The sequence below is a fragment of the Ambystoma mexicanum genome, unplaced genomic scaffold (genome assembly GCF_040938575.1).
Source record: "Ambystoma mexicanum isolate Mex_15411 unplaced genomic scaffold, UKY_AmexF1_1 Mex_scaf38, whole genome shotgun sequence".
NCBI lineage: Eukaryota > Metazoa > Chordata > Amphibia > Caudata > Ambystomatidae > Ambystoma > Ambystoma mexicanum.
The window spans coordinates 2044199-2116287 of record NW_027182453.1 but is presented as its reverse complement, the minus strand read 5'-3'; the positions used below and the strand labels follow the sequence as shown (position 1 = coordinate 2116287).

General features: G+C 47.5%; 1 long non-coding RNA gene across 1 annotated transcript; it reads right to left on the bottom strand.

Moving 5' to 3' along the window:
- Nucleotides 1-21767: 21767 nt before the first annotated feature.
- Nucleotides 21768-40897, bottom strand: LOC138559117 (uncharacterized). Its single transcript, XR_011299169.1, has 4 exons — nucleotides 40731-40897; nucleotides 40466-40526; nucleotides 32815-32925; nucleotides 21768-21919 (listed from the first exon to the last, which is right to left on the bottom strand). It is a non-coding gene; the product is annotated as an uncharacterized lncRNA (long non-coding RNA).
- Between the last annotated feature and the right edge of the window lie 31192 nt (nucleotides 40898-72089).

The following is a 72089-nucleotide window of genomic DNA, read 5'->3' as shown; positions in this document are numbered from 1 at the left end:
AAGTGGAACAAAGGGCTCGACTTGGGTTGGAGTCACAGAAGAGAACACAAACACCATTTTAGAATCAAGTTCTGGGAAAAAAATACCAACCGGTGAATTGATATTAATTAAATAAACCAGCGGTATGTTCGAGGCTATGAAAATTAAATAATTAAAGTTGGTAGCCTCGAACAATGGGAAAATACCATAGAGATATATTTGCGGTCGAATATAAAAAGTAGTATCCACTGCCACCAGCCAAAACTCGATCAAGGGGGACGGAGACGTGCCCTCTTGAACAACAGACCCCGGGGAAATCGAATTGCCCCGACCAGTACGTCCACAATATGATGGTTTGTACTGGTTTCTGTTCATAATTTGGGACTAGTAAAGCCAATGGTGACTTTACATGCTCTGGGAGACAGTAGTCAGTCCCAGGGTATGGAGTCTATGTTAGGGGGTCGCTACGACACCCCTGGGTTACAGCACGGAGGGTGCTGTGTAACCCACATAAAAAAAACACATGAGACCCTATGGAGTAAAAGACCCCAAGCCCATAAAACACATGGAAAGATAAAGGAACACCTCAAATCATGTCTAAGAGTGGGAGTAAAAGAATCTCGCTCTTAGCAGGAGAGAACAAAATAAACCCCAAAAATCCAGCAAAGCTGCTTGGGGACTCACTAGGTTTGGGAAATTAGTCTTTACAGAGAATTCTCCCTAACAGAAGCCAACATTATCGTTTTACCAAAAAACTATAAGGACCCCGCAGACCGCAAGAGCTACAGACCCATTTTGTTAATGTTGACTGTCAAAATTCGGCTAACATCCTTGCTGTCAGATTAGTGAAACGTCTTCCACTCCGGATAAAAAACGACCAAGTGGGTTTTTATTAAGAGTAGACGTGCCAATGCTAACACTAAACTGGTCACCGACATTCTCACGATTGTTAACCCTACCATGAAACCCAGGCTTTTAATGGCATTAGAGGCAGAGAAGGCCTTTGATCGTTTATCGTGGGATTTCATGTTTAAAGCACTTAGCTGGCACGGTCTTAGCGACTGCTTCATCAAACTTATTATATGTCTGTACAACTCCCCTAAATCCTCCATAACAGTTAACACAATTTTCACGATATTCCCCCTAAACAAAGGCACCAGGCAAGGCTGCCCAGTTTTCCCCTCTCCTATACATTCTTGCACTAGAACCTTTCCAAGTACTAATCAGAAATTACACAGAATTCCCTGGAATTCAAATCCCAATACCAATATCAAGCTTGCAGCATATGCAGACGATAGATTATTCTTTTTTTCTTTCCAACCCTAATAGCTCAGCAAGGAAAATTGTAGCTCACATTGAAAACTATGAGAAAGTCTCAGGGTGCAAACTTAACAAAGAGAAAACCAAACTCCTCCCTCTAACTGTTCACTGTATGAAAAGCGACCGTGATGACCTAGGACTAAGCTGGAATTCAAGCTACATTAAATCTCTCGGACTAGTTTTTACTCCCACCATCGACACAACAATCACTAGGACCAAACACTCCATACTAGAATTGTTAAGAAAAAAAAAAAAAAAACTCTGTGTCTATCCCGGTCAGCGAGACTGGACACAATCAAAATGATGCTCGCACCAGTACTATTATACCCTCTTGCCACAACCCCCATTCCATGCAGCAATGCATTTCACAAGGAGACCAATTCCATCCTCAGCATTTCTCTGGAAAGGGAAATCGCCTAAACCTTCCATGAAAAAACAGCAGATGACTTAGTTCCATAAAGATAGAATCCTCTCTCCATGTCCAGTGCACTACAGGTACCCTAACTATATAACACACACACACACACAATCAATTAATTATTGCCAACGATTTGTTCTTCTGATCATTCCATGCATTTTAATCGTATGTTGTGGTTCCTCCTGCATACCTGTAGCCGTGTCCCTTACTTATGTTTTATGCACTCCTCATCATGTCATTTAATTTGAGACTTTCTGTTTCCCTCTGTGTGGGCTTTGGCAATAGATTTGTAATGTCTACTGAAATCTGTTAAAAATGCAATACAATTATTTGAACTCAGAAAATACACATCATGAAACGCTTTAGTGTGCATGACCTAAAAGAAAGTATTGCAAACCGGAAGGGAGTAATTTCTTTCACATATTTGCAATACATATAAACATTTTGAGGCACCTGGGAGGGATATTTTCCCCAGAAATCAGGAGAATGAATGTTCAATATTGTATTGCATTGGGGTATACAAGGCTTTAAGAGGGCCGGGACCAGCAGGTGCCAAGCCACGGCAGTCTCCAAAAAGTTGTGCTCAGCCAGGGTGCTGCCAGGCCCCCACCCCATGTCCCACAATGCTGCGTTGGGACCTTTTCTCGCGCTGCAGCATGCCATGTTGGGAAACTCTGTGAATGATAGCTGTGTCAGCCAGTGTTGTGTAAATTGGAACTTCCTCTCATGACACATGAGAGGAAGTTCCAGTTTGTGCAACGCTGTGGCTGGCACTGTTGTCAGTCACAGCAGTGGCAGGAGAATGCGCCAGTTACTGCAACTTCCTCTGGTGACCCCTCACAAGGAGTCACAAGAGGAAGTTGAAGCCCAAACCCTGGGGTGCCATTTTGGCCTGGCCTTGCCTGCTGCACTTGGAATTGATAAGAGAAGAGAGGATCCCACGCTGCACTGGACGATATACGCCACACCAGGTAAATTACAAAAAAATCCTTTCTTTGCACATTTATCAGTAAGACACTTGATGATAAATGTGCAAAGAAAAGGAAAACAGGTTTTCCACGGTTTGCATGTAAACAAATGATGCATGTTTTGGGGGTGGGGGTTCATCAGTTTTGTATTTGACTGCGGAACGTATGGCATGAGAGGAGACAGCTCTTTGCTTGCTCAGATGGTAAGTGAAGTTCTCTTCTTAATAAGGTAAACAGGTGCCATGGTGGAGTTTTTTGGGGGTGGGAGAGAACTACCAGCGTGAACAGTTATCTGTACCCTAGCTTTCAAAATAATTCCCATCCTCACTATCCAGGGACTAGCAAAACAGTACCAAGGTGAGTGACATTTTGATAACTACATATATCCTCCAATTGAATGACGGGTAGAGACGGATGGCTCGTAAAACAAATGTGCAACCCGTTTAAACAACGCCTGCAATGTTAAAAGAAAAGGGTGGGGAGGGGGCGGCTGGAGGTTTAAAGCACCTTGTACAAATGCTAATTTAATGCAGATTCGGACAGTAGCAGAAAGGTCGGGGGAATCAGACAGGGCAGTTTCTAGCCAACTTGGTGCCCATGGCGAAACATGAGATGTGCCTCCCCCCCAGCCTCCAAATGGCTCACGTCACTCCCAAACTACACCTCTGTCGTGTGACAAAATCCCTCATCAATATGAATAAATATTTGCTATATAAATCAAGCTTGTTTCATTACATTGTAATTCAAGTACTTTACAGAATAATTCTAATGTGAAAACACAGCTGTTGCTGTCCAAGTAAATGGTTTGTCTATCGCCTGCTCTTAGGTAAGGCCTTGCGTGAATGCAGTTTCAAACTGTCTGTACTGGCACACTGCGGTGTGACCGGCCTACCAGGGTCTGAGGGCCCACTGGCCCTGTGTTGCAGGTGTTCTGTTCGAACCACCTCACTTTTATTTTGCAAGGGGCAATACTAGGCTAACCATATGAATTATTTTCTGATAGAAGGTTATCATTCCAAGAGGGACTTCTGGTACACTCTTATTGCACTCTTTCAAAATACCTTTCTGCGAGTGGGACAGGGGACAAATGGCACCAATGAGGATTCTTGTATCCTTTTCATTAAATCACACAGCATTTCAGGACTATAACAGTGACCAGAGAACTCTACATTTGATAAACAAGTCTGTGCTAAAAGGATTGCATGTTTGAATCTCTGAATGCATAACCAACACATGGCTTGGTGCTCCCTTCACGGTTCACAATATTCACGCTAACATTAAAATGTTTGTATCCCTGAACCATACAAGCTCATTTGGACAGCTTAAGTTTTTGGATGCGAGTCTTAAATGGCTGCAACATCAGCCACTCAAATGGGGTACAAGGGCTCTTTTGCTTCTTGTTTCAGAAGAATTTTAGATGAGGAAGGGGTGGGTCTCAGTGTGTGCATGTCCAATCCCAATACAGAAACATCTTTAGGGAATTATATCTACAGACAGGACAGGATACTGCACAAGAGAGGCACAATAAACAATGCACAGAAAGGGTACACAGAAAGGATTGCAGCTCTTTCAAACTTTAGCCTGACCAGTAATAAGTTGATGAAGCGTTTTAAACAAAACTGGCTTCTAATGCATAGTAAAGGGGGTCTACAATTCCTCAGCCACTACCTCCTCACTATTACGCTGGCCTCAGGTTATTTTGGCAAAAAAGAGCAGGTTCGTGCTCTAACTGAGCTGGCATTAGCATCTCTTATTGTGGAGTGGTGTGGCAGTGTAGAAAGGGTGTTTGGCCTAGTGGATGTACAATTTAAGACTACTTCTTTGGTTGCTTTATGTGTTTAAGTATGGGCACAGTATGGCATGTTCGTCAGAGCCACACATACATACCATTCCAGTGTGCTATTGTATGGATATGGGGCACATCAGACAAAAACAGGAATTTGTGCTGTTACATACGGGAGCACCACATAGATGCCATTAACCAACAGGATGATGACTTGTGCAGCACACAAATCATTGCTGCACACCTATTACTGCATTGATTTGCCATGGACTACTGTCTGCATGGTAACACACAGTGAACACTGCTTTCCTAATCAAGGTGCCAAGTGACATTGAGGTGCCATCTGGTGTGTGCACTAGGCAGTGGCTGGCTTGTTTAGAAAATTAAAAAACCTTTAATGCCGAGCGGATGCATTTAGTCCATGTCCCAAAGCAGCCACTAGAATACTTAATCAAGAAAATGACAGTTAACCTTCCCAATGATGAGCCATATGTAACTAAAAAGTAATATACAAAAGAGAATGTTGGTGTGTCAAATAAAGAGACATGGAAATAAAGAAAATAGTTTTAAACTTGTCTGTGTGGCACGTTAATTCTCTTTGCAGAATGCATAGATTTGGTCAGCTAACTGATACTTGTGCTGGCCTGGTGAATACAAATGCCCCATGTTCAGTTCTTAACACTGAAATGTTAAGCACAGACCGTGTAAAAACAATGTCTTGTTAAGTGAGCTATCACTTATACATTTCCCCACTTAAAAGGCTGTTGGCACAAAGAATGATGCTCACATGGTGGGAGCCTCCAGAGCATCCCACACGCTGCATCTGGAATATGCATCGCAGTCATGTACAAGTCGGCAGAGAGCAGCCAGCCGTACTTCGCAGAGGAGCACTCACCGGCACAGTAGACTGCTTAATCGGTTGTCCGGTAAGCTCGGAAGCAGCTTTTTGAGTGGCCCCCTTACTGCGCCCTCCTCCTGAGCTATTTAGCTCTGTGCTCTGGGCGGTCGCCCGCTCGGCCCAGGACAAGTAACGGGGCTGATCATAGAAAGTGTGTGTGCCCTGCCTTGTTGCTGGAGGGTGGGCTGCGCTTAGGAGCACATCTTTACCTCTGTATAGAGAATGCCCCGGCATGATGCAGGGCCACCGAGCAGGCAGCTGCCCATCCCTGCAAGGACAAATAACCCAGAACGAAGCAGAGGTCTACGTGATTAAATAATATGATAATACAATTACTGCATGAATGAATGAATGGAGGTGTGCCTGGTGTGAATGCATATGCAGAGGTCCCTCACTGAATCGATTAATGAAGGCATGTTTAGCATGTGGAGTGGATTGGAGTGCGTTTGGAGTGTGACGTGGGGCGGACCAGAGTGCGGCATGGGGCGGACCAGAGTGCGGCGCGGGGCGGACCAGAGTGCGGCGCGGGGCGGACCAGAGTGCGGCGCGGGGCGGACCAGAGTGTGTGGAGTGGACCGGAGTGGAGTGCAGAGAATGCTTGAACGAGCATGTAACCCATCATATCACATTACCACGCTTACTCTCTTCCTTACACCACCACTCAATTAGAACACAGAGATACTATGACACCATTCGGTATAACTGTTCTCATACCAACACCTGATGCATACTCCCCATCACTCTAAGTAAACACCGCTGGTTACACACCCCCAGCCAGGCGTTCTCCTCAGACCTAACGCAGCCACTTTCGGTCCGGACAAATCCTGCCAGAACTAACACATACACCTGATCTCTCAACCACCACACCTACCGCTAAGAAGCAGCTATCACACGAATGCCACACCAGCTGCACACATATCCGGTGCACACACGCACCTTTGACTCTCTCTACTCTCTCTACTAATTTGAACTTCGGTTCCCAAGGGCGTTCAACCTACCAGCGCCTTCAGACCATACCAATGGTATATAAGGTGCTATATAAATGCAAAGTAACAACAGCAACGCTGCCATATGTGCTGAACTATGGATGAATGGAAGATTGAATAAACCCAGGGGGATGAAGGAAGATTTTTGCCTAAATTGCGTAATCTGAAAACATAATGACTAGGCAATGAAGCTCTGGAATCTGAGGGTAGAAATGTACATCTATGACATATGGGATGCACTGTGTCAAAAATATGAGAATGCTCCGTTTGACATGTCTATGGTGGTACAACAGTGGAGTTACGTATGGCATTAAGTGGACGTGAGGTGATATATCTGAGCACTAAGAAACATGCCATGGGGTTTAGATATTTCGAAGAATTAATTGTTTGTCATTGGTGATAGAACAATTGATTAAATCGCGGTCGTGGTGGACGGGTGCCTGGCTATCCGGTCTCCTAGTGCTGGGCACTGGTGATTCGACCAAGGCAGGTCCTGGAAGGTGATTGGCGAACTGATTGGCCCCACCAGCACAAGGGAAGAAGACTCTTGCAGGTGAAGATCTTCTCGAGTCATTGGAGAAAAGTGGTGAGGATATGCAACAGGGCTTCACCTGTGGTTCAGTCGTTGCAGATGTCTTCAGCTTCTCTCCTCTTCGGGTTTCTTAGTTCCAGTGGTGACGTCTTGTCCTCCAGTCCTCAGAGCCCTGCTTTTATGCAGAAAAAACCCCATTCATACAGCCTAGCTGTCACTCACACAGTGGGGTGGCTATCCTGGTGGGATAACCCCGCAGCCTATCAGGACAAAGTGCGACTTGGGTTGCCTAGGTAACCCTGTCCAGGGTGCCTATTCCCTCTCCCACACATCCTGTCTACCCCAGACTCAGTGGAGCCAAAAGGAGGGCTTCTGTGCAGAAGCCCGCCAAAAGGACGAACAAAGGATCCCGTCCCGGGTTAGGATTTCAGAGAAAGACACGAGAAAGAAATATCATCAAAGATCTGGCAATAAAAACCTACCGGAGTAAAGTTAATATTAAAATAAACCGGTGGTATGTTAGAGGCTGTCAGTAAAAGTGGTAGCCTTGAACAATGGGAAAATCCCATAGGAAAATATTTGCGGTCAAATTTTTACAGTAGAAACCACTGCCACCAGCCAGAAACTTTGGAGAGAGGGACTGGACGGTACCCCCTCGAAAATTAACATCAGGGAATAACTATTAACCCTTTCCAGTACTTCCATAGTAAGATGGGTTGTACTGGTTTTGTTCATAATTATTGACTAGTAAAGTCAATGGGGACTTTACATGCCCTGGGAGACAGTAGTCAGTCCCAGGGTATGGAGTCTATGTTTGGTGGTCACTATGACACCCCTGTGTTACCGCACTGAGGGTGCTGTGTAACACACATGTAAAAAGATGATACCTATGAGGGTGGGAAAAACCCCATAGACCATAAGCACACGAGATAAAAAAGCCTAAAACACACATCGGCAACATGTCTAAGAGTGGGAAAAAGAGTCTCACTCTTAGCAGGAGAAATAAATAAACCCTTCAAATCCAGCAAAGCTGCTGTGGGACTTTATAGGTAAGGGAAATTAGCCTTAGAAGATAATTCTCCCTAACACGCTTATTCGAAGGGGAGGAAGTGCCCGAGTAATTGTGAATTTATAGGTCAGAATAATGGCCACCAACTATCAGAGGCACTATTTCTAAAAACTAGAGCAGACAACTATTACCAAAGCCAAAAGAGGACGATAAAGAATCTAGTTGAAGAGAACCAATATTGCCAAAGTCAAAAAGAGGCAGTTGAACAACCAGCCGTACATGAACCCTGTTGTAAAAGGAAAAAGAGGCAATAGAAATAACTGACCTGAAGAAGCATTGCCAAAGCCAAACAAGAACGGGAGTGGGAGAATCCCAGCATCAGCACTTGGTTAAAATCAGAGGGGGAGAATAAGAGTGGCAGGAAGGCTGCCCTTCTCACAGAAGGTGTTCAGGAGGAGAGAAGCATAAACTGCATTGCATGTGGCAGTCAAGGGTGTGGAATAAACAACACCAATGTGTCTCATGTTTTCCCAGAAGAAGTAATCAACACTGAGCTTGTGGAAAGTCCAGGACTTTATAAGTTGTACAGAGCAGAATGGTACCAGAGAAGTACTTGTAGTAGTAGTAGTTTCCTATTGTCCTGGCAGGAGAGTACACCAGGTCAAAGGACTTTTCAGTGTAAGCTTGGCAGTTGAGGGGACCAGACAGAACTCATTGAAGTACTGTGGTAATATTAAAGGTATTGAAGAAGTGGCAAGACTATCAAAGCTCATGATTAATTGTTGTGGAATTACCTTGACAAATCAACATTGCTGATCAGAGTGCATTGTGAACTGTTGCAGAATCATCCTGACAGAAGTCATTTTGTTGACATTGATGCGCTGTGGAAGTATACCTTTTTGTTGTTGTTAAGAAGTAGTTGTGTGGAACTCTCTACCACCAGTAGAGCGGCAAAAGACTTACTGAACATTCTGAACTGTTGGTTAATCCTAAGTGGGAGACTTAATTGGCAGAAGAGGAGCTCTATTTGAACTTTGTTACAATACTGGATTTCCTTACTCTTTTGAACTGTTGCTTGACATCCTGATTGAATCTGGGGAAGGGGAACTCACCCAGATTGCAAGGAGCAACAGTTACCAGGTCTTGCAGACAACTGTTCATTTTGTCATGTTTAAGATGCTATGCATATCCCAGAATCCCTGTTTTCCTGTGTTTTACCCGAATACCCCCAGCCAGTCTCCTCTTAGAGCACCAGCTTTTCATCTCCCTTTTTATCATATGTCGTGTTTTTTTCTGGTGCCACGGTATTGACAGTAATAAGCATCCGCTATTGCATCAGCCGTGCATACGTTAGGTAGCTCGTTAAGTGTGGTTTCCAGAAAAGGGGCTAGTGATGAAGCCGTCGTGTATTCCTAAAGGTGATCGTCATATGGTCTGACCATGGACCGGGGGTTATATCTATGCTGTTGATCAACACATTAAGACTGGCCACCCAGTCCAGTGTTCTGCCTTTGATATGGGTTGCCTCAAAGTCATGATGTTGGAAGCCCAATCTGGAGAGTGTTGCCTCTGTGCTAGCTGCCAGATGGCCTGATCCATCATGAACCCCTAAATGAAGGTCCCCCAAGAGAACCATCTTGGATGAAGGCTTCAGGCGTGAGGCCGGAATATCCGCTAAGTACACAGGAAAATCCGCTGTAGAGGTGGACAGGCGATCCATAAGAACAATGTCAGTGTTTGTTTTGGGGTTTACCAATATTTTGGCATAACAAATTATCACAATCATTTTGCACTTCCAATCTCACTGTGTGCATTTTAAAACAAGCTTTGTGTTTCAGTTCAACCCCCCGCCCCTCCGTGCCCAAGGAGCGATCCATTCTGAGTATTTCATAGCCATTGGGAATGGGAAGGGTTAAAGCAGGGAAGAAAATGCTCAGTGAAACGATTACTGAGCCTGGAGATGCCAATTGTCTAGCTAATACTACTTCAAAAAGGTACAGACGTTCAAATTGTAGATTTAAATTATCAAAAAAATAGACCAGTTCTTGGGGTTTCTTTATTGTAACAATCTTCTTTTTCATTTTCAGTTAATTTCATGCAGAAGGCCTGGCCGATGCCTTTCGGACCGATAGTCCTTCTTCAGGGCGGGCTCCAAAGAAATACAACAAATGTAGTCTTATAGAGAGAGTTCCTTATAGCAGCAAATGTGTTGCATATATACCACAATTTACTTATACGCAATGATACTTATCTTCTACTCATATCTGTTCTTTGCATATTGCAGCGCGGTGTCCAGTTAGCTCCACTCATTAGTGTATCATAGCACTACATTTGACTCATAATCATCATGGCACGTAGCCTAGTTGGAAGAAAAATAACAGAATCCATTTTTCAAGCCTCTTGGGTGTATATGTTTGGTGCATTTACAATAGCCACTCTAGAACTTGTATTTACCGTGGGAATTGTCCGGAGGCCATACAGACGTTAATTCTCATGAATGTTTGGCTTTCAATTGAATCTATATGTATGTTCGATCGATCAATGTCGAACTGCATGGGTAAACTCTATGGGCCTCATTACGACCCTGGCGGAGGACCATGGTGCTATTAGCACCATGGTCCTTGCCGCAGAGGGTGCAATTCCGCCATGGCGGATTGCGGACTTACCGCCCCATTCCGAGGTTGGCGGGGCGGTAAGTCCCCAATCCCCATTTTACCCTTCCCCATTCCCATTCTTGCCCCATAGGGCATAATGGGAGTGGGGAAGGCGTTAATTACCCCACCGTAAATTACGGTGGCGTAATTAACACCAAGGTCCCTTAGCGCCATGGATTTTAACGCCTGCAAAAAGCAGGCGTTAAAATCACCATGGCGCTAAGGGACCTCGTAGTAAGGCGGAAGGGGTCGGCGCAGTTAACGCTAGCGCAAACCCCTTACCGCCAGGGTCGTAATGAGGCCCACTGTGTGCAATTATGGCCAATGTACATATACTTAGTCTCTATGGTCGCATACATGAAGTGCTTTATTGCTATATGTATATAGCAAAATGAGTTAACATCTATGGTGTCCAAATCTAGGCTACTAGCTAGAATTCACCATTCAGTCTATATCTTACTACTGATGATCTTGTATGTCTTTCCCCTGTAGTTTGGTCTATTTTTGAGGACCCATCAATAAAGAGTCTCTCCCCTTCTCCCAAAGTGTTTTGTTTAACGTGGGGAATGTTATAATAGAACTCAGTATAATCTGTGCAGTTGTGGACATGATCACCTTCCTCTACGGGTTCAGCTATGAATGTTGCTGCATTCACTACTTTACATCTCACAATTTTAATGGCTGGGTTCAGAATAATCACCTTATATACAGACGTTCTTTGTGTTGTCAATGTACTTTTGGGTTTCTCTAAAATGGCGAACAAAACATGCTCGACATACAAAGTCATTGCACACCCCATACTTATACTTGTAGCCTATTCAATCGCAAAAGTGGCAGTAGCCAATGATTGCTCACAAGGTCAAAGCGCTCGCATTACTGGGTCTAAAATCCCACTGTAGTATGCCAAAGGTTTGTATCCTAACGTCATCCTTTGTGTAAGAACTGCTGTCATCACTTCTCCATTTGTGTGTCAGAATAAATAAAATTCCTCACTATAATTGGGAATCCCTAACACAGGAGCTATGCAAATTGCCATTTTCAGTTCCTCAAATCCATCCTCCATCTCCTCTGTCCATACTATTCCATCCTTGCCCATCTGTGCTTTCTTGAGTGCTTGTAAAAGTGATTTAGTGTATGTGCTGTAGTCAAGCACCCAGGCCCTATAGGAATAAAAACCGCTGAATTTGCTTCACTGTCTTAGTCTTTGGAGTCTTCATTATCGCTTCTGCTCTTTCAGGTGTTACTTTTCTTCCCTTCTTGAGATATTAGCTGGCCTATATAGAACACTAAGAAAAAAGGAGGAACTTAGGCTACCCCACCTGTATCACACTGGCTGGTTATGGATCCAGCACACATTTTTCACAGATCTCTGTTGGTTAGTCTGTACATATGAGAACACCCAAAATTTCAGTGATACAATTTACATTGATTTGAACATTATGGTTTAAAATATAGCTCACACAGCTATTGACAAAAACCTTTTGTTTGCCTGAAAAAACTCCAAACACTACTACTAATATCGCAATCAACTTACATCCCAAACAACGCAGTATTCCCCAAAACCAGGACACTATTCCCCAGCCCCCTTCTTCAGTAGGGAGTTCGGAGCTTAGGACATGCATTTTTTTTATTGCTTCAAAAATCGTAGGGGAGTAGTCATCTACGAATACGCAGCACGCTGATCCCACAATCTTGCAAATTCCCCCACGATCAACCAGGATTACATCGAGAGCCATTCTATTTTGCAGCGTCATTAACCGAATTCCTTTTTCTTCCAACGTCATGTTAAATAGTATATCTATCGTCGTGTTTATGGTATCTTTTAGTATTCTGGACAGCTGCCTTATGTTATAGGAGTTCACTATCTGGGACAAGAATGGTATGAATGATTTTGCTACGTCCTTCGCTATCAAAACACCTTCGCTACTCCTTTGGGTTCTAGATCTGGATAGCATGGCCATGTCTGCTGTTTCTAAGAGGAACACTCCTGGGAACAGTAGACCTAGGTAACATGTACCTCCCCAGTTTCTGGGCAACCAAGGATATGCTTTTTCTCCACTTATAAAATAGACAGGATCTCACACATATACTGGTTCTATTTCCCATTTCAGTACCGCTGTATTCATGCATCCAGTAAATGTTCCTACTGAATAGGAGCCTTTCTTTTTTAGACAGAAAGGGACAGTTCTCGGGTTGTAATTCACCGTGTAAGAAGGGGGAATTGCATCTTTGTTCCCGTCTGTTCTTACACGAAACGTCATCACAGATGTTTTAACTGGCGGGGACAATCTATCTTGTCTATTTTGTCATGTTATTTTTCGCGAACTTCTAAACGTAGGTTCTGGGGTCATCACTTGCGCTTTATGGAATATGGAACAACCCACAGGCCTCAATTATTTCCTCAAACTCGTTCATGTTTGTTCTATCTAATTGACCCGTACGACTCTTATTCCACTTCCCATAAAACATTGAACTTAAAGATGCACTGCATGCAGAACTTAATGGTAATGGTTGTACATACCAGCCTATTCCTTTCCCCGCATGCTGCGGAAAATGGGCGCATAGCCAACAATTATTTTTCTTTAGAATTGCATGCGTCATGTTCATGATGAGTAATAGCGTATTGTTCCCATACCCTTCTCTGTGTCTCTCTTCCATTGGGGACAAGGTATAAGTAATCACCTGAACCGGGCTTTCAGTAGTGAACATATTAACTATTGGTAAAAACATTCCCAATGGGTGTATAGACTCCACATACCATAACACAAAGGCTGTCGTTATTGGTGCTACCACACTCATGAAGCACATGATTATTGTCAAAGCCAGCATACAATTTTTTTTTTATCATGCGTTTTCCCTAAGTTTACAGTCTTTATACCCAACTCATTCTCAGCAGTGGTGCAGGAGGAGGCTGAAACCGGCCCCGACATTTTTCTCACCGTCCTTCTTCTTCATGACAAAGTTCGTCGTCTTCCTCCCATCCACCCGTATTGCCGTCTGCGTTGCCAGAAGCACTTGATAGGGGCCGCGCCACCTGGGTGCTAATGATGATTTTCTCTCAAAGTTCTTAAGCAGCACCCAGTCTCCTGGCTCCAGCGCGTGCCCCGGACCAGTATATCTTACGGGTAGAGCCTCCTGCACCTGCTGATGAATCAAACGCAATTTCTGCATTAAAAGGCCACAATAAGTGCTAAGTACAGGATGTTCCACTTCACTCAGTCGTTTTGGCTGAGGTGCGCACCAAACATTCGCCGGCCTCCCCATCACAATCTCATACGGGGAGAGCCCAGTTCTAGCCTGTACAGATGTACGCATGCACAATAGCGCTATCGGTAATACATCCACCCAACTCAACTTGCTCCCTGCACATATCTTGCACATTTTTGACTTGAGGATTATTACACTATTGCTAGGCGCTTTGAAAACGTGAGTGCAGACAGCAATCGTACAATCAAAGGGCCATGTTGAATTCTGGCCCCATGCGATGTCAAGAAACCCCTCTCAGCCCAGAGTCGACCAAAGTTATGAACCACCCCAAAAGCATACTGACTATCAGTATAGATATTCACGTTCAAATTTTCAGAAATCTCACAGGCTCTCGTCAATGCTATTATTTCTGCGGCTTGTGCCGAGTTGTAGGGAATTCTTTTGCTTTCTACAATGCTCTCTAGGGTAGTGATAGCACAAGCGGCAATTGACGTGCCATCAGGTAGTTTAAAACAAGAGCCGACACAAAATAACTCTCCATCTGGCTCCTTTAGTGGTAAGTCACTTAAATCAACTCTCCCCTTTGTTTCTTCCTCAGTGACCATTAAGCAATCATGGGGTGGTGATTCGTTGTACCAATTTCTTTTATGGGCAGTGGCATTAATTCTGCAGGATTCAAGGCGCTACACCTCATAATTTAAATATGGGGCGCGAATAAGATAATCTCATATCTTGTCAGTCTAGCAGAGGTGAGATGTTGCGTCTGTGTCCTATTTAATAGGACATCTATGGCATGTGGCACCATCAGAAATAAAGTATGCCCCAATACAGTCCGTTCCGTTTGTTTCACCAACGCAGCAGCCGCCGCAACAGATCGCAAACATTGTGGTAGTGTGCGCGCTACAGGTTCCAGCGCAGAAGAAAAATAGCTGCACAGCCCATTTCTTCCACCTTGTTCCTGTGTCAAAACAGCTAATGCACATCCTTCATTCTCGCATACAAACAATCTAAAAACGTTTTCATAATTCGGCGTGCCCAAAACTGGAGCAGAACATAATGCAGTTTTCAATTGATCAAACACTCTCTGACATTCTTCATTCCACTGCAAAGGCATCACCGCATCCTTCTTAGTTAATAGCACCATTGGCTTCACAATTAACGCAAAATTACCGATCCACTGCCGGCAATAAGAAGCCATGCCTATTATGGCTCTGACTCCTTTCTGTGTCTTTGGAATAGGCATACAAGAAATACTTGCTATGCGTTCTGGCATTAGCCTTCTCCCTTCTTTCGAAAGTAGGTAGCCCAAATAAGCTACCTCCTTTCGATTATATTGAAACTTCTTCAAACTAGCTTTATGGCCGTGTGCCGCTAGGTGTGACAGTAGTAATACGGTGCTCTTTTTACAAATCTCTTCTGTATCAGCAGCGATCAACAGATCATCTATGTATTGCAATAGTACACACCCCACTGGTAATTCTAACATGTCTAGCTGCTCTTTTAACGCTGTACTGTAAATACTCAGACTTTCCGTGTATCCTTGTGGAATGCGCGTGAATGTAAATGATCGTCCCCCTAATGTGAATGCGAACAAATATCTACTGTCCTTGTCCACCGGCATGCTAAAGAAAGCGTTTTTTAGATCAATCACGCTAAAGTATTCTGCTGAGGCAGGTATCATTGTCAATATTGTAGTGACGCCTGGGACCAAAGGAAATTGTGGATCTACTACTTTGTTTAGCACGCGCAAATCAATTATGAAATGATATGGTACTTCATTGCCTCCTTTCTTAAACACTGGAAGAATCGGGCCGTTACATGTACTGCCTGGAATTTCTTCAATTACCCCTAATTTCACCAAATCTGAAACAATACTTTTCAATCCTTTCTCTCCGTTTGCCGAAATTTTATACTGGGGAATTCTTGGCAGTGTAACTCCTTCTTTCAAAATGATCCTTACTGGCTCTATCTTCAAGCATCCTACATCATTGTCATGCATCGCCCATATACAGAGGGCACTTTTCTTAACTCTCCTGGCAAGGTTTCAGACATGAATTCTGACACAGGGGCATCTTGTGGCCAAATCGTCAGAAACACCCTGTCTGACGTACAATGTATAATTGCACCTAGCTTTTTCTACAAGTTCAATCCCAACAAGTTCTCCCCACAATTTTCTGTTAGGAGAAAGGGACAATGTTCAGTGAATGGTCCTATAGTAACTGGGACTGGTTGGGACACTGGGTTTATGACTGGTGTACCTGCGAACAGTACAGAAACATCCTTTTGCCCCGACAGTGGTATATCCGGAACCAAGTGATGGTCTATTGAACTCTTTTGCGCTCCTGTATCTACAAGAAAGCGGTGGCCCTCATTCCCGACTCCCATTTTTACGTAGGGTCCTCTCTGAAATAGACACTGGTTCCGACCGCTGCCCTGGGCTGTCCTATTGGGGAAATAACACATCATCCGATGTGTAGTCACTACTATTCCTGTAATACGTATTTGGCTGCGTATTGAAAATGTTCCTATTCTTTCCTCTATTTCCCCCACTCTGATTCCCATATTGTTGGTTTTGCTGACCCTGACTCTGGTTAGGAGCACTTTGGTTTTGGGCTTGGTTTTGATTACCTTCATTATTGCGGTGCTGCTGCATACTATTCCTATTTGGTCCATTCGCACCTTGGTGCCCTCTGTGCTGTCTTCTCTGACCAGGTCCATTTCTATTCTGTAAATGTGGACATTGCGCTCGCCAGTGTCCTTCCTCCTTACAGTATGCACACTGATTTGGTCCCAATGGCCCCCCGTGCATATTCGAATTACTCCTCCCTTGTGCGTTCCCTCTTCCTCTATTATGTCCTGCTACTTGCTGCAGTAACACCCTTGTTTTCAGATTTACTCTATCTTCCTCCTCCTGGTCCTTTCCTGCATTCACTCTCGTCTCATAATATTGGGCCATGTGCAATACTTCACCCAGCGTTTTTGCTTGCCATGCACTTTCTGATGTCATTATTAGGTTCTGAATTGGAAGTCTCAACCCCCTCACACATTTATCAACAAATAGCCTCTTCCCCGCTTCCGAGCTCACATCCTGCCCACTGATGTCTGTGAATACTTCTTCGAATTTATTGAAATAATCTGTTGCTAACTCATCCTTGCCTTGCACAAATGCAGTCAACTTGTCCCATTGAATTCATTTCTCTGGGACAATTTCTTTTAATTTCGGTATTATGCGTGCTGGTAATGCTACCATGTTCGTTCCTGGTGTCCCTCCAACCGCTTTATTCCTGTCTTCTATTACCAAGTCCGCCCATGTGGCGCCATAGGCCGTTACGTCATCCACCTTTCTTATTTTCTTCCATATGTCTGTTGGCAGGATCACTGGGAATATTAGGTCTATGTCACCCACGGTAATCACGGATGATTGCAGGCAGGACTCTACTTCTTTGTAAAATCCTGCAGGATTCTTTCTTATATCGGGAATCGTCTGCTTTATGTTGTTCTTGTCTGGAAAAGGGGACATGTACACACTGGGCGGTATAATGGGCTGGCGTTACCTGCGCCGTTACGGTGCCCGTTGCGGGAACCTCTGTTTTTGGCACAAAGGTAGGTGGGACCTCTCTCATAGGGAATGCCCCACTTACTGTCCCTCCCCCTTCTCTCATGTGTAATAATATTCCCAGATCAAGCGATAGGGCTGTTTCTCCTGTCCCTCGCTCTAGTGCTCTCTTATATACTGCCATTATTTCGGGTGGGCTGGCCTTGCCGTTTTTTATATCTTTGTCTATTAAATGTTCAGCCATCGACTGCAGTGCTTTTCTTTTCATGGGCATGGAATATTCATCAAATATCTCATGTATCTCCATTGTGGGGGTACTGGGATCCGACATCCATCTGAACGCCTCTCATATACATACTTTCAATTTGTCGCCCCTCTGTACTGACAACATTGAATGTTGTCGCTGTATATATGGCTCTACCGCTTCCTTCCTTTCTCTCCCGATATCCTTACCCCTGTACCCAGGTGCAGTAAACATTTCAGCATAATCATTATCCAATTCATTTTTAAGCTCAAAAAGTCCATACACATGTTCCCTCACTTCTTGATCGTCTACAGCGTTGAAGTCTAACAATCGATGCGGTGGTAATTTCCCAATGAACGGTTTCAATCTCTCCACCAAATATTCACCCATGCATTCCAACACTACCTGTCTTTCGTTGCTTCTTCGGAAGTCATACATCGAAGCCAATGCTGCCGTCCCGTCATTCCCGTCTATATACATTTCTGCCTTTTGCTGCAATTCCACCTTCCTTTCTTTGCTGATCGCACTGCGAGTTACCCTCGTGCATGCACCTTGTTCAGTCCCACCTCTTGCCCCCGTGGTTTCAACTTCAACCCCTGGAGGGACGAACAGTACCGAGTCTGTATCCAAGGCGGGAGGTGCGGATGGGAAAATTGGAACGGGGAGTGTCTGCTGCGGGCCTTGTTGGCTAATAGGAAGTGTTACGTGCACGGTCTGTGGCTGTGGGAGGGCTTGAGCTACGGGAGGGAGAGTTTGAACTACGGGAGGGGCTTGAGCAATAGTTACTGACGTGTTTGGCCTCGCTTCTGATCTTGGGCCTTGTTTTGTATGGATCAATATGTTTTTCATCACTTCATCTGCTATGTTCAATTCTCGTGGGTATATTTTTTCTATATTCAACTGGTCACGTCTACCTGACCACCTTAGACTCTCAGTCCACTCCTCCTCCTCCTTTTCTTCCGCTACTTCACCTTTCGATTTATGCCTGCGCACATGCTTCGCTCTACTTCGAATTCGGAGCATTGCTTCCCTTCTCCAGTCCTTAACGATATCAAATGCTGCGGGACGTGCTTTCTTTCTTATCAATTCCCTTTCCAAATGATCTATTCTCGCTATCTCAAAACTACCATTTATCGGCCACTGATGGTCTTGTTGCTTTCTGGTTTGCCTATGCCAAGTCTCACAGAATATTATCGCGCCCACACCATACATACTTCACATACATCTCATACGCCGGTGTTCCCCCAGGTGGTGCAATTTGGCCATCTTCCAAAGATTGTCTACCGCAGCGGAAAAACCCCACTAGGGTGGACAATACCCCAGGCAGGTTTGAACCTCCCCTTGGTTAATCAACCTTACCTAGAGCATTTGATCTTGCAATGGCAACTCTCAAACAAAATCAGGATTATTTTGATTCGCGGTATGACTCACCTGATAAATCAATTTGTCCGCCAGGGCACAATTCGTCTGTATACTGACGCAACCAATGACGTTGTGTCTGCGTTTCTTGGGTTATGCCTCGTTTCGGGACCCTCGCCTCCTTGTTCTCTGGCCAGATACGTCGATCAGAGATCAGTAGTGTGCAGATCTGCAAAGGAATCTCTCACCACTTCTACAGGGCGCCCCGAACACCTCTTGATCCCGGCTCGATCGTCCCGTCGTCGTCGTCCTCCGCCTTTACTCAATTACAACGTACACGATGGAACAAGTGGGGCAGGGTCCCTATTTGGGCGCCATCTTGAAAGGGGCCCCTAGGGGTCCCTCGCGTTAGGAAAACAAGGAGAGTCACCACACACGATAGATACGCCAGACACGAGGTTGTATTCCCAAAGCTAGGGTTTATTGCAAAGCAAATAGTCTCAGTTGGCCAACTCGGTCTCACGCCCCGCAACATGCATCTCTAGACCTCAAGGGATGCAAGAGAGTGAATTACGTACATCAGTTACATATATACAAAATGCATATCATACAATCAGCTGTGACATGTTTAACACCCCCTTGTATTGTGTTTCTTTGAACTCGGTTTGATGATGGATAATTTCGACGAATAGGACACCTTCAAATATCTATTCTAGCAACAGTACGCAACCTTGCAAGTGTGGAGACATCTTTTCATTGTTGAACAGAACACAGTGCGTCTGTTCTTTTAAGGGAGCTACATATAGGGGAAGAGTCACATTCCAGACCTTGCTATCTATGAGGTGCTATTCGTGTCCTGGGAGCCGACACGTTCTACAGGGCTCGGAAAAGGGGGGCCGTAAGAAGAGCATAATTCAAGCCTTTACCTGCTTTATTCTAACATATTCTACCATATAATGAGACTGCCTGGCATCTGTGAAATGATTAAATGCCCTGCGTCTCTGCTTCAAGGCTACATTCGGGAGGGAGCCGGGCATTCCTCTCCGGATCTGCCTACGTTGTGTTTCAACGAACTCTTATTAGCCTTTCACGTTCAGACAACAATGTTAACAGTCGAGCAGTGTAAGTAGAAATGTGCTGCGAAGCAATTTGAACAGAAAGCAATGAGCAATCGTTAGAAAACAAAATGGCGATTCTTGTTACATCAAAATGGCCGTTCATTGGTCAAACTCGGAAACCTGTATTTCTATCGTTACGTACATGAGACGGTTGGCCTTCGACCACCAAAATGCATTTGCCGTCCATCGTGAGAGGTGTCAATTTTTCCTAGACCGACACCTTTTGCCACACCTTGTTACAGCTTGCAAAACTGTTCCCCATCTCCATATATACAAAATAAGGATACATGTGCTCGTGGTCATGGGGGGCCTGTAGGCACCAGATGCCTGCCTCCAGCATTTCAATTTATGTTTTCAAAAGGGGTCGTGCTGCTCCCAATTATGGGGCTCCCTTTTTTTGTTGTCCTAGTGAGGCAACATGTTACCTATCAACATTCTGCTGCAACGCTCCCCAAACAAATGCCACCCCTCTCAGCAGCCCACTAGATGATGCAGGCAAGCTGCTAATCACTTCCTTTCTTAAAGGGGAGCATCCAAAGTGGGAGTTATATTTACAAGTGATGGCGCATAAAAGTGACCGTTGTTTTGGACAAGACGATGGTAACGTTTCCTTGTTAAGAAGTGCAAAGGGACATTTTTATTTTGAATGCACACACAAAGCACCAGTTAGCTGCCTAAATCTATGCCCTCCTCCAGGACAATTGCACACACAAAACAGTTTAAAACTATCTGCCTTATTTTCACATGTTCATATTCAACACATCCAAAAAAAATATTTTAGGTAGAATGTGGCATTTGCATCACATTAATGTAGCATGTCCTTTTCAAACATCGAAACAAACAGGTAAGCTTTTCACACATTAGCTTTTATTAGGAGTCCAAGGGCCTCATTACGAGGAAGGCGGTAGAAGGATAATGGCGCCGGTAGAGCTGCCGGTACCGTTACCCCTCTACTGCCTCATTACAAGGTCTGCTTGCTGGACCCGCTAAGGACGTCTGGTAAAACCAGGCATCCTTAGTGGGTCCCGCGAGCATACCAGGATGCTAACAACGGGCACATCATTAACGGGCCTGTTGTTAGCATCCTCCCCATTCTCATTGAGCACTATGTGGGCTCAAATGGGGATGTACCAGGTCTGGATTCCTTGAATGGGGAAAAACCGGGCCCTCCAAGGTCGGAATGGCCCCATTCAAGGAACTCGGACCCGCTAAAAGCGGCATGGCTACCTCCATACTCGTAATGAGGCCTTAAGTCTTGAAGTGCATTTTCAAAATACACAGGCCATTTTGTGCCTTCTGGTGAGTTGCATTCTGGTATTTGTAGTCTTCCATTCAAGGTGGGGGAATAATGAGACAATTGTAAACTTTTAGCATAGCATATTTCTATAAGGATTTATATATTTGTGTGAGTACTTTACTATATTTCGTGTAAAGGGATGTAATTTCACCGAAATGACTGGGGTAGCGGAAGTGACATCGCATGAACATTGACTTGTGATAATACCACAGGAAGTGATGTCATATGACCCCACCCCCAAGTGGAATCACAGAAAGTGATGGTACACAACCTTTCACCCCTTGACAAAACAGGAACTGGCATTAAGCACGGTTCGTCAGTACACTAAGACAAATATGGTTACGATATCACTGTAATATGATAAAAATGTCATGCAAGAATGGATCACCATATGTAGCATTCATATTATCAGTGTGTGTATGCCAAATTGCTGTGAACGTAAGCATTCCTTGGCCATACCTTGGCTAGCCTGTAGTTATGGTCATCTTGAGCTTACGGACAAGGCAATACAAGCTGCTCCTGCTTGGTGTTTGTGTGCTCCGGCCAGAATGGCCATCCGGCTCCCAGTCCTGTGCCACAGGATGTGGAAACCTGGCATAGAAGGAAATGTCAATGCGTGCTCTGTGGTCAGGGTGCACAAATACACAAAAACACAATTGCAACATGCGCCTAATGAAAAAAATGAGGCAAAGCACCATGCAGCAAAAGCGACAGCAACACTTGACTTACAGCGGCACTCAGTTGTGTTGGGAAGGGGACAGCAGAAATGCATGCACTAGGCCTAAAATCACAAGTCAAGAGAAATCTCCAGCCATGCCCGAGCTCCACTGAGGACAGCCCACATCCCCAATCACCACAACGCCTCTTCATTGTTCTAATAGTGTTGCAAAGATGTTCGGGAGGAATGTGTTCTACAAGGCCGTGATCACAGACCGGCACCTGGTGTGCATGTTATCTCACACTGGCTAAAGCATGACCCGGCCCTTCCTCAGGCGACCAAACGTTATAGCCCACATAACTGATTAAACCTTAAGATCCCTGAATTCCATGGCACCAAGTGCCCGTTGACCACCAACCCCAAATTAACAAGTCCTGAAATGTTCCAAGAGGACGGACAGGGCACATCATTGAGCGACAATTGTGTGATTTATGTTGTGAGGTGCTGGGAGGGATACATTATAGGTCAAAACGAGGGTGGAGAGCTTGGAGACGGATGGGAGTGAGTGAAATGTGTGTGTGAATGTTAGAGTGCCCCAGAACCTCCTTTGTGCTTGTCTTAAGACCTGCCAAGTGCACAGTATGAGTGATAAAATAGTTGTATGGTAGGAGTATAATATGTTTTCTGACCTTCGATGTCAGAAGATGCTCACCGTAGCACCCACGTGATGAAAGACGGACGGTCTGGGCTGGGCTGGAACCAAGAGCCTGCCATCCCTTATGGGGTCGGCAGATTCTGTATAGGCACACACCAACCGCCGTGCAGTATTTTACCCTACTTAAGTGTGTTATATAGGTGTGTTGCTTTATAAGATTCTGCTTGTACTACTTTTCAGTAGAACGTTCTTAGCAGCAGAGTTCTTTGCTTTTGCTCTCATCTGCGTGTGAGATTAAAACGTATTATCCTTACAAGATCGACTTTGGCCTTTCTTCCCTAGTGGGTTGTATTCTCTCTGGTGTGAGCGTTCAGGGGTGTGAATTCAATTGATGACCCTCAACGTGATCCCACTGCCCTGGTACCTGCAGAGGCTTCCAGGCCACTTCTCCAGAAGGAGCTGTGTCCACCTACAGAGACAGGTCCCGAAAAAACACGTTTCCGAGTGGTTTAGCAGGCGCCATTTTAAGAGAAGTCCTCTCTGTTCTTTGAAGTGGGGTGTGGCTCAGAGGAGAGTGCAGGCCGGTGTTGGAACCCTGTTGAGGAGTTTGGGTGAGCCACACGTGAGTAGACTCTTGTAAGAGATAACAAATAGTGGACAGATGCATGGGGAAGTGTGAAAGGCCTGAGTACATAGAGAGCGAGGTCGTCGATGTGACATGGGTGAGGTCAGAGTTATTTGTTATTAAAATATGTACTATGAAGAGAGTGTTCGGTAAGGCAAAGGTAAGGCAGGGAGCCCCTCCTCGGAAGCGGAGAGAAGGTGGAACCACAAGACATTATATTATTTAGAGGAGGAATACAGAAATAAAACCAGTGGTCTCATAATAGGCCTGGAAGTAGTGTTCATCCTGTTAGCTTATTTTATTGTATTTGTGTTGTATTGAATAAAGAGTAGGCCCTAGAAGGGGCGGTAAGTGTGTGCATCGCGGTGTGGTATGGTATGGTATGGTATTGGATGGTTTTGTGGAGTGGTGCATGTGTGTAAGGAAATGGGATAGAAAAAGGTTGAAGCTGATTTTCTTTGTTTTTGTTGTTATAAGCAAGCGGCAGCGTGTGTGGTGCCTTAGTACGTCTTTGCAGGGTCAGTAAGAGATAGACACCACTAGCATGGGGAGCTGGAACAGCAATAGAACATATGTATAAAGCCTGCCACTGTATCATGACAGGGTGGAAAAATATAAGCAGTGGATTGCAGAGACATGGGGTTTGCGGGGATGCCCTGCCCATGGCCAGGGTAGGGCTCACACAACAGCAGCATCATCATCATCTTGGAACACAGGTCCACATTTTTATTAGCAAAATATAAGGGAAAGCAGCTACAGAATAGAAAATAAAATGTAGATCTCTGGCGTATGTTTGAAGACGCAGAAGATCAAGGGAACGGAGTAGAGGCGGAGAGACAAAGATGGAAAGTGCAAGAAGTGAGAAGGAGAAGGCGTGGCGCCATTGGTGTGTGGGGGATTATATCCCTTGACAGCATATCCCGGAGAAGGGTGCACCACTCCAAGCTATGTACCCATTGCAATAGGGACCCCTTCTGCTGTGGTAGGGTCCTCTGCAGCACCAGCAACAATGCTGGGTACCGCTCCCCACCTCTGTATATTCACCCGCCTGAAGTACTGGAATCAGTGGGTTACAGGGCAAGGGAGTTTGAGGACAGACTGACAGGATTGCTAACATAACTAAGAAGGATATAAACACCCCTAAGAGCAGTAAGGGAAATAGGGGCTTGAGAAAGGAAGAAGCCCGGGTGGGTGGATAATCTTGGGAGAGGAAAATACAGTGTTGGGAGAGAATGTGGAGGAAGAGGACGATGATACATTTGCGGAGGGTCAGAGCAAAGGAGAAGGAAGGGGTGCAGGGGCAGGTGAGAAAAACCCTCAAGTAGAATGTCTGTGGGCTGGGGACAGGTTGAGGAACACGGCTGGCCGGATGGCGTTGGTAAAGAGGAGAAGGGGAGTTGTGAAGAAGGGTGTGGGAAGTAGGGAAAAGATGCAGATGACCCTCATACATAAGGGGGCAGGGAGAACACAGTATGTGCCCTCGCACAAAATGGATACGAATAATGTAATTAAGGCCCTCCCGCAGCTTACAGCAGTGGCGAGCAAGTGGATATATGAATTAGAAAAAGCAAGCAGCAGGAGGGGTGCCACTGGCAATAGGGAATTTTAATAGCTTGATGGTTGCTATAATTGGTGACCAGGCTGGGGATACGTAGGTTAAGGCCAGATACCCAGGAGTAACCCTGGGGAAGATGCACATTATGGAGCAGCGTTCAATGGAGTAAGAGCACAGGTATGGGATGCACTACGGAGGGCCATCCCAGATACCCAATGTACAGTCCCTGATGCAGAATACTATGGGTGATGATGAGGACCCAGCTAGATTTATTCTTAAAATGCAAGACATGTGTAGAGCTGAAAAGGGAGGGCCGTGGGATCAGTCAATACCTTGTTTCCATTTTATCGTAAAGAGGGGCTTGTCAAAGGAAGTGCAGAAGGCCTTGGATATGATCGTGGGTATTGAGGCAATTTGACAGCGGGATTGGCTACAACAGAGTTTAAAATACTGTCATAAGTACTTTTTGACGCATGGTCTTAAACCAAATCTTCTTAAAACAAAGGAAAGTCAAACTTTTAATGGATCCTGGATAACTCATTAATTGGGGTGGTGGATGAATACAGGTATTTGGGTTTGGCCTTTTATCACGAATCACGAGGGGGGCTGCAGATGTGGTGGCAAAGCAAGCAACCAGGGGTTAAAAGTGCTTTCTCAGTTTTATCATCAATTTGGGAAAACTCCTGGATAAGTGTGTCCAGGTGATGGAGTCCAAAATTAACATGGCTATCCTCTATGGTTTGGGGGCATCTCCCTGTGGATGCTTGGAAAGCCTCCAAAACTCAGGGCTTTGGAGGGTCACAGGTCCCCCCCCCCCAACTAGTTCCCCGGGTGATGGGTTGCAACATGAATTGAGGCTTATCAGTAGAACCATCCAGGTCCAGAAAAGGCTTTTGAAATGTTTCCTGAATACCCATCTTGGCACCCCTACAAATCCAAACATCACTATTGCACTAGGAGTATACCTGTGTTTTGCCAGCAAAGATTATTAGAGGTGCTATAACAGCGGGATAACTCTAATGAAACAATGAGGTTTGTGGGATGCAATAGCCCTTGCAGATCTATCGCATAATCAGTGCGAGGTTATGCTTAAAAAAAAAATTTAAAAAAAAGGGAGCCGATTTGGAATCCGGCGCATTACAGGATAGAATCACAAAACTGCCCTTACTGCAACATTATCTCCACATGTGCAGTTACGTTTAAACCCTCCTCAATCTTCTTTCACAAGCTCTGACAGTCTTCCATGAGAGCCGGTGCAGTATGAGAAGCAACCATGAGGTTCTGTCTTCTGATTCGAGGAAACAACTTTCCTGAAGTGAGAAAGATCAGCCACCAACCACCTTAGCTAGTGAACTCCCCAGCATTTCTGAGGACAAGGAAGACCTTGAGACCAGGAGGGCTCCATTTAAGGTACATACTATCTAAGGAATGCAGCCTTGCTTAAGGATACGAGGAAGGTGCTGTTTATGCTACCTAAATCTTGGAGAAGAAGAAACATCACAGTAGGCCTGTCCTATACACCATGGAGCACCTTTGATATGGATATTCTTTTTCTAATGTATATGCAGTTTTTCCTTTGTAACAGCAAATATTTATGCATTCAGCTAAACGTCTGTTAGACACAAATAAGATGACATTTATGATAATCACCTTGTTATGCATGTCCGTAATCATGGTAGAACTGCAATTGTGTCTGCTGTAATACACAAGAATTGTACCTACGGCCAGTGCAGTATCTGGATGTCTAAAGCAGGTATTGGGTCAGAGATCCACGACTAGAGGAGATTTCCTGGGGACCCTTAGAGACACTGCATTCCAGTAAAAAAACCTAAGAAAGCCGAGGCTGGTTATGAAGGGGTCAGATACATCAAGTGACCCCTGACCAACTAGGTTCTTGAAAATTCCAGGTGACATCCAAAAATTACTGGCTCCAGTTGTGGCATGTGTAGTATCGATCATATGCACAAAATATGTACTTTGTGGTAGTTTTAGTGAGGCAGGAGTCATATAATCAGAAACTAGATATGGAGGAATACTTTCCACGACGTCTCTTGCTGTGTGGCATGTAGTACTGATGATGGACACAAAGTTCATCAAATCTTCTATATCTCTGTTACTTATGGACATATTTTAATTAATTCTCAAAGGAAACTATTTTCAACCCCAAGGCACGACTCGGAATATAAGGCAGACATTTAGCCGTAGGGTATTCCGCCCTGGCCATAAAAAGCCTGGTGGACCAGGCAAAGGGCCTTGAACTGAACATGTTTGGCATCCGGCAGCCAACTGAGTTTACGGATTAATGGGACAGCCGCGTGGCAAAATTCTGAAGAATTTGCAAACGATCCAGTACATAGGCGCACTGGAATATAGGGAATGACCCATTGCAGGAGCCTGAGCTGGAAGTGGCCGTGCCAACCTGTGCCTCCATGGACAAAGATAAGGTAAGTTTAAACCCCAGGTCCTTAACCATGGAAACTGGCTGAGGAAAGTGGCCCAGAGAAGACGGCCAGTTACTTACATGTACAGTCAACATATTAAACTTCCACACACCAAGTGACTGTTAGCATGCACCACACTTAGAATTCTGAACCCTAGCTTGCGTCGCATCCAGATGGAAGTGTGACTGTAAGCATGTGCCACACTCGTATGGAATTCTGAAGTTTAGCTCGTGCCGCACCTAGATGGAAATGGTATTCTTAACATGCACCACACTTAGAATTGGAAACTTTGGCTCGCGTTGCATTTGGATAGAAATGTCAATGTCAGCATGTACTGCACCTAGATGGAATCCCATAATTGCAATGGACAGCAATGCCAACTAACCAACCAACTAACAATTCCATCCCTCTGCATACACCTCTCAAACTCTAGCCAAACACAACCACAAGCCTAAAACGCAGCAATCCGCACAAACTTCACAACAATGCAACAACAAACCACACAGACTTGCACAACAGCACACAACGACTACGGACCTTAAAACACCCCAAGCCCAGCCAATGGACCAACCGGGCTGAGGCTGCCAACAGCACATCCCTGCTCTCTTGCACTTTTCCAGCTTATTCCCACTAACCCACCTCCTCTCCTCCCCTTTTTCAGAGCCGTCAGAGCGCCAGGGGACCATTTCAGTGGCGATAGTTGGCGGTACAAATGTCCTTTAACATTAACCAAGTGCCACTGCTTTATCTTTTTTAGAAAAAGGTTAGACACAGTGCGCTGTAAATGCACATATGCACTTTTCCTTTTTCAGTCCATATAAAACGTCATACTTTCCAAGCTTTCTCATTGCACCTCTTACAGTGCCACCATTCCCACCTGCTCACACGTGTGTATACTGGCAAAGTGTCTATATAGAACACTTCACCTTACATATAAAGAACTGTTCTTTCCCAACCACTACTACTAGACACCAAACACTGCTCCAACTACAATCTGCCATTGCATTACCACTAGGCCAGTTTACCTCTTCTTTAAAAACACATTACAAACACATTGCACCACAAACAGAGCATTTCTCTTATTTTTTTTTTTATTGTATTGTGCATTTTAGCCAAAACAATTTTCGACTTTTTACACAGAATACAAAGAGCATAAAACCATGTAATATTAAATTATATAATTGAAGACAAATGAAGAAGTTAAATAACTACATAGAACTTGCTCAACTGCATAAAAAGGAAAGAGAAAAATAAAACAAAACAATGTTGATAAAAAGTATAAAAGTTTCCATACTCTCGACAGATAAACATCAGACTATATGCCAAAGGATATAGAAGAAACTAAAGAAGATAAAAATACAAGGATATGGACTCCTTGTGCAAGTACCAAGCATTAACGTACAACACCAATTTAAATAAGAACATGTTCAACCAGTTTTAAATCACTGAGAAGTTTTACCACTTCCATTGTCAAGAAAACTTTAACTGAGATAATTCTCTCCCACAGGTGATTGTAATGCTCCTGTGCTGAATAATTGCCATGCTCCTGCACCAATTCTCAGTACTGCCTGCGAGCCCACTGCTAGCACAGTTGCCATGCCAAATGCCATACCTAATGATTGCCATGCTCCTGCACCAGTTCTCAGTACTGCCTCTGAGCCCACTGCTAGCACAATTGCCTTGCCAAATGCTGTGCCTAATGATTGCAAGGCTCCTGAACCAGTTCTCAGTACTGCCTGCGTGCCCACTGCTAGCACAGTTGCCATGCCAAATGCCATACCTAATGATTGGAATGCTTGTGTGCCTAATGATTGCAAGGCTCCTGCACCAGTTCTCAGTACTGCCTCTGAGCCCACTGCTAGCACAGTTGCCATGCCAAATGCCATACCTAATGATTGCAATGCTCCTGCACCAGTTCTCAGTACTGCCTCTGAGCCCACTGCTAGCACAGTTGCCATGCCAAATGCCATACCTAATGATTGCAAGGCTCCTGCACCAGTTCTCAGTACTGCCTACGAGCCCAATGCTAGCACAATTGCCATGCCAAATGTCGAGCGTGGTGTAGGATCATTTGCCACATCCTCCGTTCTAAAGGACCCAAGCTAGTCCGGGATAAAAAAAAAACTCTCACCTCTCTCACTACGAGGTCCAAAGGCGGGAAAAACTCCAGAAACGAAGAAGAGGGCTCGAGGCAAAAAAGATGGCCCTGGGTCTTCAATCTGATGGCCCGCAAATACAGCGCGGGTAAGAGTTCATACTGCGCATGTGTAGAGAAGCAGTCTATCTGCAGGGAGCCTGGCAAGTAGCTATAGAAGCACAGTGCGCATGTGCACATAAGCGAAGGAATCAAGGCAAGTAGCTATTGAAGCACAGTGCGCATGTGCATAGAAGTTATATTTTAATAGCGAGCCTGACAAGTAGCTATAGAAGCACAGTGCGCATGTGCACTGAAGCCGTGTTTCAGAAGTGAGCTTGGCAAGTAGCTGTTGAAGCACAGTGCGCATGTGCAGAGAAGCAGTATTTTAGAAGTGAGCCTGGCAATAGATCGTTCTGATCGTGTCTCTGCAGTGAGTGTGTTAAGTAGTCTGTAGGGTTACAGTATGCATGTGCAGAGAAGCATTTTACTACAGGAAGGCTGGCTGAAGGTACACAATGCGCATTACTTTCTCGGAAGATGATGAGTGGATGCAGAAAATGAACCTGGCTAGTAGGATGTGGGTTGCACCGCACATGTGCAGATAAACCAAGGATTGCTATCTCTACAGAGAGCCTGGCTAGAAATCCGTAGGGTTACACCGTGCATGTGCAGATAAGCTGTCTGCCTGAATCCGGCCTAGATAGTGGCTGAATACACTGCGCATGTCCAAGAAAGTAGTATCTCTAGCGAGCCTGGCTATCAATCCATTACAGTGCGCATGTGCAGAGGATGGGATACATCCTGGCTAGAAATCTCTAGGGTTACAGTGCGCATGTCCGTGAAAGCGGGAGCCGGCTCTGGAGTCAAAATGCACACTGCGCGTGTGCAGAGAAGCCGTGTCCTGCAGGGGGCCGGATGAAGGGACACAGAGCTAATTACTTTCTCCAAAGATCACGTGTGAATGTCGTCCAGTAGGAAGAGTGAATTCTGCTCTTTCCTCTCACTCTCCAGAAGGCCACCTTGTCACAGGGAGTGAGTGACCTGTGTGCATACAGATGTGAAGTGGTGCTGGAGTTCTGTGTTCACGCATGGTCCCCAGACTGTACACAGGGACTGAGTGACCCGCGTGCGCCCAGGTGTGAAGTGCTGCTGTGTTCTGCATATACAGGGAGGGGTGCTGTGTTCACGCATGGTCCCCGGACTGTACACAGGGACTGAGTGACCCGCGTGCGCCCAGGTGTGAAGTGCTGCTGTGTTCTGCATATACAGGGAGGGGTGCTGTGTTCACGCATGGTCCCCGGACTGTACACAGGGACTGAGTGATCCGCGTGCGCCCAGGTGAGAAGTGCTGCCGTGTACTGCATATACATGGAGGGGTGCTGTTTTCACGCGAAGTCCAAGGACTTTACACAGGGAGTGAGTGACCCGCGTGCGCACATGTGTGAAGTGCTGCTGCGCACTTTATATACAGGGAGGGGTGCTGTGTTCTCGCATGGTCCCCGGACTGTACACAGGGAGTGAGTGACCCGCTTGCGCACAGGTGTGAAGTGCTGCTGTGTACTGTATATACAGGGAGGGCTGCTGTGCACTGTATATACAGGGAGGGGTGCTGTGTTCACGCATGGTCCCCAGACTGTACACAGGGAGTGAGTGACCCGCGTGCATACAGATGCAAAGTGCTGCTGTGTACTGTATATACAGGGAGGAGTGCTGTGTTCACGCATGGTCCCCGGACTGTACACAGGGAGTAAGTGACCCGTGTGCACACAGATTTGAAGTGCTACAGTACTGTATATACAGGGAGGGGTACCGTGTTCTTGTTTGTTCCCCAGCAGGGGCAGTGCTAGGCATGTGTGGCAGCACTTAGCTCCGTGCCTGCTAGGGCCCCGTGCTGAGGGTGCTGTTGACTTCCTCCCCATGCATGCAGCAGTGTGGGTCATGTTCTCCCCATGCATGCTGCAGTGTGGCTCATGTTCTCAGAGTGCCTAAACTTGCTGCAGTCCACTCCGAGCACACACCTAGATGCCATCCTCTCTGTGACCCACCAAGTGAGTGCAACTGCCTCCTCTGCTGCCTACACATCCAAACTGATAAATGCTTCCAGACCCTTTCTATCCACTGACAGCCACAGGTACTCATTTGGGCACGGCTAGATTACTGCAATGTCCTATTTGCTGGGACCTCCTTACAAAACGTACGACAGCTCCAAATCTTTCAGAATAACGCTCTCCGAACAGCTCTCAACATTTCCAAATGGGAACGCATCTCTGCCGCTAGAAAAGCAGCTCACAGGCTGCCAAGCCGAGAACAGGCAATTTTGAAAAGTATGCCCTTTAATCACAGATGCCTGTCCAACACTGTGCTCCTCCGCCACTCTCAGAAAATCAGCAACACTCAGTCATCAAAGCCTACCATGACCGCCTCTGCAATCCAAAGTCAGACGTGCAAAAGCCGGAGGTCCAAACGTCCCATCGATTGCAGCCAAACAAAGGAATTCACTTCCTCCCACTCTGAGCGCAGAACCCTCTTACTAAGTATTTCCAGAAATACCTCAAAACCTGGTTGTTCGCCTAATTGCCTTGCCTACTAAAGACATGCTGCATTGTGTTCTGATTCAAGCTGCTCACCTGTCTGTTTATCTCTTATGCAAGTAACTGGTTTGTAACAGCACCTCAATGCCTACGAGTTTCTGCAAGATTTGTTAATGAAATAAAATAAATATACAATTAGACAATTATCCAAAAGTCAGAATTTAATTTGTGATATCCAAAAAGTAGTAAATAATGATGAACAAAAATCATGCGCTCTATGTGTTTCGGGATCACAGTGCCTTCATCAGGAGCAATACTTCTTAAATAAAGTGACAATGTATCTTCAAGCTTCTACCAAAAGGCCAAGGAGGAAAAAAATGCTTTACGTCCAAGGATCTTTTAGCAGAGTCAATATTTTATGTTTAAGTATGTTAATTTCGACTGTGATGTGGGATAAGTGCAATATAACGTCCCCTTGGTCATTACTTGCGACTCAATAAACTTGTCAATTCTTCCAAGGAAAGGTACTCTGAATGAGTTTCAACATAAGGAGAAGGATGTTGCTCCACCTTTTGTAAAATATGTGGATGGTACAATGTACAAAATGTATACTTAAACTGGTAGGATAGAGTTGTCTGACTAGAGTAATGCCTACCTTATAATAGAGGTAGCCACTTCACAAGTAGGTAGAAGGCAGTGGGGCCCCTCATGGGCATCTTATAACTGCTGTGCTGATTCACCATAGATATTCTGAAAACATATATGCATTCACCATAGATATTCTGAAAACATATATGCATACTGTAATCAGAAAAGAATCTTAACAATATATAATCATGCATATAAAAACACATATCAATGCTAGAGCAGTGAGACATACTCACATGGTGAAGGATTCAACTAATCATGGATGTAGAGGTCAATTAGAGGATCTGGATGTGGTCGATGTAAATTTAACTCAAATTAGTGAATGGCTGGATTCAGCTCAATTGACTCTGTAAATATGAGGTATATAGTGATCAGTATCATGAGTATAGCCATAGGTATTGCTATTCCATGTATGTAATAAGTTCCAAATAAACAATACCAGGTTTTACCTTTGCACACTGTGGTCAAAATGGCTGCTTTAAGAACCGGCGTGTTTTCCCATCAATGTGGGCAGGAGAACATCACATCAGTGACGTTATGTAAACAAAGGTCTACCACTACTTTTGTCAGAACAAACCATAAATGAATAGATTGTCTAATTGTATAGAAACATGCTTGAACCTTGACTGAGTTCTCCCAGACAGTTTTGGTGTACACAGGACTGGAATGTGCATTAATTGGGACACTAGTTGTTTCTTGTTGCATAGTAGCAGCTTTTAGTGCCAGAGCTGCCTGTTCTCCCCCGCATCCACAACATACTCTGTCAGAATTAACAACACACATTCAGCATCTTTTGTAAAAACTCAATATTAGGTGTGTGTATCGCTAGATCTGGACTTTATCATGGATAGGCAGCCAGTGGGGAGCTGACAAACGAAATGCCCACCAAAATGCTATTAATCACTCTTTGACAGAAGGGATGCAACAAGGTCATAAGAAGGTTGCTGGATACTTCTTCAGGCCTGAGCGAGGTGATGGCTTGATAGTGCCAGCAAAGGCAGCCTATAGCGTATGCATTGAAAGGCACACATTTAATTTCACAAATCAAATTAAAAGGATCATGTTGCAGTGCAATACAACTTTCAACATGGAGCAGCTGCTTGCCCCCACACCCTCTCGAGGCTCATGGATAATTTCAATTGAAAATGGTGAAAGGCCCTGACACATACCTGGCAAACTGAAACGAATCTCTACCCATCAAAGTTAGTGATTAATTGGCATTTTCTCAGCCCTGTTAGTAGTAGGGCCTCAGAGAGGACTTGCCCTTCAGAAGGTCAATAATTCTGCTACACCAGTTGGAGCGTGGCAAATCCCTTCCTGGATCCTTGCGGCATACCTTTTGTGACTCAGGGTTTTGTCTGTGTGTAAATGTCTGGCAACACATTTCTTTTACAATTCCTGCATCCGCCCATTGTTAGGAAAGATTTCCATGTCATGTGTAATTTTCTCTCCAGTTGTGAACCCCCCAACTTTTTGCTGCTGTTTAAACACCATAGTCTGACTTTGCCAGTGAAGTACAGCCTAATGCTGCACTCCAATGGGCTTTTTGCTCACTTAGTTATGGGGAAACTGACATGCCCTTAAAGACAATCAGTACTGGGAGACTTTGTTTCCTTTAATCTTTTAATACTTTTTCTGCAATATGTTACAAGTGCACAGAGTAGCTTACAGTACAGTGTGCTTGGGTTCTTTAGTCATTTCACAGGGCCATAGACAATCTCAAATTGATTTTTTGAAGAAGTGCAGATGTACTACGGACGTGTTTTTCCCGCCCCCATCCCGCCTTCCCTAACCAAAGACGAGGACAGGTGTAACAAGATTCAGAATGCCATGCTCGACAAACTGAACACCCTACAAGACAAAATCATCAGTCACCAAAATGCACTAAAACATAACTATGCAACCTACACCTGGATCCCGCTTGCGAAATCCCAGCCTTCTCATTCGAAGAGATGAAGGAACAGGACGTACTAGCAATCCTCTACTCTATGAAGACATCAAACTGTAAGGGTGAATCCTGGCCAGCACAGCTCATTAAAGACAGTGCACCCACCATGGCACCTTTTATCACAGCGTTTATTAACGCCTCCTTCAAAACCAACTGTGTCCCATCATGCCTCAAAGAAGCCTGGGTGCATCCACTGCCGAAAAAACCTACACTGGACCCTAAACTCCCGGGAAACTACAGACATACTTGGAGACTCATCACCTACTAGGCTTCCGTCCAAAACACAGAAAGGAAACAGCATTATTGGACTTAAAAAAAAAATATATAGGCAAACCCGCCCTCCTGCTACTCCTCGTCTTATCTGCGGCTTTTGACCTTGACCACCATAATACTCTTTGCCACCACCTCTCCACAGCCGCCACATTTTCGCCAGATACCACTGCCTGGATTTCATCCTTCCTCAAGGAAAGAGCAATGAAGGTCTTCTCAGACCAAGCCAGTGCAAGGTCCGAACTATCTTGTATCTCGCCCACTCTTTGCAACCTTCATGAGATCGCTATTTAATTATCTGGACTCCCTAGGCATCACATATACTAATTATGCTGATGATACTCAGGTCCTCATACCCCTGACAGGAGACTATGAGGCTGACCAGAAATCCCTTGACTCCATCTGCGTCACTATCCAAACCTGGATGGCCGAAAATTGGCTGTGCCTCAACAGTGAAAAAACAGAACTCTTACTCATTTCATTGGCTCACCGGAAACACTCAAGAAACTGGATGCAAAATACAACTCCTTCTGCATCAACAACACCCTCAAATCCTTGTATCTCAGGCAGTAAAAACTCTGGAAGTCTACTTAGACTCGAACCTCACTATGGTCAGGCAGGTTAACACCATATCTTCAGCATCGGCCTATCTCTCAAAACTAATCACAGCAGCCAGACCATTCCTGAAGCAACAAAACTGCCTCACCATCTCCAGAGCAATAATTGGGTCCCAACTGGACTATTTTAACGCACTGCTGCTAGGTACCTCTGCGCGAAACATCAGGAAACTCCAAACGGTACAAAACAATGCCCTCAGAGCCGCCACTGGCATCTCAAGAAGAGACCACATCTCGGCCACTAGAAAATCTGTTCACTGGCTCCCCGTCAAGGAGCGTATTATTTTTAAGACTCTGGCACTCACTCACAAATGTCTCCATGACGCAGCACCCCTCTACTTCGCTCAGAGATTCAACCCTCCACACACCGACAAACCCACAAGAACAGCCTACACTAACCATTTGGCCATCCCCAAAAGCATCAGGGCACGGGCAGGGGGTGCAAGTTTCCCAGTCAACGCGGCCACCAACTGAAAACTTCTACCCCCCTCACTCAGGAGCATCGAGTTTCACACAGCGTTCAGGAAAGCAATCAAAACACTCTTGTTTGTATAGGCTCCTAAACACCTGCGGTCTTATATGTATAATATATGTAGAACGGTACTCCTTAAAACAGAGGGGCTCATTACACGGTAGGCGGTAAGGGTTTACCGGTACCAGGAAATCCTTACCGCCTTACTATGAGATCCCTTTGCGGGTTGGGGAATTTAACGCCTGCTTTTTGCAGGCGTTAAAAACCAACCGGCAAAGGGACCAGTGGAGCTAATTACTGTACCGTAATTAGCGCCTTCTCCATTCCCATAGAGCCCTATGGGGCAAAAATGGGAATGGGGAAGGGCAATGGTGGAAGGGGGAATTACCGCCCCGCCAACCTTGGAATGGGGCAGTAATTCCCCTTTCCACCAAGGCGGTGCCGGTATTTTACCGGCATGAACCATGGCGCTAATAGCGCCATGGTTCACCGCCTTCCGTGTAATGAGGCCCAGAGGCTCTTCACACAACTAAGACATCCCTTGTATGTATCATATGAATATGACTGTATTCTCCAATGCACTTGCTCCCTGTAACCTTTGCAATGCCTCTTGTTCACGTAACTAAGACATCGGGCCTCATTACACGGTAGGTGCTAAACCATGGTGCTATTAGCACCATGGTTCATGCCGGTAATTTACTGATTCCGCCATGGCGGAATGGGGAATTACCACCCCATTCCGAGGTTGGCAGGGCGGTAATTCCCCATGCCGCCATGGCCCTTCCCCATTCCCATTTTTGCCCCATAGGGCATAATGGGAATGGGGAAGGCGCTAATTACCGTACCGCAAATTGCAGTACCGTAATTAGCCCCAAGGTCCCCACAGCTGGTCCCTACTTTAATGGCTGGTCTAAACCAGCCGTTAAGGTCGGGTCCCGCAAAGGGACCTCGTAGTAAGGCGGAAAGGGTTAACGGTCACCGGTAGCATTACCAGTGACCGTTAACCCTTACCACCTTATGTGTAATGAGGCCCATCTTCTTGAAACAGCACCTCGATGTTGCAGGCGCTTTACAAATACAAAAAATAAATAAATAAATAGGCGCAATAAGACAAGGAGGGGGAACAAGGGAGGACAAAATACCAATCTTACTAGGCCTTGTGTCATTCAGATCGCGCAAGTGCGGGGAGGGGGAGAAGTGCCTGGGAAGGGGGAAGTGCAGTTAACTTACAAGTGCAGTGAGCGGGTGGCTCATAAGTGTAGACAGAAGGGACTGTAGAGTTGCAGATACAGACCCTTAAGTGCTGGGGAGCCCTGAAGCAGTGCGAGGGCAACTGGACATGGAGGAGCCTGGGCCCGAGTTCAGGGGTGACCAGGTGACCAGTGCATGGAACAGTCAGGTGCACCAGCAGGGGAGAGGAAGAGAAAGCGGAAGCGAAAAAGAAGGTCTGAAGTTGGTTCCGGAACCGGATGTGGTTCCGCTCAAGTTTGAGAGAGGCAGGGAGGCTGTTCCAGAAGGAGGCCGCAGCCGAGGAGATAGATCTGCCCCCAACTCTCTGCTTAGAGAAGTGTCTGCCCCTCAGAGAGTTGGAGGTGGATGAGCGGAGAGCTCGAGAAGGAAGTTGTTTTGGAAGAAATATTTGGAAGTAGAGCAGTCCCAGGCCCCAGAAAGCCTTTTGGACAATGCAGAGGGTATTGTAGTTGATCCTTGCAGCCACAGGGAGCAAGCAAAGAGATTTTAAAGCTGGAGAGATACAATCCCTGGGCTTGAGGCCAAGGACAAGTCTCGGAGCCCTGTTCTGGATACTTTGTAAAGGTCGAAGAGTAGAGGCAGGAAGATTTAGAAAGAGAGGACCAGAGCTCTGGAGACAGTGAACATCTGGGGGAAAGTGAGAAAAGGAAGAATACATCTGAGGAGGTGTAGCTGATAGTTTGACTTCTTAGAGACGTCAGAGATGTGAGGAGAGAGCAGAGAGTGGAGTCGAAGATGACACCAAGGTTCGTAACCTCACAGGAAGAAGCAGGTAGAAGGCCCAGAGTGGGCGGCCAGAGAGAGGGGAAAGGAGGGAGCAAGTGTCCCATTGAAGAGGATCTCAGTCTTACTGGCATTAAGGCAGAGATCACTGGCGGCACACCATTCCTGAATTGCGGCCAGACAGTCTGATATGAGAGAAGAAACAGAGGTGGCTGAGGGGAGCCTGAAAGAGAGAGGAGTGTCATCCACATAACATTAAAAATTGGAGCAGAAAGTAGCGATGCGGTGGGCAAGAGGTGCCAAAAAGAGAGAGAGAGAGAGAGAGAGAAAGAGAGAGAAAAAGAAAGAGAGAGAAAAAGAAAGAGAGAGAGAGAGAGAACCCCAGTTGGACCCGAGAGGGTCGGTTGGTTTGATAGGAGGTCAACCAGGCCAGGGCCTGATCAGTAATATCAAGGTTGTCCCAGAGACGATTGAGCAGGATGGCATGGTTGACTGTGTCAAAAGCAAAGGACAGATCAAGGAGAATGAGGACAGAAGGGAGATTAGAGTCAAGATTGGAGAGCGAGTCTTCACAGGTGTTCAGGAGAACAGTTTCTGTGCTTCTGGCAGCTCTGAAGCCAGACTGGTGGTCATAGAGGCAACCAACAGATTCAGCATGTAGGTTAAGCTGGGAGATAGCCAGCTTTTCCAAGAGTTTGTCCAGAGTGATGGAGATCGGGCGATGGTTAACCGGAGAGGAAGGATCGGCCGAGGACTTCTTTAGAATGGGGTGCACAAGAGAAAGCTTAAGGGGGCAGGGGAAAGTACCAGTGGCAATGAAGTGATTGCAGAAATCGGACAAGGCTGGAGCAAGAGTGTCGATGTGGTCCTTGATAGTTCTAGATGAGCAGGGGAGAACCTGCTTTGATTAAACTTTCCTAGATCGGACATGTCTAGAAACATCATCAGGGGTGAACAGGAGACAGGAGGAGTAGAGACTGCCTCAGACAGGCCAGGAGTGGTAGAGGAGGAGGAAGAGGAGGAAGCGAGGGTGGGCAGATCCCTCACATAGCACATCTTGCAGAGTTCGAGAGGTGTTATGACTGAATCATGCTGCTGTTAGCAACAGTATCTGCAGGGTGTGAGCTGTGAGGACATGATGAGCACCTAGGCTGAGTTGATGGAGCCACATCTTGGAGATTCCCTCTCAGGGCAATGTATGAGAGAGTGCTTCAAAGTGGGTCTTCGTCAGGAATGTGCATGGGGTGCTAGCCAATAGGGGGCCCTACCACCTAACAATGCCAATTGATCTTTATTTCCCATAACTGGAGACAAGCAGTTAATAAACAAGGGATACAGATGATTTCCGGAGCCTGTAATACTCTGATCAACTGAATTGCTAACCGTTCACGAACGGGTGCAAGCGGGCACGTCACTGTCCTTGACTCACCTTCCTTCACAAGCATGAGAAAGGGGCTTCCTTTTAAATCACCTCATGTTGTGCCCCTCTAGCGGGTGGGTAGGCAAGGGGAGTGTGGGTCTGTCATACTTCCAGCCGATAGTTAGGGGAAAGTATGTTTTTAAAGATTTGATTACAATTTACTGGAGTAGTTTTAATAATAATTGAATGAAAAGAAGATTAAACGTATTTGTACCTTTTTCTTTTATTATTTCAAAGCAATGTAAGCTATTTATATAATGTTTTGAGAAATTAGCGCTTCTTTTTTAACTCAGTGCTTTTAGGAATCATGTTTATTCATAGTAATGTAATGAAATGCTTCCTCTTTTTCCCCCCACTATTTTATCTATTGTCGTTGGTGCAACTGGGTGAATAGTTTTTAACCAATAATAAACCTAAATAATTGTTTTAAACGTCAGCATCCCATACCATCCTTTCCACCTCATGCTCTCAATACCCCTCCAGGCCACCCACGCGTTCATGTCTACACACATAACAGCACCAAGATGGACAAGATGCTGTAGTCACCCATCAAAGTGCAGATCTGGTGCTCTGTTTCATTCAGCCCCTCCTCAATCCCTTGCTCCCCAGGTGATCTGGAAGGAGAACAACCAATACTGCTTGTAGCTACCAATGTGCGTATTTAATCCACTTGTAGAACTCCAGTCCTCCACCCCCTATAGCAGTGTACTGTGATCCACCATAGAGGTCCAATAGCGAATTACCAATTGTGTTTAATAGGATGGCACAGAGGAAAGGATTAACATAACATAATATGTGTAGTTGTAGAGTGCATCCCACTCCCCCCCCCACACACACTGATGTATTTTGGTGTCCTAGACATAAGGTAACAGATTTTCATTCTTCCAAAACTCAGAGGCTCATTCTGTCAATCTTGGATGGATGAAGGGCTGGGTGTACCTGCAGGTTTCAAACGAGTGACTATGAGATGACACAACCATGGATCCTACCAGAGAATACACTAGTCCACTGAGCCACAGACCTGGATGCTAAACCTGGATCTGGACACCAGTTTCAGGAAGAGGCAGGAATGGAGACAAGACAGGAGAGAAGGAGACATGAAGGGTACAGGAACACAGGGCGGGAGACCGGCTAGCTCAGAAGCATAGAACAACCTGTGCAGACAAAAACTACAGCAGTTATTTACCTTTTGGTGCCTGTGCTTCTTACGCTTTGCAGAGAAGGATGATGCAATATTGTGTTTAGATCTAGAAATGGAAGACAATATGTTATTAAATACTACACATGCAAGACATCCTATACCGATATATAATCGAAACGTCCAAAATGGAGCTGCCGTTCCCCTCTCCCCGCCCAGGAATGCACCCTCCATCACATACACAGAAGACAGGATTAACTGGAGGTCTATGAAGAACTTTACACTTGGCCTAAAAAGATGATCACTTTCTCACCAAAGGAGGGGTGAATAGTCGCCGGTCTCTCACCCACAGCAAATTATCCCCCAATGATTCCTTAGAATATTGTGATGTATTTCACATTTTAAATGGCAGTATTTGAGGTCCCAGGGAGACAATAAGGAGCGCTCAGGATCCCTGTGAGTGACTGCAGATCGGGCAGACTTAAGATCGGACATGCGCACTGCTGAGACACTAATATACAGAGCATGCGCAGTAAAAGGATGCCGGGTCAGGCACGAGTACAACAAGCACACACACACACAGCGCATGCTCAGTGATTACCCTACTGGGTACGATGATGAACAGTCGGGGCACTGAGACACCGATCACCTGAGCATGCGTAGAATCAGAATGATGAGCTATGTACATTTTGGAAGGTCGTGCACATGCTCAGTGTTTTTGCGTAATGCGCAGGACAGGATGAGAACACGGTGGGGCAGGCATGCTCATGGGTGTTGGGGGCTGTCCCGGTCCACCGGGCAGCCCCATATTCGTGTCGGGCAGCACCCGACGACACACGCTGCCGTGCGGCGATCACGCCGCTTGATGAAGGGTGGGGGTTCGTCCCACCCGCTCCGGGACACCGGAGCTCCACACACGTGGCCAGGTCCACCTGGCCACCGCGGCCCCGGCTCTGGGGGCACCCAGGCCGGGGTCGCACCCCAACCCGCCTCACATGGTTGGGGGACCCACAGGGACGGCGTTGCCCGGCAGGGGCACCGTCCGGACGGCGTTGCCCGGCAGGGGCACCGTCCTCCAGCTGGGCCCCGACCTTGGGCCCAGCACACGTGGCGAGGCACCCCCCCAGGCACCAACACAACACACCACGCGGAGTCAGGTTCACTCGTGACTGCCGAGCCGGAAGCGGCTCGGACCTTTTATTAGGTTGGTCACATGGGTAACCATGTGACCACACAAGGCCATGGAATGTACCATGGCCCCTCACAGGGGTGCCATGCAACACTCCTCCTTTTTCATATCGACAAAACAAAAAACCCCAAAATCCCCATCTAGCCACAACTACTATTTGAGCCACTCTACTACTTTGCACACCCTTTATTAACCTGGGTGAGTGGCTCTCATATCACTAAACGGCACCAGTGAGGGCTACTGGCACCACATAAAGCACTCGGAGCCTACAGGTGCGCACCACACGACATTGCCCACTAACTGGACCATTTTAAGCACGTCCATGTCTGCCGGCTCACAGTCTTCCGGGGAATGTCACTCCTGATGTCCACCTTCAGTATGGAGTCGCCGGAAACCAGCTCGCACCCTCACCAGAGTTCATTTAGGACAGTCCCAGCACCGTCACACAACACCGGCAAAGCCGCACCTGGGTAGGCCCAGGGGCCACATCGGCCAAGTCCACAGTCTTCGGAGGAGGCCCCCTCCGCACGCCTCCTTTCCTCTCCTTCATGCCTGCCGTTGGGGGAAGACCGGTAGCCCCCCTTCGTTGTTGCAGCTTCAGCCGCCACCACTCCTCTTTTCCTTGCTCCTCGGAGTGGGCACACACACACCCTCGCGGGCCGTCCCCCTTCAGATGGGAGTGGGGACAGCGGAGGGGCAGCTGAATTCCCCTATCTTTCTCATCGCGGGCCCAGCTGATGATGGGCCCGCCTCATTTTTTTTTTTTTTTTTTTTTTCCGGCGGCGATGTTTGCCGCGGCCTGCGGGTGGGGGGGCAGGCAGCTCTCAGCCCGCTCCTCAGGGCGAGCACTCTAATGTGCTTGCGAGCCCAGCTGGTGCTGGGCCCGCCTCCTTTGTTTCCTTTGCAGGCCCTGTTGGATACGGGCCTGCAACACACATTTTTTTTTTTTTTTTTTTTTTTTTTTCCACGCGGGCCCAGCTGGTTTTGGGCCCGCCTCATGTCTCCCTCCACCGCGGGTCGATGGGGCAGCCGCGCGGTGGTGGGCGGCCAGCTGGCATGCTGGGGGAGGGGCCGCTCACCTCTCCATGTTTTCCTTGCGGGCCCAGCTGGTGATGGGCCCGCCTTTTTCATGCGGCGTCCCTCGCCGCTCACACTTCGGCCCGCGGATCGCGGGCGTGGCGTCGCCTCCTCACTGTGGCCGACGCCGGGACAGCTTTCCTCCTGGTGGTGGTGGGGGCCGATCCCCTCCCACATGCGGGCAGGCAGCACCTTTGCGGGCCCAGTTGGAGATGGGCCCGCATCACTTCATTTCTAGCGGCCGACGCCGCAGATCATACCTCCCCCAGATGGGAGGGGGGGCAGCCCGCGCGGCCACCGCCGCACCCATCTGCATTGTGGGCCCAGTTGATGATGGGCCCACCCGTGCACTCGATCCTCGGGGCACGCAGGGCCATCCTCGTCGCCATTGTTGGGGGCTGTCCCGGTCCACCGGGCAGCCCCATATTCGTGTCGGGCAGCACCCGACGACACACGCTGCCGTGCGGCGATCACGCCGCTTGATGAAGGGTGGGGGTTCGTCCCACCCGCTCCGGGACACCGGAGCTCCACACACGTGGCCAGGTCCACCTGGCCACCGCGGCCCCGGCTCTGGGGGCACCCAGGCCGGGGTCGCACCCCAACCCGCCTCACATGGTTGGGGGACCCACAGGGACGGCGTTGCCCGGCAGGGGCACCGTCCGGACGGCGTTGCCCGGCAGGGGCACCGTCCTCCAGCTGGGCCCCGACCTTGGGCCCAGCACACGTGGCGAGGCACCCCCCCAGGCACCAACACAACACACCACGCGGAGTCAGGTTCACTCGTGACTGCCGAGCCGGAAGCGGCTCGGACCTTTTATTAGGTTGGTCACATGGGTAACCATGTGACCACACAAGGCCATGGAATGTACCATGGCCCCTCACAGGGGTGCCATGCAACAATGGGTATCATACGCAAAAATAGAAATTACGAATCCCGAAGGGCAGGGCATGCTAGAAGGAAAGAACTATCTGGATTACTTACCGGTAATCTTCATTACTCCTCGTTGTGTTCTTCCTCGTCTCAGTGCGTACCTTTGAGTATGTCCATGCTCACTGGAACTCTGTTTTACAAGCTAGCTCATTCTGGCCCCTCCTACCCCAGTTGGTATAACCTCCTGATAAATTCATGCGTGCAGGGAACCAGTAATCAAAATAATCATGTTGAAGTCTAAATATGATATGATATGATATGATATGGTATTTGTAACGCGCCTATACACAGGTGTTTCAAGGCGCGACGAGGCAGGGAGGGGGGGGACAAGGGGAGACAGACAACGATCTTACTAGGCCAGGTGTCATTCAGATCGCGCAAGTGCAGGGGTGCGGGAGGTGGAAAAGTGCAAGGGGAAGGGGAGGGGGGGAAGTGCAGTACAAGGTAAGTGGCGTAACGTAATAAATAAATCAATAGGGCCAGCTGCTGGCAAGTGCGAGGTAAGTGCAGAACAAGTGCTGGGGGAGGGGGGGCTGTAGGGATACAGAGACAGTCCCGCAGTGCAAAGGGGTTCCAGGGCATCAGTGCAAGTGGAGAGTGGCAGGGCCCAGGACCGAGGCCGTTTAGAGTGGTCCAGTTGCAGGATCAGTGCAGTTTCAGTGAAGAATTAATTAGCTGTTCAGCAGGGGAGAGGGAGAGAGAAAGCAGAAGCAAAGAGGAAGGTTTTGAGGTGCTTCCGGAACCGGAGATGGTTCTCCTCAAGTTTCAGGGAGGCAGGAAGGCTGTTCCAGAGGGAGGCCACTGCCGCGGAGAGAGATCTACCCCAGCTCGTTGCTTCGAGAAACGGCTAACCCTGAGGGAATTGGAGGCGGATGAGCGAAGGGCTCGGGAAGGAAGATATTTGGGAAGAGAGAGTTGAAGGTATTTAGGACCCAGGCCCCAGAAGGCCTTGTGGACAATGCAGAGGGTTTTGAACTTTATCCTCGGAGCCACTGGGAGCCAGTGTAGAGATTTCAGTCCTGGAGAGATACGGTCCCTGGGCTTGAGGCCAAGGACAAGTCTCGCAGTTCTGTTCTGGATGAGTTGCAGAGGGCGGAGAGTGGAGGCAGGCAGATTAAGATAGAGGCTGTTACAGTAGTCCAGCTTCGAGAGAACCAGGGCTCGGGAGACAGTGAGCTTCTGGGGGAAGGAGAGGAAGGGAAGAATACCTCTGAGGAGATGCAGCTGGTAGTGTGACCTCTTGGCGACGTCAGAAATATGAGGAGAGAAGGAGAGTGTGGAGTCGAAGATGACCCCAAGGTTTTTTGCCTTGCAGGTAGGAGCAGGGAGGGGGCCAAGGGAGGCAGGCCAGAGAGCTACAGGGAAGGAGGGAGTGGGAGTACCGATGAGTAGAATCTCAGTCTTACTGGCATTAAGGCAGAGGTCATTGGCGGCACACCATTCTTGGATAGCAGACAGACAGTCAGAGATGAGGGAAGGAGAGGGGGAGGCTGAGGGTAGCCTGAAAATGAGCTGGGTATCGTCCGCATAGCACTGGAAATTAGGGCAGAGAGCGGCGATGCGGTGGGCAAGGAGTACCAGATACTGGTTGAACAGCCAGGGAGAGAGATTAGATCCCTGGGGGACACCACAGGTGGAGAAAAAGATGTCGGAGAGGAAGGACCCCAGTTGGACCTGGGAGGGTCGATTTGAAAGGAAAGAGGTCAACCACGCCAGAGCCTGACCAGTGATACCCAGGTTTTCCCAGAGACGGTTGAGCAGGATGGCATGGTTGACAGTGTCAAAGGCAGAGGAGAGATCGAGCAGAATGAGAACACACGGAGTGTTGGAATCGAGGTTCAAGAGCAGGTCTTCATGGATGTTCAGGAGAGCAGTTTCCGTGCTTCTGGCAGCTCTGAAGCCAGATTGATGGTCATGAAGACTACCAACAGATTCAGCATGGAGGTTAAGCTGGGAGATGGCCAGTTTCTCCAGGAGCTTGCCCAGGAAGGGAGTGATGGAGATAGGGCGATAGTTAGCCGGGCAGGAGGGGTTGGAAGAGGGTTTCTTGAGAAGAGGGTGCACAAGGGAGTGCTTGAGGGGGGAAGGGAAGACTCCAGAGGCAAAGGAGTGGTTGCAAAAGTCAGCCAGGGCAGGAGCCAGGGAGTCGATGTGGTCCTTGATAGTTTTGGAGGAACAGGGGTGAACCTGTTTAGACGAGACTTTCATTGATCGGACTTGTCTGGAAACCTCGTCAGCAGAAAAGGTGGAAAGGCAGAGAAAGAGGGAGGAGGGGTGACCGCAGAAGGGCCAGAGGAAGGGCAGGGTAGGGAGGGAGGGAGGTGAAAGGAGGAGAGCGAGGACAGGATGTCCTGAGTTTTAGAGATGAAGTGAGAGGCCAGTGCAGTGCAGAGGGCCTGGGAGGGGACAGGAGAGGTAGAGACTGCAACAGGGTTGGCCAGCTCCTTGCAGATTTTAAAGAGTTCGGCGGAGTTGTTTGATGCCGCAGAGATGCGGGCTTGGATAAGGGCTCTCTTCTTGGTGAGAACGGAGAGCCGGTACTGCCTTTGGAGCAGGCGGCAGGCCAGTTTGTCAGAGGATGAACATGAAGCACGCCATTTCCTCTCTGCAACCCTGCACTTGCGTTTTAGGGTGGCGAGATCCGAGTCATACCAGGAGTTACATTTGGCTTTGGGCTTCAGGCGGATTCTCATGACGGGGGCAAGGATATCAAGAGTAACAGATATAGCAGAGTGGAGCATGGAGAGGGCTGTGTCAGGGTGGGAGTCAGCCGAAGGGGCAGGGGGGGGCGAGAAGGTAGCAGCGAAAGCCTCAACTGACACACGCTTCATGGGTCGGATGACCGAGAAGGTGGGTGGCAGTGAAGAGGGTGGCTTTGCCTGTGGGGTAGGCAGGGTGAGGTGGGAGGATAGGAGAAAGTGATCACTCCAGGAGAGAGGAGTGGAGAGAGGGACGGAGAGGGGAAGGTCAGAAGAGATCAGAGCATCAAGAGTGTGCCCAGCAGAGTGAGTAGGCCCAGATGGGAGAATACAGAGTGAGAGAGAGTCGCAGAGGTCACGAAAGAGACCAGTGGGGGGACTGGAGGCATCAAGGTGGATGTTAAAGTCGCCAAGAAAGAGGAGTTGAGTGGTTGAGGACAGGAGTGCGGAGGAGAGGTCAGCCCACTCAGAGAGGAAGGAGGAAATTTGACCAGGTGGCCGATAGATAGTAGCCACGGTAAGGGAATGGCTAGGAGAGAGAGAGAGTCGGCAGACAAGGCATTCAAAAGAGGAGTAGGTCTGCGTAGGAGTGACAGTGGCAGGAATCCACTCAGGGAAGATAAGGGCAACACCACCCCCTGCACGGTTGGGCCTGGGCACGGAGAGGATCTTGTAACCGTCAGGTAGGAGTGTGTCAAAGCTGGTGGCAGAGCTGGCTGTGAACCATGTCTCAGTGAGACAAAGGACGTCGAGGTCCAGTTCCTCAAGAAGGTGACAGATATTGGAGGAGTGCTTGATGGCAGAGCGAGTGTTTAGTGTGGCAATGTGGAGAAGGCTGCCATCCTTGAAGAACTTCCGGGGAGGGGTACAGATCAGAGGTACGCCCTGCGGAGGTATTGAAGAAGGAGGTGAAGAAGGAGCACGAGAGGGGGCAGGGAGGGAGGGTAGAGGCAAGGTAGCCAAGGATAGAGGAGGGGGGACAGCAGGAGAGGAGAGGAAGTTGATGAGGTGTGGGAAGCGTCTATCGAAGAGGTGAAGGTTGGCCTGAGGGCCTTGGACCAAGACGGTCCCATTAGCGTAGACATTAATGATGGCCTTAGAGGAGCGGAAGGGGGCCAAGAGGACATCCCAACGGGTGCCACCATTAATGGGAGAGGAGGAGAAAGGAGAGAGCACAGAGACCATATGAAGGGTCCATAGGTCAGGCGAAGGCACGAAAAAGAGGATGTCAGTGAGAGTTTCCTTAGAGCAGGCATTAGTGTAGGTGTCAGCGATAGGGAGGCCTGGGTTGGAGACCAGGATGTCCTTTTTAAACTTTTTCCTACCAGATTTAGTGAGGAGAGCAGGATAGTCAATCGAGAAGCAGTTAGAGAAGATGGGCGAGACGGAGAGCACCATGGAGTAGGAGGGAGGGAGGGGGGGGAGACAGACGAAACGAGAGCACGCAGACAGGAAGTGAGCGGCAAGCACAAGTTACCACAATTAGAGCAAACAAACAGTAATGCGTATTAGGTACCGGGCCACCTAAGTTTGAGAATCCTGCGAGGGGAGAAAAAGCACCCTAGTATACCACAACTGTGAATACAGTGAGGCAAGCCCCCATGCGGATGTTACCAGGAGTAGGAGGGGTGGGCCGGGGAACGGAGAACAGGTGGAACTGGCGCCTGGCGTCCCCTGCGGACACCTGCAGACACACAGGGAGCCGCACTGTAGGAGTCGCCCTTGGCCTGGGGCCCTTAGCCGCGGGGGGCTGCCGGGCAGAGGGCTGCCCAGGAGGGGGGAGGTTATAGGCAGAGGGAGAGGAGGGGGGGGGTTGTGCGGGCAGGGAGGCAGGGAGGGAGAGGAAGACCAGGAAGTGGGAGGGGGGAGCAGGAGCAGGCACAAACACCGCGCTAGGAGCGCGAAGAACAATTCAACTTTTTTTTTTTTTTTAAAAACACAAAACACTCACGGAGGCCCAGGCAGGGCTTCCCAGGCCTGCTGATCCCCTCAGGCCACCGGCGACCGCTCTCCACGCTCAGCTGGAGAAAAAAAGCGAGCGTGGGGAACGGCCGTCGAGTAGGCCAGAGGGGAGGCAGGCACACAGCCAATCAGAGGGGGGGGTGGGCGGGCAGGGAGGCGGGGAGGGAGAGGAAGACCAGGAAGTGGGAGGGGGGAGCAGGAGCAGGCACAAACACTGCGCTAGGAGCGCGAAGAACAATTCAACTTTTTTTTTTTTTAAAACACAAAAACACTCACGGAGGCCCAGGCAGGGCTTCCCAGGCCTGCTGATCCCCTCAGGCCACCGGCGACCGCTCTCCACGCTCAGCTGGAGAAAAGAAGCGAGCGTGGGGAACGGCCGTCGAGTAGGCCAGAGGGGAGGCAGGCACACAGCCAATCAGAGGGGGGGGCGGGCGGGCAGGGAGGCGGGGAGGGAGAGGAAGACCAGGAAGTGGGAGGGGGGAGCAGGAGCAGGCACAAACACCGCGCTAGGAGCGCGAAGAACAATTCAACTTTTTTTTTTTTTTTAAAACACAAAACACTCACAGAGGCCCAGGCAGCGCTTGCCAGGCCTGCTGATCCCCTCAGGCCACCGGCGACCGCTCTCCACGCTCAGCTGGAGAAAAGAAGCGAGCGTGGGGAACGGCCGTCGAGTAGGCCAGAGGGGAGGCAGGCACACAGCCAATCAGAGGGGGGGGCGGAGGGCGGGCAGGGTGGCGGGGAGGGAGAGGAAGACCAGGAAGTGGGAGGGGGGAGCAGGAGCAGGCACAAACACCGCGCTAGGAGCGTGAAGAACAATTCAACTTTTTTTTTTTAAAAAAAAAAACACAAAACACTCACGGAGGCCCAGGCAGGGCTTCCCAGGCCTGCTGATCCCCTCAGGCCACCGGCGACCGCTCTCCACGCTCAGCTGGAGAAAAAAAGCGAGCGTGGGGAACGGCCGTCGAGTAGGCCAGAGGGGAGGCAGGCACACAGCCAATCAGAGGGGGGGGGTGGGCGGGCAGGGAGGCGGGGAGGGAGAGGAAGACCAGGAAGTGGGAGGGGGGAGCAGGAGCAGGCACAAACACTGCGCTAGGAGCGCGAAGAACAATTCAACTTTTTTTTTTTTTTAAAACACAAAAACACTCACGGAGGCCCAGGCAGGGCTTCCCAGGCCTGCTGATCCCCTCAGGCCACCGGCGACCGCTCTCCACGCTCAGCTGGAGAAAAGAAGCGAGCGTGGGGAATGGCCGTCGAGTAGGCCAGAGGGGAGGCAGGCACACAGCCAATCAGAGGGGGGGGTGGGCGGTCAGGGAGACGGGGAGGGAGAGGAAGACCAGGAAGTGGGAGGGGGGAGCAGGAGCAGGCACAAACACCACGCTAGGAGCGTGAAGAACAATTCAACTTTTAAAAAAAAAAAAAAACACAAAACACTCACGGAGGCCCAGGCAGGGCTTCCCAGGCCTGCTGATCCCCTCAGGCCACCGGCGACCGCTCTCCACGCTCAGCTGGAGAAAAGAAGCGAGCGTGGGGAACGGCCGTCGAGTAGGCCAGAGGGGAGGCAGGCACACAGCCAATCAGAGGGGGGGTGGGCAGGCAGGGAGGTGGGGAGGGAGAGGAAGACCAGGAAGTGGGAGGGGGGAGCAGGAGCAGGCACAAACACCGCGCTAGGAGCGCGAAGAACAATTCAATTTTTTTTTTTTTTAAAAACACAAAACACTCACGGAGGCCCAGGCAGGGCTTCCCAGGCCTGCTGATCCCCTCAGGCCACCGGCGACCGCTCTCCACGCTCAGCTGGAGAAAAGAAGCGAGCGTGGGGAACGGCCGTCGAGTAGGCCAGAGGGGAGGCAGGCACACAGCCAATCAGAGGGGGGGGGGGGCGGGCAGGGAGGCGGGGAGGGAGAGGAAGACCAGGAAGTGGGAGGGGGGAGCAGGAGCAGGCACAAACACCGCGCTAGGAGCGCGAAGAACAATTCAACTTTTTATTTTTTTAAAACACAAAACACTCACGGAGGCCCAGGCAGGGCTTCCCAGGCCTGCTGATCCCCTCAGACCACCGGCGACCGCTCTCCACGCTCAGCTGGAGAAAAGAAGCGAGCGTGGGGAACGGCCGTCCAGTAGGCCAGAGGGGAGGCAGGCACACAGCCAATAATGCACAGCGCTAAAGGTGTAGCTTCTTTATTCACTGGCTTGTAACTGCCAATTTAGCGGTAACTCCGCCCACAACACGTGATCGGCTGGCACCCGATCTAGATAGTGAAATGGGGCAAGCTAAACGCTTGTCCCCATAGACATAAACATAGGACATTACACCTCCCCATAGCTCTCAACCATTTATGTCGCAAAGGCGGGTGAAAACACCCGATTTTATTTTTGGCGGGTGAGAGGCCCATTGAAACGAATGGGCGTGCAGGAGGCTTGGCGAGTGAGTCAGCTGTTAACAAGGCGTGTGACACCCGCCAAAAGCGTGTGAGTTGAGAGCTATGCCTCCCACTTAATCCAAGGCAGTAAATCCAACCTTCCTCAATGGGCGGGCGGGAATAGTAGTGCGTACTGGGATGAGTAAGAGTAGGACTAGGAGTAATAAAGAAAGTAATCCGGCTTTACCTCTGTGTCCCTCTTCCTTGTTCAGTACTTACCTTTGAGTCGCACCAAAGCAAAACAGGAAGGATGCCCATGCACACCACAAAAGACACAAACACCAAGGGTAATGCAAAAGCAACCCAACACCTATTTATTAAAGGAAGAAAAAACAGCAGGAAGACAAAGTCCCCTGCCCCCTCCTAAATCAGACACAGCCCCCAGAACCGCACGCCAAAGGAAGTGCACGGTGCCCCCTCAACGTTGAGCTGGTAATAAATGTCTAGTAAGGGCACCCCCGCAAATTAGCCCAGGAGGCCCACCCCCCCTTGTGTACCGGCTCTGGCCCCGGTCCGCCGGGCAGATTCCAGAAGAATCATAGGCAAGGAGAATCAAGGACTTAATCCACAGGCTGATAGTAGTATTGGAAGCCCTGTGGCCACTTTCCCCTGCCCCAAAGGTAACCAAGAGATGGTCAGAAAGATGAAAGGACTTGGTCCAGGAAAGACAGTGCAGAACGAGCATCTTGACATCCAGGCAATGCAAAGCCTCCTCAGGAGAGGACGGATCAGGGAAAAAGGCAGGAAGGACAACCTCCTGACACCGATGGAACCAAGAGGAGACCTTTGATACAAAGGAAGGTTCACATTGCAGTAACAAAGGTAGTCTTGAGAGTCAACCACTTCAGCTCGACATCCTCCAGCAGTTCTAAGGGAGGCTTCTGTAACATAGCCAGGACCTTAAGGGCAGGTCCCAAGGAGGATCCCTAACCGGGCCCAAAGAACGAGAGTTCGCCCACCCCCTTCAAGAGCCTCGAAACCAGAGCCTCCCCTCCAGTTGGAGGAGACCAGGAAACACAAAAGGCCTGAATGGCCACCCACTGAGAACGGACAGCAGAAACATCCAACCCTTTTTCAGCACCCTCCTGGAGAAAAGGCACAATGTCAGGAAGCCCACAGACCAGAGCCTGAACACACCTCGGAGAACACCAGGACAGAAAATTGGTCCAATAACGGATGTAAGAATTAAGGGTAGAGGACCGATGTGCCCTCTGGACCATCCCAGCAACATCTGCAGAAAGGCCTAACGCTTCCAGACCCCTCCTCTCAGTTTCCAGGCCCCCAACGGATGAGACAAAAGGGGGAACCGCCCACCCTCATGGGAGATGGCCAACTGGGCAAGATCCACATACTTGCCAACCCTACCGATTTAGGCGGTAGGATCCGCTTTTTAAGCAGTCCTACCAACTACCGATTTAGTGGCAACAAATACCAATTTTTGTAAAAAAAATAAATAAAAAAACATTTTTTTTTATGGGTTTTAAATATTTTATTAGCCAATATGTGGAAATTGGGTCCTTGTGAGTCCAAGCTCTCCAACATTTGAATTCCCATATTACAAACCATTCACAACGCAATCTATTTTGCTCAATATTCCATCTCTGTACACACCCCGGATGACAGCTGAAAGCACCCAAATTATCATTTTGCCAAACCAATCAAAATGAAAAGCTAGAATTGGCGTGTTAAAAGTGGCATCCGTCTGGACACGTATGAACCAGCTGCAACTTGTATGTTATGGTCCAAAGATACCAAAGCCAGCGGTTGCACCAGCTTGGATAGCACCAACAGTAATGTTTTAGACTGCTATATAGTATCTCGAGGTGACCCTTTTCCTAGCGGAGGTCCAAAAGACAGACAGGAGTAGGAATGACTTGTCAAAGAGTTAACATCTGCAGCTGCAGACAAGAGCAACATTTCAGCATGGTTTAACCGGCCAATACGGAGTCACCTTCACACTAACCAGTAGAGCAACAAGCCCTTTCAAGTAGCATGTTCAATACACAGGGTAATGCACTAGTGTCTTTACAGTGCCACAGAACCAGAACATAAATTAAAACAAACAGAAAACAGTACTGGTGGTTCCACAAGGACTGCATCCTTAAAAGAAGTACTTACAGTGTATAAAAGTTCACTTGATTAGGTATTTGAAATACAACTTTATTATGGTCTAAACGAAAAAAGGAACGGGAATGACAGTAACAAACAGGGTTCACCACTGAAGTGATGTGACTGTAGCAGTCTTTAAATTAGATTTGAAACTTGAGGGCTAAAGTAATTGCAGTCCAAACGAGCTAAATACGCAGGTCCAAAATATGAAGGAATACATTTTACTGCCACATTCACTCCGAAGCCCATTCATCTCCTTCAGCATCCCAAAGATTAGGCAGATGTTCTGCTCAGCTAGATAATAAAGTGGCAAACACGCTGCACCCCCGACATCACAGGACAGTTGCCTGTAAAACTAGACTTCTGACGCTGGGCTCCAGCGCTCTCCCTCACAGATTGTCGTCTTCATCTGGCAGTGTGTAACAAGGTGAACCTGTCATCAACACACCTGAGCCCGCAGGTAAGTTATAAGGGTTTATTTGTTACATTCATAGTAGGAAACACCGGCACATCCTTACCAGCCAGCTCTCTATCTCCAACTGTCACCCATGGAACATACACCCAGATTACAACACTCTCAGCACAGTGACCTCACCACATTCCACTGACATCACCACTGCAGGGAAGACACATGAGAGGAAACTCTCATTATAACACAGTGCAGTGGTTTGGGCAATCTGTAAATCTTGTTCATACTGTGCTGCCAATGCTGGGTCCATAACAACTTCAGGGGGTGTGAGGGCAGGCATTGCTACAAACCCCACGTTGGGATCACCAATTAGCTTTCTTGCAAGCCACAGAAAGGGTTTTTCAAAGTTGTAGTTACTCTTGGTAGAAATACCGTAGTACTGGAGATTCTTCTTCCTGTGAAAGACTATGGATTTCGCCTTCACCATCATGTCTTTAATATCCACTTTGTTGCCACAGAGCACAATGGGGATGTTTTCACAGACTTGTATGAGATCTCGATGCCAGTTGGGGACATTCTCATATGTGACTCTTGATATGACGTCAAACATGATTATTAATTTTTTTGGCCTGTTCAGCCATGGTTGCAGGGTGTGCAAGTACACAGAATCCGAGGAACGTTCTTCAGTGGGGATGTGCCCAAGCTGCTGCTTTTATAATGGTGTGTTCTTACTGGCAGCAGGTAGCAGACCAATGCGCCAGTGCAACCTCCCCAGACTGTCAGAGGTGCCCGTGAGAGCTGCTCCAGCACCTCAGGATAACAACAGCCACATGGTTCACTGTACCTCAGCTCCCTGGTGCCAGTCATCTACATGCTGGGGTGAGCCGCTGAAGCAATGGTGAGCCACTCCTCCTAATGAGTTCTGGCAGGTGTGAGCTTGTGCCAGGAGCCGGGGGAAACCACCTGCGCGAGTCTCGCCACTTCCACCCGCCTGCAAGTGCAATATGCTATTTCTTCAGCGTAGCTGCACAACGCAGCGCCACTCTCACCGGCACCTGCTACATACTTGCCAACCCTACCGATTTAGGCAGTAGGATACTGCTTTTTAAGCAGTCCTACCGCCTACCGATTTAGTGGCAACAAATGCAGATTTTTTTCAATATTTTTGAAACTTTAAGATTCCTACAGATTTTTGGTCACAGAATGTTGGCATGTATGGATCCACAGAGGAGCCAATTGCCACTCCAGAAGACAACATAACCACCCCCACCAAGCCCAGTAAGGGACCACCAGGATAAACATCCCCTAACACATCTTGATCCTGCTGATGACCCTCAGAACCAGAGAGATAGGTGGAAAGGCACAAAGAAGCCCCGGATGCTAGGCCAAGGAAAGAGCATCCACCCCCCAGGCCCCTGTAGATGGAGTCTGGGAACAAAACCGGGGAAGCTCAGCATTGCAGGGGGAGGCAAAGAGCTACAACCAGGGATGACCGAAACTCTGACACACCTGCAGACAATCCTCGGCCAAAGGGACAACTCTCCCAAGACCAGAAAACACCCAGCTGAGATGGTCCGCAGTCACATTATCCACTCCCGGATATGTATAGCCCACAAGGAGACCAGGTGTCCTGATGAACAAGGCCAGGTCCTCCTTGGAGCGAGACCCCGTGCCTCCCTGATTTTTTATATAAGCCAGAGCAGCGGTATTGTCTGCCCGAACCAGAACATCGTGCTCCTGGACCGAAACCCGGAAGATCACCAAGTCCCGCTGAACAGCAGCCAACTCCTTCCAATTGGAGTACCCCCCCACATCCAGAAGAGACCATTGTGCCTGATGAGTCAATTCCAGTAGAATCCCCCCAGCCCAGGCCACTGGCGTCAGTGGTAAGAATGATCGGCAAGGCAGGGCCAAGGGCACATGCGAATCCACAGGAAGCCATGTGACCCCAGAGACACAAACACTCCCTCGACGTAGCCCGAGTCCTGCGGAAGATATGCCTGAGAAGAGTCTGGAGCCGGTAGATGCTGGCCATCGGGAGCAGGATGACGGACTGCATGGTTTCCATCTTGAGGCATCGAGACCGCACAAAGGTATTCAGGCCCCAAAGGTGGATGATGAGGCAAAAGGGGTCCCCCCCTCTGGCTTGGGCACCATAGATAACCGGGAATAGAAGCCTGACCCCGCCGGCTCGATGGAACCATGAAAGTGGCCGTTTCATGGAGAGTCCTGGAGAGCAGAGTGGAAGGCCAACTGGCGACAAACGTCTCTGGGCAAAGGAGTCACACGGAGAAAGACTCCGGATGAGGAGAAACAAAGTTCAGCTGGTACCCCAGGTGAACCCGTGCAACAGGCCCAGGAGTCAGAGGTCAATCAGTCCCAGATCCGAGAAAAGTGAGACAAACATTACAGTGCCCCCAACTGCGGAGAGGGCAGGAGCCCCCACATCTACTGAGGAGCCCAGCCGCCCCACTGCCTCATGTGCCGCACCATCCAGGAACCGTGTGACCATCTGCAGCGACCCGAGGAAAGCATCAGGGATTCGCCCCCTGCCCTGCCTGGGCCTCACCCTGCACCGTCCTGTGCAGATCACCGCTGCTATTGCCCATATTCCTCACCAGGACCGCACGTGCTGACATTTCACAAATTCAAAATGTCGGGCGCGATGCGGCCTGAAAACGAGGCTTAGCATCTGCCTCGCTGCCAGGTAACGTGTGTTTGTTGCTATTTAAACAAACACTTCTGCCGGCAGGCGGAACAGCCGGCGGCCCCCCCCAAGGCCACTATAAGGCCAAGCAACCCTGTTTGCCCCTGTTTGCACCGGGAGCATCTAAGAAATCCAGCCCCTCATCCAGACTCACTTCTCCCACCAGTCTCACCTTCAGCCAGCCTGCAGTTCATGTCGATTGCCCCAGGTCCGGCAAAACTAACTATCAATGGACTAACCTATGTGAGTACGTAATCTAACTGCACCTTTGCTATCCAACCCCCACTATGTAAGATGATTACTATTGCATGTAGCTTATTGTATACCATAAGGATTCATGTTCAGTGAGCCTAGTAAACTGTCTCACTTGAATGTACTCCATTCACCTATTACACTGCAAGCACTCTCTTGTAGCGTCTCGGCACCTCCGCTCCTCCACAAGTGCAGAACCCCACTCAGCCAGCATCTAGCGTGGGCTCATATCAAAACACCCAACTGCCCTACCCCACCGGGTCACGTATTATGTGCCTATTAGTCACCAAATGCTCTTCTATTATTGCTAGCCAAGTATTTAAACGGCCCCTGCCTACCTGTAACTATTGCATCTGCGAATGCGCTACTGTTTACTTCATCTAGTCAAAACCAGAACTAGCCTACTTTATCCAGTTGTATTAACTGCAACAGTGATTATTGTGCCCATTTTGAATTCTGCTTTAGCAGGCCTACTATTTGCTTTCTGCTACTTTGAACTGTGCTAACTGTGATTTAAGCCCACTTATTGCCTACTGTGTCTATTTTGAACTGTGCTAACTGTGATTCAAGCCCACTTATTGCCTACTGTATCTATTTTGAACTGCCCAGTCTCTAGCCAACTTTGACTATACTCGTGGACACAAACCGATTGTTCATGGCAATCCTTTTCTTACCCACTCTCACCCTCTCAGTAACTCTCTCCCTACTTCACCAGTGTTGCCAGGTCCACTTATTATAAGCGACCTTGGGCTTGTTTTTGCCCAAAGTCGCTTATAATATTTGGAGGTCGCTTGTCGCGGTTTTCGTCCGCTTGTTGGACCGTCTGTGCGCGTGTAATTGGGCTTGTTTATATTGCTGTTAAGCCCATTACACGTCGCACAGAGCGTCCTGCACTGGGCTGCTGGCAGCACTTAACGGCAATTGCTGCTTTGTCTTGCTCTCGGGTGCGCCCTGTATTTTGAATATGCTTAAGTGTTTGGCACTGATGGGATCGTTACTTGCCCACCAGGTGGCCCATCAATGCCAAATGCCTAAACATATGCAAAAAAAGCGCACTTTAAAAGTTTTGTCATGCAGGCCGACACACTGACATGTAAAGAAGGGGATTGGTTTAGTTTAGCAAGCATCACTCTATAGCAATATTATCCTGGTGATATCCCCAGTGCTGACGCATTATCCACTAACATCCTTTATTTATTTATTTATTTATTTTTTAAAAACTTTTTTTTGCAAGACTGGGTTAGAGGATTATTGGAATCTATATACAACATTTTCTCAGAAAGATGTATTCAGGAAGGCCATATTTCTTTTCAGCTTCCAATTGGCCATGTTACAATATTATATAGCGCCTTGGATTAAGGCGCTATATAAAACAATAAATACAAATATTTCAGGGCCGTATTATTTTGAAATCTGGGACTTCTAGTCACCATGCAATAAAATATTGTTGTTCTAACACACTATGTCAGTGTTCTGTCTATGTATGTTTTTCTTGTTGTGTTATGTTTCTTACTTTTGAGACCTTTCCACAACTTTTTAGGTGCACGCTTGTTTTTTCCGCTTATTTGGATGGGAGTCAGCTTGTTTTGGGCTTGTTTTTGAAGGGCATTCAGCTTATTTTTTCCTTCCGACCTGGCAACACTGTACTTCACCCTAACAACACCCCCCTCCCCTCAACCCCGCCTCCCCAATCACCCCCACCCCACCATCCTACATACTCCACAACTATGGGGTACGCCGATACTAAAAAAAATTAACCAGCAAACTTGTGCCTGCAGCCCATTAGAAGGGATCCGCCGATTTGCTGCTCTTCCCACACCCTGGAAGCCCTGCCCAGTGAAGGACAGAAACCTAAGACTTGGCTCACGGTTCGTACCTCCCAGATCGCTCACTAAAAAACAGCCCCCTCACCCTCGTCACAACCAAGCTCAAGCCAGTACCACACAAAGTCTGGATAACGCCCATAAAACCCCCATCAACATAACTGAACCTCCCACGATCAAAAGTGCTCTCATCAATGCCCGCTCATTGGTCGCACATGCGCTTCACATTGCAGAACTCATCACTGCTAACAATCTGGATCTCCTAGCTATCCCCGAAACTTGGCTGCATCAGGCAGCAGGCCCAGCTCTATCCCTCGCTATTCCAGAATGCTACTCAATTCTAAGGAACGACAGGGACTCAGGCAAAGGAGGAGGAGTAGCCTTTATCGCCAAAACAATCCCTTGGCCTCAGAATGGCCCCTCCATCCAGCCTCCTGTCTGCTGAACTCCTGTCTGCTAAGCTCCAACTCACGGCCACACAAACTGTTCTTCTGCATCTCATCTATAGACCCCCAGACCCCCTCTCCTCATTCGAGGAAGAGATATCCAACCTCCTGTCCACCAATACCAAAATAGGATCTCAAATCATCCTACTGGGAGACCTTAACATGGGCCTTGGGGATCCCAATGACGCCGATGCGCTCTCCAAGGAATATACTTTCTCCCAACTAGGGTTCCAGCTCAGGATCATAGCTCCAACTCACAACAAGGGCAGAACCCTGGACTGGCTAGCGGACCACAACTGTTCCACAACCATCCTTAAAAATGAGCCAATTGCCTGGTCAGACCACCACGCCATCCACTTCGCCATCCAAGGGATGACTCAACCAAACATCCCTCCAGCTACTATCCAGCAGACCCTCACCAGGAATAACCGCAACATCACCTTACAAAGCCTTCGTCCACTAATCCACAACATCCTCACTCCCGAAAACTATGCCAACCTAGATGCGGATAAACTTGCTGACCTCTACAATAAAACACTCAAATCAGCAGTTGGTATCATCGCCCCTATCAAACTCACAAAAGCTAAACCAGCAGCCCACTTGAACAAATGGTTCACCCTTAAAACCCTTCAGAACACCAAACGGGCGGCAGAAGCCACTTGGAGAAAAACTCCTAATCAGGCCAATAAAACACTACTCACGATACCTGCCACCACCTACATAACCTCTATCCTCAAAGCCAAAAAAGAGACCTATGACAACAGAATTGAAAGCGCCAAATCTAAAACAAAAGAGCTCTTCACCATCCTTAGGGAACTCGAGTCCCCTTCCACACCTTCTGAAACATGCATGAAAGATGCAGACTGGTGTGAGAGGATTCAAAAATCCTTGGCAGACAAAATCGCCATGCTTTAATCCAGAATCGAGCAGAAAAAGCTCAGCCTAGCCAAAAAAACAACCCTCCACCTCCACCCACTTCTGAAATTCCCACATGCCCCCCTTCTCCTTTACCCCAGTATCAACAAAAGAAGTGGAACGCATCATCAAAGGCCTCAAGCCCTCCAGATGCCAAGGGGACTCCTGCCCAGCTCCCATCATCCAGAAAGGTGCCAACAATCTGGTCCCTTTCACAACAGCCCTTATTAACGCTTCCTTCAAATCAAGCTCAGTCCCTAGCAGCCTAAAGGAGGCTTGGGTCATGCCCGTTCTAAAAAACAACCTAGACCCTAATAACCCAACCAACTACAGGCCAATTACCACTGTCCCCTACATCCTAAAGATCTTAGATGGAGTGGCCTATTTACAAATCCAGAAGCACCTGGAAGAGAACAACCTCCTGGGCCTTAGACAATCTGGCTTCAGACCAAGGCACGGAACAGAGACAACCCTCCTGGACTTAAAAATCCAGATAGACGAGGCAAAGGATAAGGGCAAATTAGCCATTCTCCTGCTGTTTGACCTCTCAGCAGACTTTGACCTCGTCAACCATCAGATCATCACGGAACATCTGACGACTTCAGCTGCTTTCTCTAACCAGGCGACTGCCTGGGTTCAATCCTTCCTAGCTGACCGATCCACCTGGGTCTTCTCTCTGGGGGCGTCAGCCCACCCCATCCCCATCCTCTGTGGCGTCCCACAAGGGTTGTGCGTCTCGCCGACCCTATACAATATCTTCACCATGCTATTGTTCGACCGCCTTGTCAACCTGGGTGTCACATACACCAACTATGCTGACGAAACCCAGGTTCTCATCACCCTATCAGGCTGCTATGAAGAGGATTCCATGCGGATCAACAACCTATACCTGGAGATCCAAGCCTGGATGGCAGAACATGGCTTATGCCTCAATGACGAGAAAACCGAGCTCCTTCTTGTCGGCTCCCAACCTCGGCTAAACAAACTGGACCCCCGTTATGCATCTATCAACATAGACGGTAACCTAATCACTGTGGCCAAAGAAATGAAACCTCTAGGAGTCTATCTAGATTCCACACTATCACTCAAAAAACAGGTGAATGCCACAGCCTCCTCCACAGCCTATACAAATAAGCTCATCAATGCCTGCAAACCCTTCCTCTCGCCCTCCAGTTGCATTACTTTAGCCAGAGCACTAGTGCTCTCAAAAATGGACTACCGCAATACTCTCTTTTTTGGATCCTCTGAACGCAATTTGAATAAACTTCAGGTGCTACAGAATAATGCACTCAGAGCCGCTCTCAGCATCCCACAACACGTACACATCTCAAGCTTCAGACAAAATGCCCATTGGCTCCCTGTACGAGATAGAATCACCCTAAGATCCCTCGTCATCGTCCACAAAAGCCTCTCCAATGACGCCCCCAAATACCTTGCAGACAAGTTCACCAAACACACTTCCTCCAGACCAACTAGAACGGTGTACTCTCACTGTCTCTCCATCCCCAAATTCTCCCTAAAAAAAGCAGGTGGATCCAGCTTCCCTGTCCTGGCCGCTTAACAATGGAACGCTATACCGCTGAACCTCAGAGCAGAACCTTCCTTCTGGACCTTCAGAGCAGAACCCTCCTGCTGGACCTTCAGAGCAAAAACAAAGTCCTGACTCGCCAACAAGAATTCCACTGCTATCTGACATGCTAGCCTTCTCTCCCGACCACCATGTAACCCGGTGAAATGCACTTACTGTTATCATCTTGTATGTATGTATATACTCTGCTGTAACCTCATCTATGTCTCCGGCGCCCAGTTACCCCAGGGGCACGCAGTATAAATAAAGAAACTAAACTAAACTAAACTAAAAGCCCATACCCCCACCAGCCAAGGTTGGCCATCAGGACTTCTGAGGTTTGGTGGGGGGGACATGGGATGACAGAAAGGACCACAGAAACCCTGCCTCTTACGATCTGTCTGGGGACAAGGGACATAAGACTTGTGAGGAGGTCGGAAAGCACAAGAAGAGGCAGGAGCCACCTTCTTCTTCAATTTGTCTGCATGTTTATCTGCCTTAAAGACCCGGTGAACCTTCGACTCCAGTGTATCGCCAAACACATTTCGACCCTCAAAGGGAAGATTCAAGGCAGCAGGCTTCTGGGACCCCTCTGTTAGGCAGAATCCTGTGCAGTGCCCTTAGCGACCACTACACACAATTAAGACTACAGGTGGTAATACTAGTTTTACCTTTGGTACAAGCCTGTACTACTATGTTAGAGTGGTAGCAGTAGCGGAGCAGCCAGGCTTATCTCAAGAGTATATGAGCAGTACCAGAGATTACACAAAGGGACCACAATTACTGTGACTCAAGCAAACACTGACTCAAGTTTATAGGTAAAAAATATAAGTACCTTTATTTTTACACCATTTGTTATCAACACGACACTTCTATAAATTCAAAAACCACACGTAAAATATACTACAACTAACCAATTCACTTTGTACAGTATTATTCGAGGTAAGAAACCGGTGTTACGAAACAGAACACGTTACCGTGAATACAATTGCGATCACTTTTGACAGTTCGGTCTACTAGATAAACGCATATCTGCGGTAAGAAATGCTACCGGGGTAAAAAACACACTTAGGACCCGAAGTACCCAGAGAGAGTTGGGGCAAATATCACAGGCAATATGTTGGTTAGGCAGACAGAATCGATGAACACACATAGACAGGAATTCAAGAATCAAAAGGGTGGAGCCAAAGTCAAGTGACACCGGGTGCCTGTTGTCGAGGATCACACAGTCGGACAGTTCGCGATTCAACGTTGCCAAGAGTACTTTGATATTGTCAATGTTCAGAAGCAAAAGTTATAAGAAGGAGGGAAAAGTAAGGACAAGCCTTAAAGTAGAGAAATTGGGATTTCACCCAAAATTCCTCGAACAGGACACAGTACCTTTCTCAAAGAACGAAGCTGGTGCCACGGCAGTTGTTCCTGTTGGTTTCCTGCAGACCCACGCTTTCCTGCAGCTTCAGCACGAAGAAGGACGATGAGGGGGTCCGCACCCCACAGGGATGAGGCCAGCAGCAGCGACAATGAATAAAAGTTGCGCTCCTTAAAAACAGGAGAGGGTCTTCAGGTGGCTATCCATACCACTACAGCAGTGTGCAACGATTTCGACCACGAAGGCGACCTCGGCCTGAAGAAGGTGAGCTGGTAGAAGACGACTCTGGACTGGATCTCCTCTCAGTCGTTGAAGGGTAGATAGCTCAGGACTGCAGCAGGGCTTCACCGGTACGTGGTAGTTGCAGCAGTCGACCTCTCCTTCACTTCTCGTCGGTTCCTTGTAGTTCCAGTGGCGACTCTCTGACTTCCAGCCCAAGAGACCTGCCTTTTATGCGAAAAACCTCAATTCACACAGCCTGGCTGTCAATCACCCAGCAGGGGGGTTGTCCAGTCCGGACAACCACCCTGGTCAATCATGACAAAGTGCGACTTGAGTTTCCTAGGATACCCTGTGCAGGGGGTGACTACACCCCTCCCTCACACTCAGCCCACCTAGACACCCAGGTGCCTTGAGGAGGGCTTCTAGGTAGAAGCCTGCCAAAAGACAGTGAACAAAGAAGGCAAACCTAGTTTGCCGCGCAAAGTAAAACACAAGAAGGAGTTTAACAAAAAGAAATGGCGAATAAACTGCACCAGAGCCAAACGAAAAAGGATTTGGTCAAGCGGGTTTAAGTTTGAGGCTAACACAATAGCCTACAATATTACCACGGTTATATAAGATAACCGCGGTAGAAATTTAGGGTAGATACCACTGCCACCAGCCATGTCTAAATGTTAAAAGAGTGAAACAATGCTCTAGGAGGTACAGATAAAAAGAGTTAAGAGTTCACCCTTCCAGTACTCCATGTAGGATGGTGCGTACTGGATCTGTGGTTAAATTCGACTAAATAAAGTTAATGGAAACTTTACCCTTTTCTGGGGCACAGTAGTCACCTCAGAAATGGAGTCGGTAGGAAGTCTGCACGACAACCCTGTGCCACTGCACAGAAGATGCGGCTGCCAAATTGCTACTTGCGCTCGGCCCAAGAGACCACATCTCCCCAGCCCTTAAAATGCTGCACTGGCTCCCAGTAGCCCAAAGGGTGACCTTCAAAACCTTATGCATCTCCCATCGAGCACTGCATAAAACCGAGCCTCAATATCTTCAAGACAAGCTAAAACCCTATCACCCCCCTCGTACCCTGAGATCAAGCTCAGCCGGCCTCCTAGTCATACCAAAGACAAACTCAGTCAGGTTAGGTGGATCATCATTCTCAGCCTTGGCGCCCTCGTTATGGAACTCACTCCCACCCCACATCCGCCTAACCGAGGATTTAACGTCTTTCCGCAAACTGCTGAAAACCTGGCTCTTCCCCTAAAAAACAACCTGTACCAAATAACCCAAACAGAGTAACAGCAACCCAATGATACCAATCCAACAAACTACCTGATGCAAGAAATTGACAGCCAATAATCGGTTCTAGGTCATTTGGTGGAAAATAAATGGTCGACAGGACAAATGGACGACACCAAAAGGTTGACAGGTCAAATGGTCGAATTTATTTTCTGTTGGTTTTTTCACATTTTTTTTTTTTTGGGGGGAGTCCCCCCAAACCCCTTTTTTTGGCTAAAAACCCCTTTTTTTTCCCCTAAACGAAAACCTAAAAAACATATATATAAATTTTAAAAAAATTCGACCATCTGACCTGTCGACCAAATTGTGTCGACCATTTGTCCTGTCGACCATTTGTATGTCGACCATTTGACTGGATACCCCAATAATCCCCAATATAATCTAGAAGGACAACCAGATTTAACGAATAAAGTAGATCAAAGCAGTGAAATGGTTAATAAGAGTAAACCTTACGGAATCAGTAACGAGATTTAAACTCCTGAAATAGACAGAATGCATGACGAGTGAACAAAGTGAATGGCGTGGATGAAATAATTAGAATAAATGAAGCAGGCGAAGCAGATGCACTGAGTGGATGAATGCATGAATGGAAGAACAGATAACTATATAGTTCGAAAGGAATGTGGAAATTGAATAAAAATGTAGATCGGATGAGTGTATAGAATGGATAAACATATTTAGCGGATGAGTGTGTTGAGCGGACGAGCGTGTAGCATGGATGAGTGCGTAAACACAGTGAAGCGAGTAGAACGCAGAAATACGTAAGCCTGATGAATGTGCAGAACGGATGAGCATAAACCGGATGAGTGTGTAGAACAAATGAGTATGTGGAGCGGATGAGTATGTAGAGCGCACATTTGTGGATAGCGGATGAATATGGAAAAGCAGAGAGTGTGTAGATAGCCGGAGCAGATGAATGTATAGAACGGTTGGGTCTGTAGAGCTTATGAGTGTATGGAGCGAAATGAGGATATAGAGCGAAATAAGTGGATAGAGCAGAATGAGTGTATAAGGCGGAAGAGTGTATATGATGGATGTGTGTATAGGAATGATGAGTGTATGTGTCGGATGTGTGTATGGGGCGGATGTGTGTATGGAGCGGATGGGTGTATGGAGCGGATGATGTATCGAGCGGATGGTGTATGGAGCGGATCGGTGTATGGAGCGGATCGGTGTATGGAGCGGATCGGTGTATGGAGCGGATCAGTGTATGGAGCGGATTGGTGTACAGAGCGGATCGGTGTATGGAGCGGATGGGTGTATGGAGCGGATGGGTGCATGGAGCGGATGGGTGTATCGAGTGGATGGGTGTATGGAGCGGATGGGCGTAGGGAGCGGATGGGTGTATGGAGCAGATGGGTGTATGGAGCGCATGCGTATATGCAGCGCATGGGTGTATGGAGTGACTGGATGTATGGACCAAATGAGTATATAGAGAAGATGACCGTGCAGAGCAGATGAAGGTATAGAACAGATGAGTGTATGAGATGAATATATAGAAAAGGATATTGCTGCTGGATGCGTGAAAAACACGAATACTTAAAGCAGATGAGTGCAGAGAGGGAATGAGTGCATGGAGCGGACGAGTGCGTGAAGCGGATGAGCGTGCAGAGGAGATGAGTGTGCAGAGGGAATGAGTGTGCAGAGGGAATGAGTGTGCAGAGGGAATGAGTGTGCAGAGGGAAAGAGTGTGCATAGGGAATGAGTATGCAGAGGGAATGAGTGTGCAGAGGGAATGAGTGTGCAGAGGGGATGAGTATGCATAGGGAATGAGTGTGCAGAGGGAATGAGTGTGCAGAGGGGTTGAGTGTGCAAAGGGAATGAGTGTGCAGAGGGAATGAGTGTGCAGAGGGAATGAGTGTGCAGAGGGGATGAGTGCACAGAGGGGGATGAGTGCACAGAGGGGATGAGTACGCAGAGGGGGATGAGTGCGCAGAGGAGATGAGTGCGCAGAGGGGGATGATTGCACAGAGGGGATGAGTGCACAGAAGGGGTGGATGCCTAGAGGGGTGGGTGCGTAGAAGAGGTGAGTGCGTAGAGAAGGTGAGTGCGTAGAGAGGGTGAGTGCATAGAGAGGGTGAGTGCGTAGGGAGGGTGAATGTGTAGAGAGAGGGTAGAAAGGGGGAGTGCGTAGCGCGGATGAGTGCGTAAACCTCAGAGAAGCCAGTAGAATGCAGGAATGCGCAAACCAGACGAATATGCAGAACGGATGAGCGTAAACTGGATGAGTGTGTAGAACAGATGAATATGTGGAGCGGACAAGTATGTAGAGCCCACGAGTGTGGATAGTGGATTAATGCGGAAGTGCAGAGAGTGTGTAGATCGCCAGAGCAGATAAATGTACAGACCTGGCAAATGTATAGAGCACATGAGTGCATAGAGCACATGAGCGTATGGAGTAGATGAGCGTATGGAGTGGATGAGCTTATGGATTGGAGGAGTGGATGAGCTTATGGAGTGGATGAGTGTATGAAGTGGATGAGTACATGGAGTGGATGAGTGTATGGAGTGGATGAGTGTAGGGAGCGGATGAGAGTAGGGAGCGGATGAGAGTAGGGAACTGATGAGAGTAGGGAGTGGATGAGGGCAGGGAGCGGATGAGTGTAGGGAGCGGATGAGTGTAGGGAGCGGATGGAGCGGATGTGTTGATGGAGCGGATGAGTGTATGGAGTTGGATGAGTGCATGGAGCAGATGAGTGTATGGAGCGGATTGGTGTGCACAAGAGTAAAAGCGTGGGGCGGACAAAAGGGCATGCATGGAATGGACAAGAGGGCACGCGTGGGGCGGACAAGAGGGCACGCGTGGGGCAGACAAGAGGGCATGCGTGGGGCGGACAAGAGGGCACGTGTGGGGCGGACAAGAGGGCATGCGTGGGGCGGTACAAGAGTGCATGTGCAGGACAGACTAGAGCGCATGGGGTAGACAGGAGTATTGGACCGACTGGAGCGCATAGAATTGCATAACATATATAGTATGGCTTACAATGCAGAGAGCATTTAAAGAGCATATAACCCATCATATCACACCACCACGCTTACTCTCTCCTTTACATCACCACTCAACTAGAACACAGAGATACTATGACACCATTCGGTATAACTGTTCTCATACCAACATCCGCTGCTCACTGCATATCATTCTAAGTAAACACTGCCGGTTTCACACCCACCAGCCAGGCGTTCTCCTCAGGCCTAACGCAGCCACAGCCGTTCTGGATAAAACCAGCCAGAAAGAACACATTCTCCTGATCTCTCAACCACCACACCTACCGCTAACAAGCAGCTATTACATGAATACCGCACGAGCTGCACACATACCCGGTGCTCACATGCACCTTTGACTCTCTCTACTCTCTCTACTGATCTGAACTTCGGTCCCCAAGGGTGTTCCACCTACCAGCGCTTTCAGACCATACCAATGGTATATAAGGCGCTATATAAGTGCTAAATAACATAACATAACATAACATAACATAACACAACATATAAGGCTGTGGCAGTTAAACGGTCAGTGGCTTTGTAGCTGCCACATTCTCTATGGGAGAGCATTTTTTTCCTAAGCTGTACAATTTATGTGATAGTCTTTTGTCAGAGGATATGTCATCCCAGAGGTCTTTGAGCTCTGCTTTCTCTGCTGTCTCAGCTTTGGTTAGTAGGTGGTGACATATCAGGCAACAGTAGTGGAATTGTCTGCAATGTACTGTACATCAACATTGGCATTCCATAAGAGGGCAATAATTGCATGCTAATCATTGATGTACCTGGATGCTTCACTCCTTTTTATATAGTATGAGTTTGTAGGAGATTTTCCTTTGACACTGTGACGAACCGGAGACATGAAGCTGTTTACTTGGCCTGTTGTTGAAACTGGTCTAGGGAAACCAAAGCAGCATTTGGTGTAGTATTAGCCTCTGTTCTTGTATTTGCACCGACAATACTTGCCACACTTGTGTCTTTGGAATTGCAGAATCTGTGCTCGTAGGTCACTATGTGTACTTTCCGGAGGGATTTCTAAAGTGACATATTTGTGAATGAACTGCAAAACTGTTTCATCACTCTCCTCGCCAAATTTATCAGCATTTTTAATCCACAAAAGCATGTGAATGTGTGGTGCTCCTCTGGCTTGATGTTCCTTTCTCCAAAATAAGTGTTCTTCTTCTCCGAGGGAGCAAGTCTTTTATTGCAAATGAAGATCCGCATCGCAAGGAAGCAATGATAAAAGTAGCGTAAAACATTTACTGGATCGAGAGAGCACAGCTCTCCTGTTGTTTTCATGTCTATACCTGTTTTGTGTTTTCTATGCGTAGGAAAGTGTGCAAGTCTTCCCATGCATACTCAGCACAACTTAAAGTGACAAACCATGTGGGTGGGCCAAAGTTGTGTAGAATACACTGTACAGCTGCGTGCCGTCGGAACCAGTACTCTTTCGTACCAGGCATGTTTGCCAAGATATTTGTAACACTAGTTTGGAATTCTTTGTCCTTTTCTTGCACATTTTGAAGTAGTTGTGTAGCAGACATGTTTTGGAAATGGGGACCTGTTTTAATGTGTGGGCAACTCCATAACATAGGGTTGCTAGTTCACTTTCAAAGAGCAGGTGGAATATGTACTCCACGTTCTGTCTAAATCTTGGGTCTTCAGAATACATTTGTAAACAGCGGTATTCGGATGCTGTTAATTGTGTGCTTCTTACATCATATCTTCCCCCTTTTCCAGTGGGAAAGAGTAGAGGAAAGGCTGGTGCTTCCACACTTTTTTCCCATATACTTATTGGGGCTCCTTTGGCTTGCCGCATTTGATATGTTTCCAGTGTATCGTCTGTGGTGTCTCTGGAGTGCAGTGGGTGAATTGTATAGTGGTCTAAAATACTGGAGGCTGCACAAGGAACTAGGCATTCAAATTGATCCACTTGTTGATGAGTCCTGAATTATTTTGGTTGTTTTTCTCAGGTTTTCTTGAATGTTTATTTCCTTGTAATATTCATTGTTTTTCTTTAAGGTACTGTAACACCTCTCTAACTTTAGTTAAGTCCACTAGGTCTTGTCATATTATTGTGTCTTTTGTAGACACACCATTTACCAGGATAATCAAAGATTTGTGTATTGGCCTTTGCACTCGTAGTGTCTACATTTTCTTTCAGATCTAACAGTAAATAAACTACTTTACCAAGAATGCCTTTCAGTAATTTGGTGGGAGGTAATATTGCAGTTTTTGGTTGAAGACATATTATTGCTTGTAATGGGTGGACTGTTTGTATTATAATGCTCTCATACAAATTAAACTGCTGCAGTGCGTTTGGCAGTGGAAACAGTTCCAAATTATTACTAATTGCCTGTGAAGGCCTTTGGTTATTGTCAAGTTTTGCAGTGCAGTATGTGCACAGTGTGGAGGTGTTGGCAATGTCGTACTTGTTTTCTGCTAGAAGGTACAGAGCTAATTGAAACCATTGAGTTTCCTCATTGCTTTCTATTTTCTAAATGATATCAACAGTTTTGGTGCTCTTTTTATAGAAAGTTCTACGACAACACACACATACTGGGTTTGGCATTTCAGCAGAGGTGCTTTTGAACTTTTGTATTTCTTTTGTGTATGTGTGATGTAAAAAAGTGATAGCTGCACTGTTGTCAGTATTGTTGGCTGACAATGTTGGAGTGGGTAAGTGCTCTTCAGTTTCACAGTATTTCCATACAATGTGTTCAATTTCATCGTGCACTTGTTTGACTGTACCGTGTAGGAAAATATCATTTAAATGTTGGAGTGCTAAAGCTGGAGTTTTTGCATAGTACAGCTTGTACACTAGATTTCTGATTGTTGAATGGTGGGTTGCTAACATTTTAATATGGTGGAAGTTGCTTTTTCAAGCTGCTCGAGAAGTGCAGGCTCAGGAATGTCCTCGTATTCCAGTGTAGTTGCGCACTGGACACAAGTCCATACTTTGTAGTATTTTCATTTTTCTTTTGTCAGTGGCTTTGACATACTGATTGAGGAATTGCTGCTAATTTTTTGAATAGGCATGGGCGAACATTGCACATTCGTGTGCAAGGCCATTTGTAGGTGAGGTATGTTGGTTTGGTGGATTGGCGAGTGCCATCTAAGTTTGATGGGGATATTTCTGAAAGAAGTGTTTCCTCTTCTATTATGGCATTGGCTATCTGTTCATACCCTGGTACACTCTGATGTAAGGCAATTTGGTTAGTTAGTTGTTGTTTGTAGGATTCTTCATTGAAGTATGGCTCTGTGTTGGTGGTGTGACTCCACTCACCTGTAGATATGTGGCCAAAGGTATCTATGGTGGCATTGCATTTGTTTTGAAGTAGTGCTTGCAATTTACCTTTTAATCTTGTTAGTGGTTTCATTCTCTTGAAAGTTACTATAAACAATGTCCGCTTCACACTTATAGCACTGTCTACAAGAGCTTCTAGGAAGACTTTGCTGTGGTAGATTTAGAGGGTTGAGCATGGTTTCTGTCCTCTACTTGTAAGGTTCTGAAGGACTGTGTGGTGGAACATTTTATGTAAAATTAGGTTTTTTGAATGCTTGCTTGTGATTACACAACCATTTGTATGTGCTCTTTTAGGAGTAGTCAGTGTTGGACTGTATTTTGTGATTTCCTGTACATTCTCACATTTTGCCAGATCACCTACACTGTCTTTACTGGTAGATGGATTTGTTTTCCATAATGACTGAATTAACTCTTCTCCTGCACCTTTCTGTTTAGGTTGAGATTGTAGTGGATGGCTACTTTCTGTGTGTGTAGGTTGCGTGGCTCTCTTTCTGTGTTGCTTTCTACGGAATTGCCGTTTGGTAGGCATTGTGTAGTAGCTGTTGGTGAAGAAAGGAAAGTGTGGGTGTTCACATTTTGACATGCATATGTGTGCAATGTGCGTCAGTGGGTGAATGGGAGGGTAGGCAGCTATTTAAGTGCAAGTGTGTGGCTGTGCAGTGGTGTGTAAGGATAGGTTGGGGACACTATGTTAGTATGTGGGTATTATTGTAATGGTGGCGACATAGGAAACACTTAGCACTTAGCACCTGTAGAGATGTGATAAGTAACAATGAAGTACATACTGCTGGATGGGCACACATGTATAAGCTACAGTACAACATTAGTGCACTGGTTTAGTAAGACATACAAGAGTATGCTGGTATTGGACTTACTTTGTTGATTGCAGAGAGTAGGTGTCTTCTAGGCTGTATTTTGAAGTGTACACTCCTGTAGCTTCCCAGAGAAAGGTGGGTACTGCTCCTATATAAGAAGAAGGTAAGAAAATAGGTTGGCTAATGACATAGCGCTTACATTTGTAAATTACATTCTTGAGAACTGTAGAGGAATGTCTTGGCAGGAAGACAAAGTGTGTTTGTATAAATGGAAGGTGTACAATATGAAGGGTGGTTGGGAGTATAAGCATGTTTGTTAAGGGAGTAAGTGGGCTACTTGAGAGTTTAGTGTATCACAGGTTATGAAAAACGTGTTTATATTAGTGTAGGCCTAGTTACTTGACAAATACAGTACTGTGCAATGTGGGAGGATGAGACAAAGGTGCGGAAAGATGTACAGAGTGGAAAGTACAATGTTTTTGGACATCCATTTGCATGCAGTTCTGTGCATATGTATGCTTAGTACCTGAGTGCAGGCATTGCTTATGGATTTTCATTTAATTATGCACATTTACATATGTTACTGTTTTGAACGTGGCGATAACTTTTTTTATTGCTTAACTGCTGTTGTTATGTATGATGTACGGGTGGAAACTGTTGTTATGCTTGAAATGTATGCACTTTGCCTAGTTTGGTCAGAAAGGCTGCCTGATAGTTGTGTTTGCGATTTGTAAAAATTTGCTAGAAGGTGGTGTAATGGGGCAAACAATTGTAAAAAGGATGGAACAAAAGAACACAGCATCCTTTTTTCGTCTACCAATGCATGTTGTGGTCAAATGGAACCTTTGCCACCACCTACCACTGTAGGAGCAATTTAATGGTATGTGATGGGAGGCACAACAATACAATACAAATTATGAGTACGTCATGGAGATTTACACCTAGGTACTCTGTTGCTATGCATCATGCATAGTTCTCAACCTTTCATGGCCCTTGGGCAGGTGAAAACAACTGATTTTGTAATTGGCGTGTGAAAGCCCATTGACTGTTATGGGCATTTAGGGAGCTTGGCGGGTGAGACAAGTGCATACGTGGTGGGTGACACCCGCCAAAAGCGTGTGATTTGAGAGGTATGCGGACGTATAACAAAGTTGGCACTGTACTATAGAAAAAATTGTAATACCTAC